This window comes from Rhineura floridana, chromosome 3, assembly GCF_030035675.1.
Source record: "Rhineura floridana isolate rRhiFlo1 chromosome 3, rRhiFlo1.hap2, whole genome shotgun sequence".
NCBI classification, from domain to species: domain Eukaryota; kingdom Metazoa; phylum Chordata; class Lepidosauria; order Squamata; family Rhineuridae; genus Rhineura; species Rhineura floridana.
In genome coordinates, this window is record NC_084482.1 from 142,606,913 (window position 1) to 142,679,001 (window position 72,089).

Below are 72,089 nucleotides of genomic sequence, written 5' to 3' on the forward strand. Positions count from 1 at the left end.
TATGCTTTATTGACAGATGCTTTTCACTCTGCTGCTCCTTCTTTTATTCACTAGGTATGTTGAAAGCCAATGAGACAGTTAACAAAATAAACTATTGTCAATTCACCCAATAGGACACAGTTGTTGATTCATCTTTAAAGCCTTTGGCTTTAAGATGGGGTTTGTTATGGATATCAGATTGCACCATTCTCAGAGAAATCGAGCAGAGTTCTTCTGTAAGAGCCTAACTACACCAGAAATTAAATGTATCATTGCATTTAATGTGTCCCTTTTATACTGTAAACAGCCATCATGAAGAGTACTGAATAGACAGAGTACTGTGGCAGTGTGTGTGTGTGTGTGTGTGTGTGTGAGAGAGAGAGAGAGAGAGAGAGAGAGAGAGAGATTAACCCTTTCCCATCCCAACATATCTTATATAATCTTTATTACATGCTTAGCCATGGGCCATGTGCAAGAATACATGTCAAAACATACGTACATACATTGATACGTACCGCCTTATAATTTACATTTCTTTGGGTGACTCATTCATGGGGGAGATACTCTTAACATAGGAATCTCTCATTTTTTGTGCTGCCATGGCAAAATTGGCAACCGCTAGTGATACACAATTACATTCATCCAATAAAAGCATTATAATCTTTTCCCTATCTGAATAAGGCATTAAAAGGTTTAAAAAAGTGGATAAAAATTTCCGCCTAGGATTATCATAAAGTGGGCAATGGAGTATGTCGTGTGTAATGTCCTCTATTGCCATGCATCCAAAGATGCATAGGCGTTGAGCCACTGGTATGCCTCGATATCTGCCTTCCAAATAGGCCGATGACATAACTTGAAAGCGCAGAGCTGTAAAGGCTCTTCTAATGTGGGCTCTGTCAAGTGAGTCTAAATAATTTGCTAACGAGTGATTAAGTTTAATTTGAGGGTACCATGTTGAAAACCGGGCCATCACAATTGAGGCTCGGTCCTGGGCTGCATCACATTCATAAATCCAATTGCGGAGAGCCATTTTGCTTAAATCTAAAAGTTTATCTAATGTAAGGTCGTATTTTATGAGTACTGATTGATATTCCTTCGCCAAACCTCCCTTCGCCATTTGTTCCTGCCAACATTTCTTAGTCATAGATGTATTATTCATGTTAAGAATTCGAAGCCAGTACCGTAGGTATGCCATATCCATACGTGCCCTTACTGAGGGGAGTCCCAGTTCAGCTCTCATGTGGGCAGCCGGAGTGCCCGGGGGGAGGCCTAACACTATCCTCATAAAGGCGTTCTGGGTGGGCTCCAAGGTGGATCTAGCAGCTGGGCCCCATAGTTCTGCGCCGTATAGTATCTTAGCTAGGATTTTAGCCTTTAATATTTTAATCATAGGGGGAACCAGTTGGCCCCCTCGCGTGTAAAAAAACTTTTTGGCTATACTTAGGGCGCGTGCGCCTGCTGTGGTCACTGCTTTTAACTGTGGGGTCCAGGAATGGTTATTTGTCAGCAATATGCCGAGATACTTATAGGAATTAACCTGTTCTATTGGAACCCCGTTTAGTGACCAGGAATTCTTTGCTTTCATATGTTTTCCACTCACCATGACCTTTGATTTAGAATGGTTTATCTTAAGTTTCTGGGACTGACAGTACTCTTCCAATTTATGTAGCATTCTTTTAAGGCCTATTTTGGTTTGAGAACATAAAACCACGTCGTCAGCGTATAGGAGGATGTGGATTTTTTCTATTCCAATAGTGGGTGGGAAGAAGGAGGGTGATGATAATGCATCCACTATGTCGTTTATAAAAAAATTGAACAGAAATGGAGCTAATAAGCACCCCTGCTTTACTCCTCTGAATACGGGGATTTTTGTTGACAAGATGCCTTTGATCCCTTGTAGGACTTGGATGACGTTAGATTGGTAAAGGGCCCTGATCAACCATAGCAATATTTGGTCTATGTTAGTAAGGGCCAATTTTTGCCGAAGCAGCTCTCTGTCAATTGTATCAAAAGCCGCCAAGAAATCTATAAAGGCGATATATAAAGATGAAGAGGCTTTAGCACTGGTATTTCTTAATAGATGTTGTAATATAAATGCTTGATCGATAGTGAACTTTTTGGGTCTAAAGCCAGCTTGTGCATCATGTATTATTGTATCAGTCTCGTCCCAGTCCATTAATTTATTTAACAGAAATCGGCTGTACAGCTTTAAAGATACACTTAGGCGGCTTATAGGACGGTAATTTGCTGGATTTGCGGGATTACCTTTTTAAAAAATTGGTACCACGATGCTAGTTAACCAGTCCTGCGGAATATTTCCCGTGTTGTTTATGTGTGTGAATAGAGAAGCTAGGAGGGGTTCCCACCAGGACAAATTTTGGGTGAAAAGTTCGGGGGGAAGCATGTCCTCTCCTGGAGCTTTCCCAGCTTTCAGAGATGATATCAGTGTCCCAATATCGTTTGTTGTAACTGGGGGCCAAGGTGGTAGATCATCCAATGCTTCTATATTAACTACCGATTTAAAGGTAGATTGATTACCAAAGATTGTACTAAAATACGTCACCCACTCTTCTTCCATTATAGGGGGGATGGATGTGTGATTTACTGGGTTCAGAGTCCCCTGCAGAAGTCTCCAAAATTCTGACTCAGTGCCCATTCGGGCTGCTTTATCTAGTGCCCTCCAGTTTGCTTGATATAGAGATTGTTTTTTTGATTTAAGTAACCTTTTATAATCTCTTCTCATTATTAATAATTGCTGGAAAATATCTGGGTGGTTTTTGGCACGGAATAATTTAATTTGCTTGATCAGAAGTTTCTTGGCAGACCTACATTCTTTGTCAAACCATGACTTAGGTTGAAGGGGAAGTACAGCCACTGTTATATCTGAGATCCGGGGACTAAGTTTGGTTATTATGGCTTCGTATGCCTTTAGACTAATCTGTGGGTCTGCTATGGCCATTTGTCGTAGGTGAGTAAGTGTATTGGTTGACAATAAGCAATGCGCCTTAATCCCTATCTCTTGAGACCATTTTAACCATTTACGGCCATACCCAAAGTCCAGATGGAGGGCTTTTGATGAGCCAGTCTTGTTTATTAAAGAGGTCCTTAGAATTAGTTTTAAAGGAAGATGGTCACTTTCTGGTCTGGCGAGTATGTTAAGTTCTTTTACTCTTTTTGTCATCAGAGGGGAGCTTAGGAAAAAATCAACTAAGCTAGCCCCTGCCTTTGCATGGTATGTCTAAGATCCTTCCGAATGATCTAACGGAGAGCCGTTTAAACATGTCAGTTGGAATTTTTGTATTAGCTGGAAGAGTATTTGGCCGTATTTGTTGATTATGTTATCCATTGCAGATCTTTTTAAGAGGGGAGGGTCCTCAAGGAACTCATCGAGGGGGATTTCCCCTTTGGGGTAGTTAGGGCCCAACCTGGCTTTAAAGTCTCCTCCAAGGAGAAGCTCAAAGGATGGATATCTCTCTTGAAGGGTTTCCAGAAATATATCTAAAGCCGGCCAAGGGGGTTCTTGTTGAATGGAATTTGCCGGGGGAATGTAAACGTTAACACATATGACTGGTGGGAAGCCAGGAAACCTCAAACCCATTGCCAGCAAAACATACGGAGTCTGTAACTTAAGGTCTATTACCTGACAGATTAAATGGGAGGCAATCAATATAGCCAAGCCCCCTCGCCCTCGTTCCCTGGATGCCGATTTAATTGCTGGCTTTACCCAGGTTTTATAACCCCTAATTTCAAGTATCTCATCAGAGACCAGCCATGTTTCTTGTAGCAAGATGACATCAAATTGTTGTAAAAATTGTATAAATGTCACGTCTGCCATCTTATTTTTCCATCCAGCTATGTTCCACGATAGTATGGAGAGAGGCAATTCCTTTGCCGGGACTCTTAATGTATTTAATCCTTTATGATGTCTTGGGTTACACTTTGGGTCATTTGGGCTGGCTGAAATTGATGACCGTTGTCATTGATATGGGGTAATAATGTTTACTTCTGGTAGAGTGTGCTGACGTTTGATGTAATCCGAAGGGTCTGTTTCATGTTTCTTGTTTTACTCGTTGGAATACTATTGGAAGAACCCAATTCCTCTGGTTGTAAATAACGCATCTCAAGCCACGAGGGGTCCGGCATATTCTTCCTAGGACTCTGGACCCATTCCTGTTTTAAAAGACTAGGTGGGCTTCCTTCCTTATCGGATGCTAGGGGATTATTATTTTGAATTGATTGGTCCAAGTGAATGTGGGGTTGATTGTTCCTTTTTGTTTTTATTTGCAGAGGCTCAGTCAGGTTATCCACAGCTGGTGTGTATTTGGCCCCCTTTGCATTTATACTTCCGTTTGATAGTCTTTAGAGCAATAGAACTAATCTATCAATGATTTCTTCCTGGTCTTCCTGATCATCCCAACATGATCCTGACCAAAATGCCCTCATCCCAGACTCTGCTACGACTTTGGGAGGAAAGCTCCCATTGGCAGTAATAGTTTTCCTCCCAATGTGATTTTTGTTGGGATTGCTATGGGGGAAAGCGTTAAACTCCATCTTCCCACCCAGCATTGTACACTGTTTCAGTCCTACTTCCCTCACAGCTATTTGCATATATTTTTAAAACACACACATTAAATCAAATAATGCATTTAACATCATGTCTAGTTTAGCCTGAAGGCGATAACATGTGGTGCATGAAAAACATGAACATTATAAAAAGCCTCAACCCATCTCTCCAATGCTTTCAAAATTACATATGTGTAATATTAACAAGTAGGGATCTGCAATAAAAATGTTGTAGTATATGAAGGGCCGGTGACAGGCATGCTGGGGCCCTTGGGAACCAACCTGCCAGGGCCCCAGCACCTGCACACATCTACCTTCCCCTTGGCGAATGCTGCCTGCTCTGTGCACTCATGCCTGCCATCAACCAAGATGGCGGCCGAGGCTTCCCTAAGGGGCTGCTAAGGGGCTGATGCCTCCGCTGCCGTCTTGGTTGATGGCACATGCGTGTGCATCCCTGCCATCAACCAAGATGGTGGCAGGGGCATCAGCCCCTTAGGGAAACCTCAGCTGCCATCTTGGTTGATGGCAGGTTTGTATCTGCAGCACAACCAGCATTTATGTCAAGGGAGAGGTAGGTGGGGCATGCAGGCAGGCATTGCAGGTCTGCATGGCAGTAGGGGGTGCCTAGGAGCTCCTTCTCGTGATCTGCGGCAGGGTCAGGAGCCAATGTTGCCGTGGATCATGGAAGGGAGTGCTACCCACCCTAAGGAGGGGCCCTTCAGGGGCCCGTTGGGACCCAAGGGCCCTCACCCAGGGCCCAACCTGGCTGCCTTCTGGTGCCGGCCCTGAGTATATCTCCAAGCTCCTAACTAGAGTACTCCTGTTCAGGGTTCCAGCCACAAATATTTATTTATTTATATTAAATGTATATATGCGACCAAAGTATAACTTTTGTCCGACCCACAAGCTAGTGATGGGCAAATCCAGTTCAATGTGTTTTGGGGGTTCTATGTGCATTCACAAACATCCAATCCAGTTCATAAGCTTATGTTGGTTCCCTTCCCATCACGTAGGGGAAGGATACCCAGCAAATAATGTGCTCTTTGAAGTCTATGTAGCTGCCTTTTTTCTGTTGGCACTTGTGTACCCTGGGAGAAAAGGTTCCTTTGGTCAGCATGATTTGATGAAATGAGAAAATTTACAGTTTTCCAGAGAGTCTGCCTGTGCTTTCAGTTTCAGACTACAGCATCAAATCGGAAGCATGTGCAGCTGCCAGGTAGCCTTGACTTCAGAATGCTGAGAATGCTGGTATTATTAAAAATGCTTCTAGCTCTCACTGTTGGAGGAATAAACTTGGAAACACAAGGAGTTTATCTGAAAGACATGCTGACAGACTGGCAAAGATTGCCTTTGTATTGCTTTTCAAAACTTATGATTTTTATGATTGAAAATTATAGTCATCACAACTGAATGAGATGAAACTAGCTTACAATTTTAATGACATTAAGATAAATTTTAATTGTGAATTGTGTCTGCTAGTTTTTAACCTGATTTTATTAATATTCTTTTTGATGTTTGTAAGCCACTTTGGAGGCTCTGTATGGGGCTGAAAATTGCAAACAAATATTTATATAAATAAATACTTGGTCAAACTCACATCTGACATAATAAAATCTACAGAAGCCATTCATACTTAGGGTTGTCTTTTTGTTACAATATTATTCACGCTAAAGAAATCATTCAACATGAAGATATTCCTTTTATACTTGATTTTCTTTTTGTATTTTGTGGAGTATGGCTTACTCATGAGTAGGGATGGGGAGAAATTCAATTCAGTTCACATTTAAAAGTAAACATTTAAATTTGCTCTGTCTGAGACAATACAAGACCTGAAACACAACCATCCTTCAAAATTCACATTTTTCTGAATTTTGCAATGCAGTTCTCCAGCCAAGTCATGTCTACAGAATTGCATATACTGGGCTGAAGTGTGCATAGAACTGCATATATTAATGAAAATAATATTAAAATGCATTATATTAAGGGAAATGACTTGGCAAAAATGTGTATATTAGGGGAAATCACATAGAAATATGTGTACATTAGGAGAAATTCACATTGAACTGCGATGAATGTTCAGGAGAACTTTTTAAAAAAACCACAGATCTGCAAATGGATATTGACATGTGGAGAACTGAACTTATGAGAACTGAAAAATGAGAAACTGAGAGAAATCAAAATTGTCAGTTTCACCTGTCCCTACTCATGAGCAAGCATGCTTAGGAGTGGAGTCAAAATACATAGCTGTTAAAGCACAATCCTAAATTCTGTTGAATGTTAAGCTGTTATCGTTAGTGTCTTCTGACAGGAATAGAGATTATAAAGACTACTTGTTCACATAATGCACACAGCTGGCAGGGTGGGGGTGGGGGTGTTCTCACAATAAAAAACTGCATTGGATCACTGCTGGGATCCTTGTCAGTAAGATACTCAGAGATGGTTAACTGGATATTAATGAGTCAGATTCCCAACAAAATAACAAAAAATTTGCCAAAAATGAAACTCAGAGGAAACATGCCTCCAAGTTTTACAACAAAGCTTTGTTTAGAATAGGAGTTAAAGCAGCTGAAGATTTATGACATGTTGACATAACTGATGGCAAAGAAGTTGGCTTGATGCTCCGGGTGTGAAGGTCCAAATGAGAACATCTGCATTAAGAAGCTAATTCTCTTAAACACACTGATCAAAATATTAATGCTACATGTAAACATGAGAGCTTTATCTGACAGTGATTTACATTTGGAAAGACCTAATCCAGCTATGCAGTGCATCTTTATTCATTACCAGCAGCCTTTACTTAACACTTCATGCCCGCTTGCACAGGTGGACAATCTACTCAGAGTGACTATTGTGTTTATGTTATTTTTTCATAAGCCGAGTTTGAAATTTGTCAAACTGCATCATTGTTTAACTATGTGCCAGTCAAAGGGAAATTGCCAGATGGAGCAGCTTTCCCCTAACCTTGCTCCAGGCAATGAAATTACACATAGGCCACAGTCTTATGTCAAGTCTTTTTTTAAAAAAGGCTGTGAATAGGTATGACTATGTGCATTCACAAAACCTGGCTTTCTTATGCCACTAATTTTATATGAAGGCTTATGCCAATGGTAAATAAAACTTCATGTCCGTCATGTCACTCATTAACTAGGTTCTCATAATTTATGTATTTAAAGCCTGCTTATTCACCAGGCAATCAAACAGTAAACCATGTTTTATAGGTGTTAGTGTTTATACAAACTGTAAATAAATGTTAGAACAAGAAAACATAAAAATCCAGATTCAGAAAAATGATCAAGCTTAAGTCATTTATCATTGTTCCAAATGGAAAAATCCAAAAGCTGCTGGTGCCAAAGCAAATGTTTCTTTTTTTTTTCTAACCCACAGCTTAAAACTGCTAGATTGCAGAATTTTGTAAGCATGATTTGATGAAATGGAAAACTTTGTAGATCACATGTTTTAAACGAGTCTGCCTCTTGAAGTATGGTGTGTATCAGCTGCTATAACGACCCATATTTTATTTAAACCTAAGAGTAGTGATCAGCTAAAAGGTACAGAAAATGAGTTAGGCCTCATCTGCACTATACATTTCAAGCAATACCATATCACTTTAAACAGATAGCTTTCCCCCAAAGAATCCTGTGAACTGTAGTTTGCTAAAGATGGTAAGAGTTGTTAGGAGACCCCTGTTCCCCTCACAGAGCTACAGTTCTCAGAGTGGTTTAAAAATCGATCCCTCTTCCCAGGGAACTCTGGGAATTGTAACTCTGTGAGGAAAATAAGGGTTTCCTAACAACTCTCAGCACCCTTAACAAACTACAGTTCCCAGGATTCTTTGGGGGAAGCCATGACTGTTTAAAGTAGTATGATACTGCTTGAAATATACAGTGCAGATGGGATCTAAGTCAGAAAAATGAGCAAAGGTATATTTGCCAATTGGCACCTGACCATGTGCAAAAACTGTCATAGAAATGCTGAAAGCTTCTTCATGTCTTCCTTGCCTTCTTGACCGTAGAGTCATCCTCCTAGTAAGTACTGTTATAACATTCCATCTGGAGAAAGAAAGTCTTTCAAGGGATCAGATCAAACTATAGAATTGGACAAATCAGCAAGCAGGTGACCCATTCATCATCTAAGGCCAAGTTTCAGAGAAGCCCCATTTTCATAGAAGACAAAGCAAATAATTGAATTCCATTATTATCAAAATGACTTGCAATTAAGCAATGTGCTTGCAAGTGGTTGTTATTCCTCTGTGAGGAACAGTACCTATGGTAAGTACTTTGGTAATATTTAGTCTCATGACACCCTTCCAAGTTATTTAAATGCTATTTAAACATTTCACAACTGGTCGGTGTTAGTAAATGTATTGACTGGCAGAGCCTTGTGATGGCAGATCCCTCTGATCAACTTCTAAAAAGATTGTAGCGCAAGATGATTGGGGACAAATCACCTTGTGTCAATAACAACATTAACCACATGATGGAATACAGGAAAGCATTTTCAATCATGCAACCTTGATGGCTCTGACTCCAAGTTAGCTTGGTGACAGAGGCTTGGATCCAGAGTTTTTGTGAGGGGAACTCCATTCACAGGATATTCCTGCTGACCCATGGTCAACTCTACAGAGGCCACATTTTGGCAGAAGGCACAAAAACCTTTTGGCATGACAGCAGAGGACCTGTGGGAGCTGTCAGTAATTTAAAATAAATAAATATTAAACAAAAATAAATTTAAAGAGAGGTGCTTGGGGGATCACAAAAACATTTGGACACCATGCTGATGCCTACTAGACCTGGTAGGGCTGCTAAGAGGTCATAGAGGCATGGTCAATGAGAGGTCATGGGGTCATGGCCAAGTTGTCCTGGTTTTCTCCCCATCCTCCCTTGCAAAAATACTGTAGATGCTTAAGCATTGCTGTTTTACAAATAGTTAGCTAAACTGAAAAAATGTCTTACTTTGGTTCAGAAGGGGTCCCTGCTGTCACAGTGGCTTCTCTGCTGGGAGAAAGGTTGTGTGGTCTCCACTTGTCTTCCCCTTTGCAAAGAAACACTGGACACTTAAAACATTGTAGTTTTATTACTATTTAGCATCTAAGTGAGCTGGTGGGTGGGGGTGCAGGTTTGGAATCATGGGGAAAAAATTAAAAAAGAAAAAAAAAGAATCTGGAACACAACCAGGATCACAACAACTGAGTCCTACAAATGTTGGTTTTTACATGTACGTCCTCAGCAAATCCAGTGTGTGGCTGCCTGCTGGCATGTTTCCCTATTACATATAGGCTCTGCACACTGCATTCTGATCTGAACCATCCACTGCAACTTCCATTTTTGTAATGGCATGTTAAATCTGCCAAAGTGTTTTATAATCTTTTATATTCACAATACCCCTGTAAAGTAAGTCACAGTGCAATTTTAGCAAAACAACAGAACAGAACTATCACCTTAAAGGTGGAAAAATGTATTATGGCATAAGCTTTCATGGGCTAGAGTCCACATCATCAGATGCACCAGTTTTGGTAATCTATGAAGTTTACACCACAATCCAGGCAAGATTAGTGTGGTTGGGGGCCCTGGTGCAGTTTCTAAAATAAGGCCTTCTTTTTCTAGAAAGGAACATTAAATAAGGTACCACAAAATAAATCTTGTGGAATCTTCTAGCCTAACAAATTTGTTATGTATAAGCTTTTGTGGACTATAAATAAAAATACTCTGACCATGTGCAGTTTCACAACTCTGACCAAAACACAAGCAAAAACAGTTTGTCAAAGTTGATAAACAGAAAGATAAACAGCTGGACAGACACCTTTCGGGTATGCATTAAGTTGAATTCCTGCATTGAGCAGGAGGTCGGATTCGATAGCCTTTTGGGTACCTTCCAACTCTACGATTCTATGAAAATACTCTGAACTGAGTGCAGTGTTACATTTTGAACTCACTTAACTCATTGTTTTTGCTCACTTCTTGTTTAGTTATTTATTATTGACTGAGTGGTGCAGAGAGGTAACTGGCCAGAGAACAGGAAACTGACATGAAAGTGTCCAGGACTCTCTCAACAATGAAATGGATTATGGAAGAATATGTGGAAGAGGAAAGAGCATGTCTCTGGATTTTAGGGAAAACTTTTTAAAAAACCGCTGGGCATTTCACTTGGTAGGGCTGAGCCCTAGCAGCCCTAATGGACCAGCCTCCACTGGTACCATGGCACCACAGGAGGACACACTGAAGTATATATGACAACTTTTGAGGGGGGCAGAACCTTGGGGTCCACAAAAAACTTTTTTCAGGTTGTTACAACCAGCAGTGTAGTGGCAAATTAAGAAGTGCAGGGTCCCTTCATTATAGTCAAAGCCATACCCCCCTTTTTTTGCTGCTGGGTTGAGAGTGAGATCCTTGTTAATGCCTTCTCCCACAACATACATCCCTAGGAGCCAATAAGCATGAAAGGAGAGAGTATTAGCTACTGAAAAGTGTCTTCTCAGTAGCTGACTCACCTTCTTCCACTCTGATTGGCTCCAATCAGCAGGAAAGGACGAGTGTTCTGAGCCCGTGGTTCTGAAACCCACTTTGCCAGACAGTCAACTCAATCTGTCTCTTTTAATCAGGACGATTTTATTAAACCAGAAAACACAAAGGTATACAGAAACTTCAAAGAAAGCGTACAGTCTCTGGGGATGGTGAACTGAGGATGGTGATGACGATGAAGAAGGTTGATAGCAGGTAGGATATTGTAGGATTGCTGAAAATGTAGATTCAATGGAGGAGAGGTACCTTCTGAGAGAGACAGCTTCTGGAAGAGGTAATTCTGGCAGAGAAGTATGTTCTGAGAGAGAGATAGGTAAAAAAGGAGTGTTGTCCTCTGGGGCTACTAAACCTGCTGCTAGCTTCACTGATGACTGAAACAAACTGAGGCAGGTTTTGGAGGGAAAACTAACTAACCAATTTAAGAGAGGGGTGATGTAACCTAACAGGAAGTTACTGTAAGGCTAAGGGAGCATAGAGACAGACCTCTAGAGTTCCAATACCTTGTTTAGCATAAAAGGAGTCTCTCTATATACAATTCTAAACCCTGTGGAGGCAACACAATGAGGACGCATGTTAGAAGACTCTTCTCAGTGGCCAACATACTCCGCTTTCATGCTGTTTGGCTCATAGGATGCGGGAGACATAGGGACTCTGTTCCCAAAAAAGTAAGGGATCTAAGGCCACCTGAGACCCTGGACGACTACACCCATGGTTACAGCCCACAGGCTAGCTAACCCTGCACTACATGTAGAAGGAGCTTTTCATTGATCCCACCATCCCTCTGCCCCATACAAAGCTGCTCCAGAGTGCTGTGGAACTCAAGCCAAATTTAACTCTTCCCTGTGTCCATGGGAGCCACTTCTGGATCTCTTTCCCTTCTGCAAATAAAAGGAGTGTTGTAAATCTAACTACATAAATTAGAATTATTTCTATTATTATTATTATTATTATTATTATCCAAAGAACATATTATTAATGGATGGTGTCAATAAATAAATATTGTTTCAAATGGAAAAATCTGAGAGCCTCTTACTAGTAAATATTAACATTTACCAAGATGAACTGAGAAACGTCCAGAACTGTTAAGAAATGAACTACTTGCCAACCATACTTTTCTTACAAGTTGTAATATTTTATTAAAACCATGAAAAGAGCATGCATAGTTCAGAATTCTTGAGGTTGCACTTATCCTGAGATGGTCTAAGCTTTGTTCTAATAACTATTGAGCTATCACAGTAGCTATAGGATCTGCCCATTTAATTAGGCTCCAAATGATGATGCACCATCATATTCAATATAAAGATATACATTCCAAGTCATTGGTGACAGTTTGTTAATAATAAATTTTATTATAAAATGTGTTTGAAAAAAATGAATAATAATAATAACAATAACAATAATAATACTGGCTGGCAAATGAAAAGAAAGATGTGACTGGTCTATTGTCCAGGTTTCTGGGAAATCATCTATTAAGTATGATAGCTATACAGTAGCTGACCTCAGAAACTATAGAACAAGGGCAGAGTTAATAAATACGAAGTATTTAACAGAAATAAGTGCAGCTTTTATTTTTATTTTTTCACATATATAACAAGAAAACAAACATGCATATTATGCAGCTACTTTATTACCAACAGGAAAAAAATATTTTAATTTTTAAAATTTTATTATATATTATTTTAGTTCATGTTAATTATAAATCATTTAAAAAGTACATATACATTATTTTAATTTCTGATTTCCTGAAAATAGATCTTGATTTTTAGAACAACACACAAAAAGCTAGGTGCATAATTAATGACCTGCTATACCTGTTTTCAAATCTTTCTGTTTCTTGGCTCTTTACCCAGCCTTTTAAAATTGACGCGAGAAACCCTTTTTTATGGCATACTGATGTTTACCCAAAAGTCACATCATGTTTCAAGATGACAGTACTAAGTAAAAAAAAATTTTATTGCTGTTTCCCAAAAATCATTTGAAAGCTAAAGGCATTTGAAAAATCAAATGCTTTAGGCTCATACCCCTTGATGTCCATAGAGATGTTGCACACTTAGAAAAGTATTACATCTACAAGAAGTCATAAGTGGTGCTAAATTTGGTATGTCTGCAGTGCTAACAAGCAACAACAAATAATGGCTCTTCATATGTCAATGTAGGTAATTTGTGGTTATGGTTGATCCTGGCTTTAATTGTAACTGGGTTGCAGATTGCAGGAGTTATATTCAAATGTTAAAAATATTGTTTGGGAAAGTTCTAAATAGGTTGACTTCCTGCATGTGCATTCTCCCACTGCTTTTCATGCAGGGAAAAGAGAAGGTGGCAGCAACAGCAGCAGCTCTACTAACAGCATGGCCTTGGGCAGTAGTAGCATTACCTACCATATGGTTGGTGGCTGCTCTCCAAGAATGGGGGTCACTTGCCATGGTGCGGCTCTGTGGACCAGACAACCCTTCAATTAGAGGACTGTCAAACAGAAGCTGCCCTAACAGTAAGGCACAGAAAAACAGCCATGGTGGTGAACAAATCTGGAAATCCTGTCCAGCTCAAAACATTAGCAAGCAATCACCACATGGTTCATCCCCATCACAATGTTAAGAACAACAGAACACAAGAAAAGCCTCCTGGATCAGGCCAACAGCCAATCTAATCCAGCATCCTGTTCTCACAGTGGCTATCCAGATGCCTATGGGAAGCCCACAAGCTGGAGTTGGTTTGGTAATTAGAAACACAGGAAACTGCTTTGTACCAAGTCAAATCATTGGTCCAGCTAGCTCAGTGTTATCTCCACTGACTGGAGCGGCAGTGGCTCTCCAGGGTTTCATGCAGGAGCTTGAATCCAATAATTGAACCTAGGATCTTCTGCATACAAGACAGATGTTCTACCATTGAGTTATAGTCCTTCCAAACTGATTCGTTTTGGTGCAATTGTACCTTTGATTTTATACTATTTAAATGGCTAGTTTTACATTAGAATATTTAATAACGTTGAGCATTAGATGGAAAAGTGACAGACACTGTAAATATATGACGCTCCGCTCGTCGCACAGCTGACGAGCAGAGCATAGTTGCCAGTGGGGGCGAAGCAGCCGCCTCCATTTTGAAAGGGGGGGGTAGTCGCGCATCACGCCTATGACGTGAGCGCGACTCGGCTGCAAGGGAGGGGCGAAGCCGCTGGGCCTATTTAAGCCCAGCCGCACCTCCTACCTTTCTCTTCGGATCGTGACGAGGACGACGAGGGACAAGAGGACGTCGCTGGACGATCGCGGCGGCCATTTTGTTTTGCCGCGAGTTGCACTGATCGGCTCCATTTTGCTGTGCCGATTTGCGGCCTTTTCAGCGCTCTTTAGAGCGGCTCGGGCCTTTTCTTCGGCCTATTTTGGCCTGATTTGCCCCGGAGGGGGTGGTGATTGCGGCTGGGTGGCCGGGTGCGATATCAAGTCCTGCTCTGCAGGGTGCTGTGGCCCCCCCCACCCCCCCGGCAATAGCTAGTTCACCAAGCACTCACTTTCTTGTACTTTTCAGCCCCTGCTGGTGGCTGAGCTGCGAGGCTTGCCTATATTGGCTTCTCAGCAGCTAGTTAAGCAAGACACACACGTTTCTCCTCCCCTTTTTCATATAAGATTGGGTTAACCCTTTATATTGTTCTAGTTTATTAGTGGCTTATATTGTGGGTGGTTGCTATTGTTATTGGGTTAACCCTTTGTATTGTTCTAGTTTATTAGTGGTTTATATTGTGGGTGGTTGCTATTGTTATTGTTACTCCTACTACTATTACTATTGATAATAATACGATGCCCAAAAAAGGTAAAGGTGGGGTGAAAGGGAAAGGGAAGGCATCCCGGCCCACCCAGAAACGCCCCCCCGATGCCTGGCTCTTCCGATGAGGAGGAAGCACTGCCTTGGGCTGCTATTTTGGCGTGCCTAGAGGCGTTAGAAAATCGGGGTCGAGTATCACCTGCTCCCAGTCCCGGGTTACCTTTGCTTGCAGCAGATATGGCGGCCACTCCTGGTACGTCCAAGGGGGTTGTGGGGCGGCCAAAACGGGCTAAGACCATTGCACGGGCTAATACAGCCGTGGGGCAGTGACAGGAAGCTAACGTTGATGTCCTTGCCTTAATTTTAGCCCGGTTAGATGCCTTGGAGTCTTGCCCTGTCTCTGAACAGACAGGGAATGAAAGGCAGGTGCCTCCTGTGGCAACAATAACGGCACCGGGAACCAGAGGTGGCTACTATTGGATCGAGTGTGGCTGGACCTCTTGTGAGCACAGGTGAGTCTGGGTCTGGGATGACATTTACTCCCTCCCAGATGATGAATTCTGGAACGTTGCAGCCCCCACACCAGGCTGCGTGCACTCAAATATGGCAGCATACGGGCTCTGGTCAGGTGGCGTTATCAGTGGCGCCACCTGCTGAGCTCGATGCAACCCATACTCCCGCTGAACAACCAGCGGGGGCATCTAAGGTGGTGGCCAACCCTTTTGGGTCAATAGCAGTGAACGCCATCCCTTTTGGGTATGCATCCGTCACCCTAGGATTCCACTTACTCCCCGCGACGAAAGAAAAAATTTGGCGGGGGGAGTATGTGGATGTCTTTACCCTGTTATATAGAGAACACCCCAAGAAGGATAAAGATAAGGACGGGGAGAGTGATGTGGAACAGCCCAGACGGCGTAAGGTTGACCGTACCTGGACTAATTGGTTGCCGGCGTACCTGATTTACGCTGGGGTAGTGATGGAGAGGCAGCCCCAGAGAGGGCTCTCTCTCCTGAAGTATTTAGACATTATATACAGGGCGTATATAGAGTTTTCTGGCCCCGCTTGGCTGTCTTACGATGAGGTCTTTCGTATGCGTGTGGCATACGATGGGTCTCTACCGTGGGACAAAAAAGAACCCGAACTATGGCTGCAGTTTATGTCTGCAGCAAGGGCCATGAATGGGGACAGGTGCGATAGTGGGCATCTTCTCAGCCGGCAGTCGGCCACTACCCTTCCCCGCGTTAATGCGGGGCAGGGGGTTCAACCACGGCGGTTGTGCTGGGACTTTAATGCCCGAGGGGTGTGTGCACGCAACCCATGTCAATTCCGACACGAGTGTGCCAACTGCGGAGCCGCACATCCTTCCAGTGCTTGCCCCAGACAGCGATTCTACAGGGGAGGTACTAAGGACCAGCCAGGGGGCAGAAAGCAACCCCCACCTGGTGTTACTCAAGGAAAAGGGCCCCTCCCCAATTAAATGGCACATTCTAAAAACCTTACTAGCTGGTTACCCGGCAGTTGAGGATGCACATATTTTATTACAAGGGTTTTGGTCAGGCTTCCGCATTCCTTATGCCGGTCCACGAGTTGCCTTCATGTCACCCAATTTAAGATACATCACAGGCACGGAGGCGGTTGTGCAAGCGAAAATTGATAAGGAAGTGCAGGCAGGGCGGGTGCTTGGCCCATTTACATCACCCCCCCTTCCTACTCTCAGGGTGTCCCCCTTGGGTATTGTGCCCAAAAAAGCATTGGGTGAGTTTAGATTAATACACCACTTGTCATATCCACGTGGACAGTCAGTCAATGACTTCATTCCTGACAGTCTATGCACTGTCCACTACACTTCTTTTGATGCTGCAATGCGCATGGTGTGCGCTTGTGGCCGAGGTGCCTCCATGGGCAAATGCGACATCAAATCCGCCTTCCGCCTTCTACCTGTCCACCCAGATGATTTTGAACTGCTGGGTTTTTCCTTTGCCAACTATTTTTACACGGATAGGGCATTGCCAATGGGATGCTCAATCTCCTGCGCCCTATTTGAACGTTTTAGTACTTTTTTGGAATGGGCAGTTAGAAGAAGGACAGGGCTTGCTTCGGTGGTGCATTATCTCGACGATTTTTTGTTTGCGGGCAGTGCTGGCACTGGTGTATGCCAACACCTAATGACACAGTTCCATGACTTAACAACGGAACTCGGGGTCCCTTTGGCCACAGAGAAGACTGAGGGTCCCGCCACAGTCTTGACTTTTTTGGGCATTGAAATTGACTCTGACCAACAATGCTGCAGGCTGCCCTATGACAAACTTCTTACGCTACATAGGAGGATTAAGGAAGTCACGGGGGCCCAAAAAGTTCATCTTTCCACTCTTCAAGAGTTGGCAGGGCACCTAAATTTTGCTTGCCGGGTTATAGCACCTGGCAGAGCCTTCCTCCGTCGAGTCTATGATGCCATGGCGGGGCTGCATCAACCCCACCATCGATTTCGGGTGACAGCAGCATTACGCGCTGACCTTGCGGTGTGGTCCTCCTTCTTACAGGATTTCAATGGAGTGTCCTTTTGGAGGCAGGACCAACTTTTAGAAGCAGAATTACAAGTACAATCTGACGCGTCTGGGGGCTATGGTTTTGGTGTAGTCTTCGGGTCTTCCTGGTGTAAGGGACAATGGCCACAGACATGGACGCTCCACGGTCTAGACAAAGATCTGACCTTTCTGGAATTTTTTCCAATGGTGGTTGCAGTATATCTGTGGGCCGCGGAGTTGAAAAACTCCATGGTTCATTTTTGGTACGATAACATGGCTACAGTCCAGGTCATCAATTCCCTTATATCCAGGAACACTAGGGTTATGGGTCTCATCCGTTCCTTCATTCTCCAATGCCTGCGTTTTAACATTTTGTTCCGAGCACGGCATGTTCCAGGCATTGATAATGGTGTTGCTGATGCTCTGTCACGGAACCAGATGGATTGCTTCCGTCAGCTGGCGCCGTGGGCCAGAGCTCAGCCGGAGGCCGTTCCCTCTGTGATATGGGAGATTGGAGAGAGGAGTCGGAGAGAGCCATAGGCCTTTCCATCGCCCCCAGCACGCTCGCCAGTTACCGAAGGGCAGGTAGGGCAATGCACAAATTCTGGGCCGCCAAGGGATATACTCCTGAGTGGCCTATTCCGGTAAGTCACATTATGGAATTCCTGGTGGAGGGCAGGAGACGCGGCCTATCCATCAGTGCCCTGCAAGGTAAGCTGGCGGGGCTTTCCTTTTTAGCGAAAGCAAGGGGCCTTCGTGATAATGCAAGAGACTTCAGGGTCCGCCACATGCTGACAGGGTGGGCCAGGGAAAAACCGGTCCCACCGGATTCCCGTCGTCCCATTTCTCTGGACATGTTACTGGGAATGGTCGAACAATTGGCAGCACTTTGCTCTTCCACCTATGAAGCCAAGTTATTTCAGGCAGTAGCACTTACATTGTTTTTTGGGGCTTTCAGGATTGGAGAAGTAGTAGCCTGCTCAAAGCGAGACCGGTCTGGGCGTGCTCTCCAGTTTTCAGACGTCTCCATAGATGGAGGGGGTGCCTGCATAGTATTGCGAAGGTCTAAAACTGACCAGAAGTGTAAGGGACGACATGTGTATTTGGCCCTGTCTTCAGCGCTTACACTTTGCCCTGTACGGTCTTTGCAGATATTTTTGGATGTTAGGGGGTCAAACGAAGGATATTTGTTTATCCATGCCAACCAGGAGCCCCTATCCATTTACCAATTTTGGGCCTTGATTAAACGTGCCTTGCAAGGGATTGGGCACAACCCTGCACAGTTTGGAACCCACTCATTTCGAATTGGAGCTGCTTCTACAGCAGCAGGTGTGGGATTTTCCCAGGCACAGGTACAAGCGGTGGGGCGTTGGTCTTCTGATGCTTTTAAGGGCTATATTCGCCCCTTCTGAAGACAGGAATTGCGGAAGCTTACCATTTGCATCTTTGACAGGTTGCTGGTCGGGGATGGAGCAGACACGCATCCTTATTTGTGGCCACAGCATGGTGTTTCGGGCAGCTCGAAGGGCAGCGAACTCGAGCGCCGGCTCCCAGTTGGGTCTCAGCAGATGGGCAGCGATACAGTGGCTTGGCCGACGAGGAATGCATTGGGAGGGGCTCCTACCCGCATTATTCCAGCAACAGGCAACGCGGATTACTCCGCATGTATTGGTCATCCATCTTGGTGGAAATGACCTTGGTTTGATACAGGGCAAGGCCCTCCTCACTCAAGCATGTAGTGACATGCAGCTCATCAGGCAAAGGTGGCCTGGCGTTCATCTGATTTGGTCAGACATACTCCCACGGAGGGAGTGGCGGGGGGTTTGGGATCCCCGAGCTATAGATAGAGCGCGGAAGATGGTCAACCGACGGATTCGCTTGGCCCTTCTTCCGCATGGTGGGTTAACCATCCCACACTCACGCATTCGGCACTGGCAGGTTGAACTTTATAGGGCAGACGGCATTCACCTGTCTGACACAGGTAATGATATATTTCTTGGGGACCTGCAGGGGGGTCTGCGCAAGGTGCTTCTCGGTGGGGTAAAGGGGGACTAAATAGAGATTTGTCCCCCTTTTGTGGCGGGAAGGTGCGGGAAGGAAAATAGTTAAGGACAGCTAGGTGGCCCCCTTAGGCACCTTTGGAGGTGATTGGCGGTTCCGGAGGCCTGTCTTTCACGGCTTTGAGGCTCGAAGACAGGATATGGGCTGCCTCTGGGGCCAACTTATCTCATCCACCCAAGGGTTATTCAACCCCGGGTGGGGATGACGTAGGAAGGCCCCCCTACTCACCTACAAGGTGTGGCCGGGGTAAGGGGTAAGCGGATGGGCTTGCCCTTGCCCTGGCAGGGGCTGGTCACCCAAGAGCTGTATGGCAAGCTACTTGCTCATAGTTAGTCCCACACCTAGATTTCCCTCTGCAGGTCACTTTAAAATTGGGTTTGTCTGCTGTAATTTAATAAAGTGGCCCTTATTCAACCCAAGCTTATGTGTACGTGTTTTATTTCGCCCCTCAAGGGCAAATAAATATACAAATGGTTACAACAAGGAACTAATGCATCTCCTGGTGACCACTATGATTGTGAATATAGTGAGTGCTTTAAAAAAGTAAAGGGTAACTTAGGGTAGGTATTTTTCAGATCACTTTAAGTTATCTCTTTATTTAACTTGTTAGCAATAAACATCCATCCTGCTCATCATAATAACTGCAGAACAAACTATTACTGCAGACACTAAGAGTTTATTTGTTTATCCAATTTATTAGTTGACTTACACCATCATTAAAAGGAAAAATATATTATATATAAAACAAAACAAAAATAAAGCAAAACTAAGCAATAACCACCCCCATACAGCCACAGAAAACTGGCAGCACTCAAATCCTGGCTGCCAAAGCCAATCAATCAATCAAACCTCACCCACCCTCCAGCAGAGAAAAACACAAACATAAACACAAACCCCAGCCATAGGTCAGGTGTGTTACTCTAGGAATTTTCCATCCATCCCCATCCAGGAGTCTTGGCTTCAAAGCCAGCTGCTGCAATCAGTAAGGGTGTAGGTCTTCCTACAGGGATGGGCTGATGTTCCTCCTCTCCTTTCAGAGAAGGCAGTAGTAAAATGCAGAGAAGTCGTAGCAGGGTGGCAAGATGTTTTATCTGCAGGGGTTGTGGATACTGCTCTCCTGTTGCTGCTGGGTGCCAAAGAAGCAGCCACTCAGCCTGGAAATGTATCCTCCCCCACCCAGGAGTCTTGGACTTGAAGACAGCTGCTGCAAATCAGTGTGGGGGTTGTCTTCCTCCAGGGATGGTCTGATGGGTCTCCTCTCCTAACAGGGTGGGCAACAGCAAATGCAGAGCAGTCATAGATGGCAAGAAAGTTTACCTGTTCTGGAGATGTTCTACTGTTGCACCTCTCCTGTTGTTGCTGGGGGCACATGCTTCTTTATTGCTGGCTGGGTAGAAAACACAACTGAACTGAAATTAAAAAGCAGAGCAAAGGAAAGTCCAAGGGGTGGAGTCTAACTCTAGCCCATAATACAAACTTCTAATATTTAACTCTTCAAGGGGCATGTTACTATACAGGCTGTTATTTTTCAGGATCACTTATGTAATTATAGGGTGATTGTGATCATGAAAAATCCACCCTCGGTCAGAGAAAGTCTTGAGTGAACAGACATTTGGGGGCTCTTCCAGATGAGACTTTTGTTGCACACTCATCCTGCCTTAATTTTTCAGAGGATCCTATTCTTAAATTGCTCCTGTTCTTAAAACAAGCGGTCATTTTTAAATGGAGGCTGTTGTTGTATGTCATGTTTCAAATAAAAAGGAAAATTTTCTAAACATTTTCTTGTGTGTGGGGGGGACACAGCTCTAGGGGGGCAGTGCACCCATTTGACCCACCCTGGCAACAGGGCTGTCCCACATAGCCCTTATACTACATTGGAGTGAAGACCATAAACACTGTGGTCAATGTGGCCAATTATTCCAGTGTCACACTTTAGCCCTCAGTGCCTCCTATGTTTTCCTCATTACACAGATTAAAAAAGCTAACATTTGGCATGATAATTACTCTCTGAAATATAATATACTTTCATTAATTTTATTTTATTTTTAATTATTTTTAATTATTATTTTGAGCATTGCACACTGCTTTTCAGGGCAAATAACTGTCCACAGTGGCTTACAATTTAAAAAATGACAAAAGATGAAAAGGACAGTCATACAACATTTTGAAACTTGAAATGACAACTCAACAACACTCTACATTTTTTTGAGTCAGAAAAAACATTTTGAAGAGCAATTTATCATTTTGTGTGTGTGTAAACAATTGTTTCCTATTCCAATCATTTAGTACTAATAATACTTCATAATCCCTCTGAAGTGCCTGGCAGGTTATGTGAAATGTTTATATAGCCTCTGCAGCCTAAACAAACAGGGCCAGGAACATGGACATTTGTTGATGTGCAGGTGACCTGTGCTGATCTGCTTACAGATGATCTGATCAAGGTCTTTCTATAGCATAAGTTTCCCCTTATGAAGGCAAGCTGCTCTTTGCCATAATTTTGAGACTCCCTTTCATGCATGACATGTGCAAGAGGTTAGTCTTCTGTGCAGATGCAGGCAGGGTAAATTAATTATCTGCTGCCCTCTTTGCAAGCCAGACCCCACCTTGCCTCTTCTCTTCCCTTAGCCTAGTCCTTTTACAGGACTGTGTTAAGAGTCCTGCCAAGGTGCTGCACTGAACCCAGCTAATAAACAATGTAAGATACCTACACCTGTGTTGCTTGAATTCAATAGACTCAATTAAGGAATTAAGATTCAATAGAAAACACACTCTGTCCTCCCCTCAGACACCGTTTACTTGAACTGTTGCTGTCTTATTACATTCCAAAACTTGATTTCTTGCTTAATGTTAGGTCAGGCATATCACATCCTTTTTGGTAGAAGATTATGACCACCAAAGAAGATTTAGCACATATAATTTACATCTGAAGCATGCTTTTCCCAGCTCTGTGGGTTGCAGAATCTTAAAAATCTTACAATGAAAATAGAGGATAATTGTACAGTAATTGATTGGGGGTCTAAGGATGTAATTGTAAGCATGCTTGCTGAATTTATACATGCTTAGGACCCTGCTGCATCGCTGTATCTAAATAATAATTTCTGTGGAGCCATGGAAGTTCCATTTTCCTGACTGCTATTGTGACATGAGGCCAAATCCTGATTTAATCTTTACTTGTGCGGATGAGTATACATTCTTTCTCTGTCTCATCCCCCTCCCACATACACTTTTTAAAAACAGTTCCAAAACTGCTCTAGGCACCAATGAATAGAGAGAATTTGTCGTGGACGTTTTCTCCCCTGCTGCCATCTAGGAGGCCTCATCTGTAGAATGTTTCAGACATTTACTGAAAACACATATTTTTGTATGGGCATTTCATAGCTGTTCATCACTGGATCATATTTTCAAAATTATTGTTAGCATTTTATAGCCGGGGTATTTCATTTGTTAAAATTGATTTTATTTGCTGGTCATTTATATTATCTGCATATTGAGTTTGTATGGTTTAGAGCCCTTGGAGCTGTTGTTGTTCTTGACTTTGACTCCTTATTATAAACTGCTTTGAGATATTTTATATAGACTAAGTGGTTATAAGTGAATGAAATTGGATAAACAAACAGATGGTCATGACAGGACGAAAATCTGTCTTTGCAGCAGGTTTATATACAACAGAATCATATCCCAATAGAATAAAACCGCATTAATTTCATTCTTTTGTTGTTGGTACAATTTCTTCTTTCATGTACAGTAATTAGGAACATCAGCAACATCAACTTGATATTTTTTAAATGAACTGATGGGTAACTATAAATAGTTGTATGTCATAAAATATGAGAAAGCAAAAATATATTGTGCTTTAATTTGATTGTCAATTCCATTTTCTATTTGCTGGAAAGACTATAAGCAAGCCTGGAATCATGGTGACAATGTAAAATTGTGGGGTGGGGAGGGGAGGAGGCAGTTGTCTTCCAAGAGCAAAAAGGTGTAATTGGTATAAAGACTGATTCTTAAAATATGTTATCGACTTGGGTAGAAAAAGATCGTGTATCAAAGCAATGATAATGAATAACGCACACATGAATAGTTCCTTTTCTCTTTAAATAATCATGGAAACAGCTACTGAATATGATTGGCTCCCTGCTTGGAAGTACATTAGAGGAAAAGCCATATGAACCTGTTTTTCACTGTCAGGTTTTTGTAATGCAGCATTTCTCACTCTTCCTGGGACTTGGGGATCTCAGACATGCTTTCCCCTAAGAACCTTTATTCAGGGGTACCAAGTTTAGAATCTGGGCACTACCATAAGGCAACACAAGCAATTGCCTTGGATGCAAACATTTGTCTGAGGTCTACAGAACCCAAACATGTTCACTGCTGCTTTTATTGCCTGCCTCGCATCCCCACCACACTTCCCCCTTCTTATTGCAGTGCTGTATTGCAGCAGTGATCTGGCATCACAGAGGAGGCTACACCATGTTTTGTCTGGAAGAGACAAAGGGGTTGCAGAGAGGCTGAGGCCAAATTTATATTGCATTTGTATGCTGCCCCTTTGTATCCTGAGCCTCCTGTTTTAATTGCTGTGTTGCCTAAACATTTTATTGCCAACTCTAATTATGGATGTTTACATTTTAATGGGATTGTTTTATTGTACATTTCAATTATGAATGTTTATATCTTAATATTTGCGCAATTGGTTTTTATACATTTTAACCCATTTGGAAGCTTATGTTGGCAATAAGGGGTATATAAACAAACAAACAAACATAACAACAGCAGCTTATAATAAATAATAAATTCATAATAAATAATAAATTCATAATAAATAATTAAATTGTTTTTAATTTAAATGGAACCATACCAGTCAAAAGCAGCATAAATACAACAAGAAAACAAAACTCACTACCAACTCAAAGTTAAAACACAGATTTTAAACCTGAGCCTCAGGCTACATGAGTTTTATTTAAAAGGCCTGCATGGGCAGAAATGTCTTCACCTAGTGCCAAAAAGACCCTGAGGAACGTGCCAGGGGGAAAGGTTCTCTGTGGGGAGGCTGTTCTATAACAGACGTGCCACTAATGAAAAGACCCTGTCCTTGGGCAGGGGCACTTGGAGCAGGACCTCTGAAGAAGATCTTAAGATTTGGGTAAGTACATACGGGAGAAGGTGGTCCTTGAGGGCTGGTCCCAAGGCATTTAGGGCTTTAAAGGTTAAAAGAAGCACTTAAAAAAAATCAATTGTAACAGAAAAAAAGGTGGGGGAAAGTCAACTCTAACAATAAAAATAATCCCTGAGTCCATAAAAAAAGATAAGAATAATCCATTAATCCTAATTTATTTATTTATTTATTTATTTTATTTCATTTTTAAACCGCCCATAGCGAATAGCTCTCTGGGCGGTGTACAAAAGATTAAAAGTACAGAAATACAAAATATCACAATAAATAAACTGAAACAAAGAGATTTAAAATTGTAACATTAAATGCTTTAAAATGCCTGGGAGCATAGCCAGGTCTTAACCTGGCGCCAAAAAGATAGAAGCGTCAGCTCCAGGCGTATTTCTTCGGGGAGGCTATTCCAGAATTCGGGGGCCACTACAGAAAAGGCCCTAGATCGAGTAACTGTCCTCCGGGCTTCCCGATGGGTTGGTACCCGGAGGAGGGCCTTAGACGCTGAGCGAAGTGACCGGGTCGGTTCATAGCGGGAGAGGCGTTCCAGAAGATACTAATGCAAACATACACACCAGCACAAACTGCCCATATGTCCAAAGAGGTACTTTAAATGTGGAAAGGGCAGTAAATTCTTCAGACTACTGTGTACTGGATGGTGGGTGTTTATCCTTCCAACCCTCTTTGCAACCATGAGGGCTTGCAGGATCCACTTTTGTTGTCCATCTGTTAGTCCCCATTGTGGCAGGCCTCAGATGCTCCTCATGTGTAGAACTAGGTATCTCTTCCCTGATTCACTAGAGCCACCTGTCCAACCCTACTCATCCTCTCTGTACCCACAACTGGGCTATCTAGACTGTGATAAGGCAATGGTCAAAGGAATAGTAACATAAATATTGGAGAGTGTCCCAGTATCTGTCAGGGTGCGTGACCAGTATCAGGTGGGTCCCAATATTGCCTCCTTTTTTTGTTCCCCAGGCATAAATGAAACCATAACTCCTAGCTGGTTCACAGCCATAAAAGTTACATTTGTTTCTAACATTGCACTTTCCCTGAACTGCTAGAGTTGCCTGGTCAGAAGCATTCAAAACCCTGAGACTTCAGGGGCAGGCCTTAGAGATGTCATTAAGCATGATATATTAAGCACCAACCACAGTTGCTTGCAGCACATCACGCAAACAAACAAAATTCTCTGATTGGAAATAAGATAGAAATCTTAGCTAAATGAGGGTATTCCCAGGTCCAGCTGAAGTTATGGGATCATTCCTTCTTACCTGTTTAGGGAGCCTGGGAACATTTAATTTAGCCTACTTACTTACTTACTTATTAGATTTATATCCCACCCTTCCTCCCAGCAGGAGCCCAGGGCAGCATTTTTGCTTCTAGCAAGAAGGGTTACCCTCAGGCCAGGACAGTCACCAGAAGGCCATTGTAGGAAGAAGGGAGCCTAGTGTTGTGGAAATGTTGCATGGGAGCACTCAGGAGTAAAGATGGATGCCCCTGAAGGCTACAGTTCTAAGCACACTTACTAAGGGTCTAAGCCCCATAGAACTCAACAGGACTTACTTCTGAGTAGATATGGTTTGGATTATGTTGTTGGTAAGGCTTCACTAGGGATCCTCAGTAATGATACCCATATCCAAGCAGGGTTGGCAACCCCCTGCCTGGAATGCAGGGGTAAATCCCATTGCACTCAATAAGCATGCAAATAATTAGACCTGCCTTACCCCTCCCCCTCTTACCCCTCCCCCTCTTACCCCTCCCCCTCTTACCCCTCCCCTACTTCCCCTTTCCTCTCCCCCTCTCCTACTTCCCCTTTCCTCTCCCCTCCTACTCCCTTCTTCCTCCCTCCTCTTCCTTCTTCCCTGCCCCTGCCAGCGTGCCCTCCCTCCCTCCATCCCCATGGTCAGTTTCACCTATGCTAAGCATATGCCTCTGAGCATATAGTGAGTGGTGGTAACACCTGCAATCAGCCCAAATAACAGAAACAAGACATGTGCCATGCCGATCTTGTTTTAGCAGGGAGCAAGCAACAATATTAAGAGAGTTGAGATAGTCACTTTAAATATGTTTGATTTACTTTGCAATTTTAGTGAAGCATTTTCTTTTGCTTCTGTTTCTGTGAATATGTGAAGCAGAGCAACACTTTGCATAATTTACACTAAAGTTTTATTTATTTATTATTTGATTTATATCCCGCCCTTTCTCCCAAAACAATTGTGGAATAATGGCACTGACTATTATGCAGAATAGTTTCCAATAGACACGAGGAGTGTCTCAGTTTGCACAAGATAAAACAGTGGGAGGTGAAATATATTCTAGAAAATATCTAGGTGTGCTCTATATTTTTAATTGACCACGCCCATCTTTCCTTAAGTGGGATGATTTAAGCATAGCAAGCTGAACACATGCATCTTGAGCAGAACAGGTTTGTTTTTTCCAACAGCTAGATTCATTGGTTAAGTAGCAACATATTGTAATCAGTCTGACTTTACATCAAACTGCAGTTTCAGATTCAACTGTTAATGTGCCCAAAATAGAAATAGAGCATAACCTCCAGTTTGAAATACAAAAGGCTGTCTTCACCATCATATGACACTGACCAATAAAAAGGCTTTGAAATTAATAAAAAAATTAATTTGACAGAGATTTCTAGGATGAATAATGAGAGAAATATAATTTTCTAGGTTAGATGCTCTGCAGAAACATTAGTAACACAGGAAAGAAGCAAAGCAAGAAAAACACCAACAAACATACAAAAATGCACTTCTCCATCTTTGGAGATGGCAGGTGTTGCCACCACTCACCACATGCTCAGAGGCACATGTTACCAAATTCTTCCAACCTACACAGGAAGTGGATTGGACTGTGAAAAACCAACCCAAATGGTGTTTGCATTTTTACAAATTTGTAGGGCAGTACAATAGAGGTCAGGTCTCCTGCTCCCCTGGTGCATTCGCTATAGCTGCCCAATTTCCCTGCTTTTTAAAGGTTGATAGACATATCTGTTGGCTATAGGTACATTCTTAAACCACAAGGGTTTTTTTTGCCTATTAGTGAATATCTCTTGAACTAGACCATCTAGAAACTTAATTTTTTTAAATGAAAGCTGAGAGTCCAGAGATTGGTGACTCACCTGGAAAGGACCCAAAAAATCCAGTCTCTGGGCAAAAACCAGAGACCTGGCAACCTTATTATCCACCCTTGCCCTAAGTGTAGACTTTGTTGCCAATCTTTCTTTCCAGTTCAAAAGCAATCGCCTTACAGGTCATAATCATACTCTCTACCTTTCCAATGTACAACCCTCTGCTCCAACTGACCAAACAGTTTTTCTCTGTATTTCCCCCTCTCAGCATTTAATTAACTCTGATTGGAAGCAGAGGAGGGCAGATTCCAGCCCTATCTGTCATACCCGTGTCACAGGAATATATAGTTTAGAAGTGTGTGAACATACAAATATCAAGCAAATATTAAGTATTTTTTCAAAACAAAATGAATATGGACAACACTATCTGACCAAAAGGAGACACCACAGCGCACTTTAAAATGGGCCCAGACTGGGCAACAATGCAGATGAGAAAGCCCAGATGCAATATGGTTATATCACACATGTTATAATTGCATGGTTCTAACTGAGACCAAATGTAGTTTCTGGACCAGCTCCATGTATAACACAGTGCAGTAGTCTAAATGGAAAGTTATCAGAGCATGGGTAATTATTACAATTATAGTTTATTTCATTTTAAAACCGCACTTCATCCTGCAGAAACCTAGGGTAGTTTACAACGTATTCAGATAAAATAGTTTAGAGGACAATATTTATAGCAGTTAAAAGCCTTCTCAAAACATATTACGATCATAAGTAATTTCTGTATAGCAGCAGACAAAATAAGTACTGTTGGGCTTCATGTAATGTCTGTCTCCCAAAAACCTGAATAACGTCTAAAAGATACACCTTCAGTTGACATTGGCAAGCTTCGTTCTGATCAAGCTGTCTTCCAGAGGCACTGCTAGGCCCAGGCTAAGGGGTGGAGGTATGGGGCCCCATGCTGCCCAGGGACCCCTGCAATGCCTCCCAAGTGACCCCACCAGTTGCTTTTATCTTAAGTACAAGGTGGCCAAGGGTCATTCTCCCTCTGCCTCTAGTCCCAGTCCTCTTTTCCCAATACCATTACTTTAAAATTATTTTTGCTGCTGCTAACAAAATAGGTGCTTATATGGTGGCAGCTTCACACACCCGTCTGAGGAAGAGAGACAGAGGTTGCTCCTTGGAGGCTGAGTGAGGCATTCTGGGTGAGGTGGCCCAGGAGAGTGCCCACGCAGCTGCTACTTAGAAAACCTTCTAAAAATTAGTTAGAAGTGGTTTAACTAGTTTTTGAAATATATATATAAAATATATATTTAATATTATATATATATATATATATATATATATATTTAATAAATGTATATATTAACACTGGGGAGGGAGGAGGAGAGGGGAAGCTGGCATTTCAGAAGAATCTGATGAAAGGCAGTTCAACAATGTTGGGATACGTATTGACCCAGCACTGTCATTAAAGGCTCAGCTGGCCTTAGTGCAGCCTTTCCCAACTAGTGGGCCACCAGATGTTGTTGGACCACAATTCCCACCTTTCCTGACCATTGGCGATGCTGGCTGAGGCTGATGGGAGTTGTGGTCCAACAACACCTGGTGGCCCACTAGTTGGGAAAGGCTGCACTAAGGCCAGCTGAGCCTTTAATGACAGTGCTGGGTCAATACGTATCCCAACATTGTGAACCCAACCCTTTAAGGGGAGTTTGACCCCATCTAGAACAGTCTGACCACCATTCACCACAACGGATGACCCACTGACTAACAGTACTTCTGTTTTGTCTGGACTGAGTCTGAGTCTGCCTTCATCCAGTCCTTTACTATGCTCAAGGCCTGCCAAGGACAGCCACAGCTGTGTTTAGTGAAAAAGAGAGATAAAGCTGGGTGTCATCTGCATACTGGGGACACCCAAGATCAAATCTCTGGGCACCTCTCCCACAGATTTCATGCAGCTGTTAAACAGCATTGGACAGAAAACAGAACCCTGCAGAACCCCAAAGCACGACTGCCAAGGGGTTGAACAATAATCTTCAAGCACCACTTTCTGGAAATGGCTATGCAACTGGGAGTGAAACCACCAACAAGCAGTCCCTCCCACACCCTCCCCAGACAGCCTATCCATGCTCAATGATACTGAAAGCTGCTGAGAGATCTAGGAGAATCAACAAAGTCACACTTCCTTCTTTCTCTCGGCAAGAGTCAGGCCACCATCCCTGCAGTCAGATAAAGCCACTGAGAACCCAAACCTCAACTGACAATGACAAGGGAATAAATGTCAGATCCTCCACTTTCAGATCACTGTCCTCTAGCTGAGAAAACCAAATGTAGAGTTTGTCCTGATTCATGTGTTGGACCCATTACATGTTTGGACTGCATCATTGTTAGTACAGCAACCATGAAGTCCTGAGCTGCTCCAGACAAGGTGGTCTTGGCTAGGGATGTAAGAAGGCATTGGTTTCCATTACACTTTGTATTCCTTGCATGCAGTGTTGTTTCCATTCTGCTGCAGTCTGTCTTCTGCCCAAAACTACATCATTTGCCTTGCTGTCCTCTGTGGTGAAATTATGTAACTTACATAATTTACGTCAAGAATTACAGAAGTCACATAAACTGTATAACTTACCTTATGTTATTCCTCTCCATTCATTTCAATGCAAAGAGACTGCAATGGAAATAGGGAAGAAGCATAATCAATTACATTTCATTTGCAGACTAAAAGTGACAACATCAGAAAATACCAGAAGTATTCGCTGGATTCTGTTCCAGACAAGGGACAAATAAGCAAACACCAGCAATTTCCACTCCTGTTTCTATCTGAATTCTCTGACATCCCTACTCTTGGCATAATGTTGCATTCCCCCCAGAAAACCTGACCAGGGAGCCTTCAACACCGAATCTGAGACCACCTCTGTCAGCTCAGACAGGGAGGCTGCTGGGTGGTACAATAGAAGCATCTCCATTTTGTACCTTACGTTGGGCAGTCAAGACAGATTAGGGATGCTGCTGTTGTATCTCCCTAATCTGTCCTGACTGCCCAACATAAGGTGCAAACAGCCCAAAATGGTTTCCATCTGGATTAGAGGCCTGGAAAGAATGATGGAACTCCTATAAATGACAGCAACTTCTTCCTGACCCTCCAACCTAAGGTGATGTATTAAACACCCAGGCATGCACAGACAAGAGAGACTATCTCCTTCCAGCTCCTCCACCCAGGTCTTGGTGATAGAAACCAGATTAGCTTCCTTGCTCAGGATTAAATCAGAGACAACAGAAAATGTTTTGGACCAACCTGGTATTCAATAGCAGCACCAGCTGGTCAGAGGACAGGCTGGTAAGATAACCAGGAACCTTTCCCCTGGGAAGTAGTATAGTGGCAAATACAGAAGTGCAGGATCCTTCCATGCCACGCACCCCTCACAGCTGCACCCCCTCACTTGCTTAGCTGCTATCCGTCATCATCTCCACACTCCTCTGTCCTTCTCCCATAACAACAGACATCTCTAGGAGCTAATCAATGCGAAAAGGGAGTGTGTTAGCTACTGAAAAGAGACTTCTCAATGGCTAACTCACTTCCTTTCACTCTGATTGGCTCCAATTAGCAAGAAAGGACAAGGAAGCATGACAGAAAATTCTTCTTAGTGGCTAACACACTCCCCTTTCATGCTGATTGGTTCGTAGGACACTAGAGACATAGACACCAGGCTGGGACCCTGCTCCCAAAAAAGTAAAGGGACTAAAGCCCGTTGAGACCCTGGACAACTACACCCTTGCCCTTGGGGGAAATGGGCAGAAGAGGGACAAGCATAACATGTCATAATCACAGTTAATCAACAAAGAAAAATCAGATTAGATGAAGGACACAGTGACAGAGGGCTTTCCCTCTCCTCCTCTCTTCCCTTCCCCCTGTCTAAACTTCAGATACTTGGGCAGTTTGAGTGGCTTTTGGAGCCAGAGTGTGGTGGATGGGTTGGAACTGGTGGGCAAGAATGCAGCATCAGCTGGCCTTACAAGGAACTCCGGTAAATATACAGGCATGTAAGTTTGGGGCAGAAGGGTACGTGGGTAGATGGAAGAAGGCAAATATTGGCCAGCCCTTCCAAAATACCCTTGGATTTCTTTGAGCAGAACTTGAACAAAGAGATTAAATCTCAGATTTTGTATGTGTATAGTGCTTCACACTGTGAATAAAGCTAAAATTTACAGCAGCCTCCTCCAGCCTGGCACTTTCCAGATCTTGATCTCCCTCTCAGCCCCAGCCAGCATGACCAATGGTTAGGAATTATGGGAACTGTAGTCCAGCAACATCTGGGGACCCACAGGTTGGGAAAGGCTGATACAGTATATATATATATTGTATAGCAGGTGTTCCCAAACTGTGGTCAGTGAACCATCAGTGGTCAACGAGCTTAATTCAGGTGGTCCTCAGCATGTTGACATTAAATATTAATATTGATTTTTATTTCTTATATTGTATTTTATTGTATTACAACTTGAATTCTATGGAATGTAAATTGTACTACAATAAAGTACAATGTGAGAAATAAAAGAGGCAATAAAAATACAATTAAAAATCCATACATCATAACACAATTGCTACAGCAGACAGAAAAATCATTAAGAGGTCCACCGAGACCATCAGTGATTTTCAAGTGGTCCATGGGAAACCACTGCAATACAGTATCATATAACACTACAGTTGTATATAGAATAATACTGCTGCTGACTTTATTCCTTTATTTTAATAAAGAGAATGAATAAAAGGTATGGAGGGGAACCAGGGGAAAAGAAAAAGAGGGGAAATGTGATGTTTGTGTTTGCTGTGTGAACTTTTAAGCTCTGTCCCGCTGCACGCTGCTCGCTTTACTTTGCTTGCCCTATGATAAATTGGGGGAAAGGGGTCAAAACATTACCTTCCTGCCAGTGACAAAACTTAATGAGGTTACCCTGGCTGTACCACTGACCTATAGCCCCTCCCATGGCTCCATCATTAATATAGGCAGGCACTACCATTAAAAACTGGAATAGTGCAAGTTTGCTTTGCAACTGGGCATCCGTCCCAGAGAATAAAACTTATTGTACAAATCTGCATTCAATGAGTAGAGTGAGTAGAGATGCTTTTCACCTTTACTGAAACTCTAAGTCCTAAATGCCTTTTGTAAGTACTGTAATAACCTTCTATTTGTGTTGGCTTTAGTGGTCTCTCTATTTCTTCTGCATTTTTATGTATGTTTTAAAGTATTGTTTACATGCCCAAAGCCTTTTGATTGGGCTGTCTTAAAAACTATGAACCAACTAGCTACCATTTCAGTCCTCGTACTGGGTTATCAAGGATTTCTAGTGCACTTTCATAAACAGGATAAAGAAAAAGGAAATGGTATAACACACATGCGCACGCACAAAACGCATGCTGTTTATTAACATTTGTCAACAAAGACTGAATTTCAGATGTCATTTAGGTTGTACACGCCCCTATACAACTTCAAAGTAGATCTCTTTTCATTCAAGTCTGTTATGTTTGTTGTCATAGAAAAGCAATGGCAGTTGGGCCACTGGGTTGTTATTATTGGCTGCCTCTGCTGGAGAGGCCAAAAGAAGCAAGCAATGCTGACCTTCCATATTGCAATGTAAACACTGTGATGTACTGCAGGTGTTTTCCACATCCTCTGTCACCTCCTAGAAATATCAGTCAGGATTTTCTACTTCCTTTTCAGCTTTTTAAATTAAGAGTCAGGTCAGCGTTCAAATGATCAAACTCATAAATCCTCTGACCTATTGTATAAGCTTTCAGCAAGCATCTGCCTTTATCGTGGCTCATCGTATCTTCATCATGCCTATGTTGATTTTCTTTTTAAGAAAGAATGATAGCATAATGAACACGTCTACATTTCCACCTTAAATTAGCAGCAAGGAAGTGCACAGTCACATGGCAACTATTTCTGTTATATTTGTGTATTTAAACCTCCACAAACCATCAGGTGTTAAATTGCTGTGTCCCTTTGTATCTTTTGATTTGAATTTCCCTGTAGGAGCCAATATTGTGGGGATATTCAATGTCATAAATTACAGCAGGATACAAGGTGTTGAAAAGAGTGACTTCACGAGGACTGTCACTTAAGTGCTCTGCTAAAATGAATGGTTGCTGATTTGCATTTTATGCTCCATTTGTTTTCTTTTGCTACAGACCGTGCAAAAAAAGTCCTAATCGGCTCAGGAAAGACATGACAGCTTGATCTAGCCATTTTCATATAAGTTAAATCCCCCTGTGTCATCCTAATTACATTTGCTCCAGGAACAAATATCATTTTAAAGAGGAGGGGGCAGACATACAACCCAAGACTAGTCCCCCCCAAAAAAAAACATGTAAAAGAATCTTCACCAACCTTGGTGCTCTCCATAGGTTTTGGACTACAAATCCCATCAGCCAGTGCTGGGACTCATGGGAGTTGTAGTCCAATCATCTGGGGGCCCTAGATTGGCAAATGCTGGTATGCAGCTTCACAAGCCGTTCTCAAGTCTAATGTGAGGTCTTGACCCATTCTCTGAGAACTATCTGACTAGATCATGCTGCCACATCCTGCCATTAAAGAAAGAATGTAGGTATAAGATTAAAGTCTGGCTAAGCCTTTTAGAATATTTCCTGGGCTTTTTATTTTACAAAGCCATATTATTTTCTGACCACGACCACCCTCTTTGGTGACCAAGAATGCATTTCATCATGTGTTGATAATAATCCGATTGTGACTACAAATTACAATTATTTTTCTTGTAATTTTATATGTGTGCATGAAAGTATATTTCTGGCAGACCTCATGCCAGTCAAATAGCTCATAATTCACATGGGATGTTCAGAGGCTTTTTGGCCAAGCTGTCTGTGGCTAGGATTTGATTTCTGTATTTTTCCCCCAACACAGACCAAATATGGTCACTGTGATTTTTTTTTTTAACAAAATCCTACTAGTACTTAAAAAAAACTGAACTGGGCTTGCTATTTCTATTCCAAGTTACAAGATAAAAAAAGATCATTAATTTACCTGAATTTTAGCTAGCCCTATTAAATTCCTAGCAAAGAACTAAACAAGCATTGAGAGAGAGGTGACTGAGGATTATGAGTGACTTGTGCATCCTGTTTGGAATTGATGTGCATCATCTCAATTGGGTCCTGATGAACCTCTCCCAACCCACAGTAAGAGTCAAAGGGATCATGTGCACTTACAGGAAAAACGTTTTGGATGTTGCACAGAAAACATCACTGTGTAACTCTCCCTTTGAAACATCCTAAGACTTTCCTGAGACATAGAACTCACATTCCAATACAGAATTCTGCACGTTTGTTCCAATCATGCTAGGAGCTATTATGTCTGCAGAAGCAGGCTTTCTGGCATGTGTTGCTACGTGGATGGAAAATCATGTGCTCCAATGTGCTAGGGAACAACTGCATACGTAGTTCCCTAGCCAAATCAACAACTGTGCCTGTGTGTACATTGTCTAGTTAGTAAAGCTGGAATCCTAATCAGCTGATTGGAAGGAGGAGCAAGGGACTGGAACTGAGTTGCCCCAATTGCCCCTTCCCTACCAAAGAGCTGATCAGGCTACTAACCCTGATGGATAGTCAGAGGCAGTAGGCTTCTCAGTACCAGTTGCTGGAAACCGCTGGAGGGGAAGTTTATTCAGCAGGCTGAAATGGAAATGGACTGTCTTCAAGTCGATCCTGACTTATGGCAACCCTATGCATAGGGATTTCATGGGAGCGGTATTCAGAGGGGGTTTACCATTGCCTCCCTCTGAGGCTAGTCCTCCCCAGCTGGCTAGGGCCTGCTCAGCTTGCCACAGCTGCACAAGCCAGCCCCTTCCTTGTCCGCAACTGCCAGCTGGGGGGCAACTGGGCTCCTTGGGACTATGCAGCTTGCCCATGGCTGCACAGGTGGCAGGGCACATAACCCCATAGCCACTCACTGTGGGGGTGATCTTTAGCTGGCCCTTGACACCCAGGAGACATGAGAGGAGATTTGAACTCACAGACTCTGGATTCTGAGCCAGGCTCACCTCCCCACTGTGCTATACCAACTGTATACATGCATGAAACCCTGACATTCTGCATCCTGTCTGTGGAACTGGAGCTGTTGATTTCAGTGAGCTTCTTAAGCATACTCTAAATTAATTTTGAAGTTCCAAGACAGTGGAGATATGCCAGTAATTGTTTTGTGTTTAGAAAATGGATTGGGAAACTTTGTCTTAGGTAATCAAGAAAAATGGATGGCTTGTAACAAACATGCATAATCCCAAAGTTGAATTACACAAGACAAAGGCTGGAGTTTGTTTGTCAACATGTGTTTAATATGTTTGTGGCAACGTGGACATCTGTGTAGCTCACACAAGCCCACATCTGCATGGCCCACACTGAACCCAGAATGAGTAATGTAAAAAAGAAAAAATGCTCATTGTGAGTTCAGTGGTGATCTACACTCATGTTAGACCACTCAGAAAACAGGTTCACCAAGGGCATGGTCAACTGAGGCATTAAAAGGGCTGCATAAGTTTTTAGTCACATGAATTTGCTTTCATTTTGTCTTATGTAAAATCAAATGCAAACAGGAATGACCTAATGTTCTAGTTTCCTACCACACAGCCATAGTAGACAAGATTCAGATACCTCATGAATCATTTGTCTTACCCAGTCATGTGATGCCTACAGCTTGTCAGTATTTTGGAGAATAGATTCAAGAGCATACTGGAACTTTAGGTTAGTGCAATTCAAGTATATTAAAGTGCTCTGTTGCCGTAGTGTAACAAATCAATTATTTTTTTTAAAAAAACCACAGAGGCTTTTTGCAGTTTGAAAAGTAACAGGGAAATGCATTGAAAAGTATGGAATGAATGAATGATTAATGGGAAGGTGTAAATACTAGGGATTCAGTTCACATTTCAAGCTAAATCTATCAAATTCACATTTTCCAAAACAATATGAGAAGTGAAACACATCCATCCTTCAAAGTTTGCACTTATTCAAATTTTGTGATGCAGTTTGCCAGACAAACAAAATGTTTACAAAAATGCATATATTAGGGGAAAGTGTGCATAAAAATGAAGATATGAGTGAAAATAGCATGTGAAATGCATTATATTACAAGAAACAGTTTGCAAAAATGTGTACATTAGTCAAAGCTGCCTACAAAAATGTGTTTATTAAGATAACTTTGCCCTAAAATGTGGGACAATTTTCATGATAATTTTCATTTATTTTTTTAAAAAATCACAAATTGCTGCAGAAATGTGGGGAACTGAATTTAAGATTGGAAAAATGAGAAACAGAGAGAACCAACATCGACAGATCTTTCCATCCCTAGTAAAAACCCTGCCAGCAAATCACAGGGAATGCAGAATGAATGCAGAACAAATGCTCATTGTTATAACCACCATGTAAACAGTAGCATAGTGACAAATTCAGTACAGGGTCCCTTCATGATATTATAGCCACACCCCTCCCTCTTTTTTTGCTGTTGGGTTGAGAATGAAATCCTTGTTAATGCCTTCTCCCACAACAACAGACATCCCAGGAGCCAATAGTATGAAAGAGGAGAGTGTTAGCTACTGAAAAGTGTATTCTCAGTGGCTGACTCACCTCCATTTTCTCTGATTGGCTCCAATCAGCAGGACAGAACAATGAAGCATGTTGGAAGACTCTTCTCCATGGCTAACATACTCTCCTTTCATGCTGATTGGCTCACGGGATGCTGGAGACCCTGCTCCCAAAAGGTAAAGCGTCTAAGACCCCCCAAGACGCTGGGCGACTACACCACTGCCTTAAACAAATCAGAAACAATGCTCAGTGAAGACTGGACATAGCCTAACCACTATGTAAGTTTTATGCAAGCAAATCAGGATGAATGCTGAATAAAGAGATCATCTGGAGGAGCCCATAGAAACCCGGAGTGCAAAGGCCATAGAAAGAGCCCTAGCCAGATGGAATAGCTGACATTTTACATACAGCCCAACACTGCAATGGAGAAATCACCCCATCGCAGTCACAGCACATAGATGAGAGGAGAGACATGAAATTGTTGACTAAACAAATTTAGTTGCAATGCTTTCTGGATATTTTTTCTTCTTAAATAAGATGTTGTACAACTGCATCTAAAAGGTTTAAAGGTGGTAGCAGTACCATTACTTGCATGCACGTGTGATCACTTCTGAACCTAGGAAAAGGTTAACTAATTTGATAATTTCAAGTCTAGAAAGAAAGACTGTGCTGATTTATTACAAGATATTACAAGATTCCCTAAAAAAATTAGGGAAAATAATTTGTCCATTGTTTTCTTTTGACCTTTTTAGTAATTGCATATTTGGCAGGCCAATTCACACAACCACATCTGGCCCTGGGACTTATTTTCCATTTGTAGTAATGTCCCTTTTTTGTTGTTGTCATCCATGATTGAATGTGAAGTAGTTGTCTGACTTCTTCACCATTGGGGGAGATTCTACTTGAATCTGCCTGCAAAGGCAACAGAAAGACAATTTGGAATTGTATGCAGCCTAGTGGGGAGAGGGGGGATCTTAGTTTTAAAAAACTGATAAGTTGAACACACAAACTACATTATTACAATAATTATTTGAGGGTATGTAACGGCTGGGCCTGTGTTCATACCTTGTGATTCTGCAGTCATAAAAACATAACATTTTATGTTCACCGCCCAGAGAGCTATTGCTAGTCGGGCGGTATATAAATTTAATAAATAAATAAATAAATAAATAAGAAGACCCCTGCTGGATCAAACCGAAAGCCCACCTAGTCAAACATCCTGGTGACCAACCAAGTGCCAGTAGGAAGTCTGCAAATAGGACATGAACGTGACATGAGACACGGGACATGAGCTCTCCAGTATGTGGCATTAACACTGCCTCTGAAACTGGAGGTGGCCCACAGCAATCATGCCTAGCAGTCAGGGCCGAGTCCAGGCATGTGGGGGCCCTTGGGCATCAGCTTGCCCTGGCCCCCTGGTGGGTGGGTATGTGCGCACATGCATACGTGCACACGCATGGCCCCTCATGTGCCCCCCACACCCCCACCTGTCTAGTCTTTACCATAGCCCTTAATGAAGATGGCAGCCGCGGTTTCCCTAAGGGGAATGAAGCCTCCACCGCCATCTTTGTTGATGGCACATGTGCGTGCTATGCGTGCACATCTGTGCCATCAACTAAGATGGCGGCAGCGGCTTCAGTACCTTAGGGAAGCTGCGGCCTCCATCTTCATTAAGGGCAATGCTAAAAAGCCAGCTAACAGGTAAGTGGGGGGCGTGGGGGGGTTGCGGATTGCGGAAGGGGAGCAGAGGGCCCCTCAGGGGCCCTTCAGGGGCTCCTGTAGCTCTGGGGCCCTTGGGCCAGTGCCCAACCTGGCCGCCCTTTAGAACCGGCCCTGCTAGCAGTCACTGATAGCTTTATCCACCATGAATGTGTCTAACCCCTTTTTAAAGCCATCTAATTGGTGGCCATCACTGCATCTTGTGGTTGTAAATTCCATAGGTTAACTATGTGATCTGTGAAGAAGTAGTACTTCATTTTGTCTGTTCTAAATCTCCAACATTCAGCTCTATTGGATGACCCTGGGTCAAAGTATTATAAGAGAGGGAGAAACCTTTCTCTCTATCCACTGTTTCCACACCCTGCATAATTTTTTACACAACTGTATACAAGGAATTGTGTTGCCTGAGGTAGCCAGTGGCTCTGTTAATGCTTCATCCTCCCCTCCAGCCATCCCCATTCTTCCTCCTCCCCTTCACTTAACCCCTCACATGTTTTATTTGGGACTTTTCAGTTTACAGGAAAAGTGAGTAAGAAGAGACATGATAGAGGTGTATGCAATTATGTGTGGTGTGGAGAAAGTGGATGGAGAAAGGTTTTTCTCCCTCATAACACTAGAACTCATGAATATCCAATGAAGCTGAATGTTGGAAGATTCAGGACAGACAACAGAAAGCATTTTTTTTACATGGTGCATAGTTAAACTATGGAATTCTATAGAGGCCACTAACTTGGATGACTTTAAAAGAGGATTCGACAAATTCATGAAGGATAAGTCTATCAATGGCTACTAGCCATGATGGCTATGCTCTGCCTCCATAGTCAAAAGTAGCATGTCCCTGAATGCCAGTTGCTGAGAATCACAAGTGGGGAGAGTGCCGTTGTGCTCAGGTCCTGCTTTTGGGCTTCCCATAAGCATCAAGAAAAAGATGCTGGACTAGATGGGCCATTGGCCTAATCCAGTAAGGCTCTTATGCTCTTATCCTGAAGGGTATGGAAGTGTGGCTTAAATGTGTGTGGCAAGGCTTAGCAAAATTTCAGAGACCAAGACAGATGGCTATTTCTCAAACGTGGGAGTATGAGCCTGCCCAGGCCATGAGATCTTCAGGAGAGGCCCTTCTCTCAGTCCCAACACCTTTGCAAGCACAATTGGTGGGGACACGAGATAGGGCCTTCTCGGCGGCTTCCCCCAGGTTCTGGAACTCTCTTCCTAGCTTTAAAAACACCTTTGTAAAAAAAAATTAAAAATGCATTAAAAAGCAATTCCAACAGACGCAGACTGAGATAAGGTCTCTACTTAAAAGGCTTGTTGAAAGAGGAAGGTCTTCAGTAGGCACCGAAAAGATAGCAGAGATGGTGCCTGTCTAATATTTAAGGGGACGGAATTCCAAAGGGTAGGTGCCACTACACTAAAGGTCCATTTCCTATGTTGTGCGGAACAGACCTCCTGATAATATAGTATCTGCGGGAAGCCCTCACCTGGGGATAAGACGGTCATTCAGGTATCCTGGTCCCAGGGCTTTATACACCAAAACTAGAACCTTGAACTTAGCCCAGTAGCTAATAGGTAGCCAATGTAATTCTTTCAGTAGTGGAGTCACATGTTGGCGATAACCTGCTCCAGTGAGCAGTCTCGCCGCTGTATTTTGCACCATCTGCAGCTTCCGGACCAACCTCAAGAGTAGCCCCACATACAGCGCATTACAGTAATCCAATCTGGAGGTTACTAGTGCATGGACAACAGTGGACAGGCTATCCCGGTCCAGAAACAGCAGCAGCTATCTTACCATCCAAAGTTGGTAACAGGCACTCCTCGCCATGGATGTCACCTGGGCTTCCAGCAACAAAGATGGATCCAGGAGCATCCCCAGACTATGGACCTTCTTCTTAAGAGGGAGTATGACCCCCTACAAAGCAGGCAACTGACCAATTATCCAAACTCAGGAACCACCAACCCACAGCATTTCCATCTTGCTAGGATTCAGAGTCAGTTTATTGGCCCTCAACCAGCCCACCAGAGAATCCAGGCAGCGGTCGAGGGCTTGCACAGCCACTCCCAATTCAGATGTTACAGAGAAATAGAGCTGGGTATCATCAGTGTAGTGCTGACACCTCACCCCAAATCTCCTGATGACTGCTCCCAAGGGCTTCATATAGATGTTAAACAGCATGGGGGACAAGATGGTACCCTGTGGCACCCAACAGCACAACTGCCAGGGGGCTGAAAGACAATTACTTAATGCTATTGTCTGAAAAAGATCTTGGAGATAGGATCGGAACCACTGTAAAACAGTGCCTCCAATGCCCATCTCACCAAGTTGGCCCAGAAGGATACCATGGTCAATGGTATCAAAAGCTGCTGAGAAATCAAGTAAGAATAACAGGGTCACACTCCCTTGTCCTTCTCCCAAAAAAGGTCATCAGTCAGGGTGACCAAGGCTGATTCATTCCCATAACCAGGCCTGAACCCAGACTGGAATGGGTCAAGGTAATCTGTTTCATGTAAGAGTACTTACAATTGCTGCGCCACAACCCTCTCAATCACCTTCCCTAAGAAGGGGTTTTTTGCAACCAGGCCGTAGTTGTCGCAAACCAATGGGTCCAGGGTGGGTTTCTTCAGGAGTGGTTGAATCACCGCTTTTTTCAGGGCAGCTGGAACCACTCCCTTCTGCAATGATGCGTTGACCACACCCTGGATCCACTCAGTCAAACCCCCTTGACAAGCTTTAATAAGCCAAGAAGGACAAGGGTCGAGAGGACATGTTGCTAGCCACATCGTTGCAAGCACCTTGTCCATGTCATCAGGCAGCATCAACTGAAACCGTTCCCAAGAAGTTGCAGCAGACGTTGCACTGGACACCTCACTGGGGACTACAGTAGATGTGGAGGGAGTATCAAGACTGCTATGGAGGCAAGCAACTTTACCCTCCAACTGCCTTGCAAACAATTCACAGAGGGCAGCTGAAGGGTCTAAAACGCCATTGATGTCAACAGATCCCTGACAATACTGGATGGCTACTTGAGGATGTGATGGTGGCAGAGAAGTGTATTCTGAATAGATTCAGACTTGCCTCGTTTAAACAAAATTGCCACCGCCTATGCCTTCAAGCCATGTTCTGGACCTTGATATCAGATTTACTTGTGGTAGAACAAGTCATTCTTGTTCTACATGTGGTAGGCAATGTGATTGTGCATAAATTCGATTTTTTAAAAACAAACAAATCTGCAGAATATCCACAGAGGTAAAAATGTAAGAGATATTTTGAAAGAAACAAACTAACAGTATTCCTTTAAGTTTCTCTCTCTCTCTCTCCACCTTGGATATCTCAAAGCCATGAAAACTGCAGGTGCTTCACACGAAGTTTTTCAATGTCCTATAGGAATCTAATGAAGAATTTCAGATGACATACTGTAATGCATGATTTTCCTGTGCATGGTTCAGCTGAAGCAAATTACATCTCTTTTAAAAAATCCGTCATGGTCTTTTTCCTGTATATGTGCAATATTTCAGCCTTGTTTAGATTAGAACGACGTGATCCCTGTAGATTACCCAATTTAACTGGAGCAAGGATGGAAAAATGTTCAACTCATCAACAGTTTAGGTGGATTAATTATTTGCTCTTGTGTCTGAATCATCCAGAGGGCAAACGAGAAGGAAGATCTGTTGGTCCGTGACAGTCTGCATTGACAGTTGCTTCCCATAACATTGCTTGAGTTTTGCTGTATTTGATTCTTTTAGAATTGCCAGTGTTATTCATATTTGGAAAGTCTTTGCTTTAACCCACAAGTCTCAAAGTGAGAGATTGACCCTTCATCTCTGATCTTTCTTCCATTAATTCACCCCCTGTAATATTTTATGTTTCCTGCAATTTATGGCATAACCTGGCAGTTAGACATATGGAACATAGATAATTTGTCCATCTAGCTCAGTAGTGTCCACAGCGATTGGCAGCAGCTCTCTAGGATTTCAGGCAGGTATCTCCCAGCCCTACCTGGAGATGCCAGCAATGGAACCTGGGGTCTTCTGCATGCAGACTGGATGCTCTGTCACTGAACCTTGACCCTTCTCTACATTAAGGGAGCTTGCTCAGCTTTGTTCACCTTTGCCTTGTTCTTCCCCATTTCAGTTACTGGCTTCCTAGACCCTACTTTGAGAGATGTTTCTTGCACAAACCCATGGAAGATCCTACATCATAATAGCCCATTTACAGAATTATCCCTAATCAGTGACAATCATATCATTCAAAGCCTAGAGAAAATAAGAAGCAATGAGACTTTCTTTTCAAAAATCAAATGCTGAACAAGACTCACTCTGGACATATTTTCAACATCAGGACTCAGACATAGTTATGCAATAATAAAAAGTGCCTTAAATGTGTCCTGCTCTTACTGCAGAGAGCCAGTAGCTATAATGCTGGACTTGGACCAGGAAGATCAAGTTTCAAATTTCCCCTCCCTCAAGTTGTGAACCACAGTGGGACAAGGGTTGAGGGGTCCTTGGACAAGCACCATCCTGGGATTAAATGAGTGGTGGTTGCTATAGCTGCTTTGGTTGGCACTTCTCTGGCAAGTGCCACTCCCCGTCCTGTCCCCCATAACCTTATCAAGGAAGCAGTGGGGATGAGTGTTGGCTCTTATTAATCCCTGGGGTCCAGAGGTGTTAGGAACATAGGAAACTGCCTTCTACAAACTCAAACCCACTGGTCCATCCAGCTCAGTATCACCTACACTGACTGGCTGCAGCTCTCCAGGGTTTCAGACAAGGTATCTCTCCCAGCTCTACCTGGAGATGCTGGGGATTGGACCTGGGACCTTCTGCATGCAAAGCAGATGCTCTACCACTGAGCTACAACCCAGTTAAACCAGTGTTCTAGGGTAGCCACTTCACTCCACACTTCTCTTGTGAGACAATCAATCCATACATCTATTTTGAAAAGAAAAGGAATAATGACATCAAGTCCAGTGGGCTCTCTAGGACATTTCCCACCATGCCAGGTGCTGATACTAGGTCTGGTGACTCCGCATCAGTCACTAGCTTTTAATATAACCTCTCTCACTGAGTCAGTAGAAGGATAAAATGTGAGATGCCCCATGTCCACTACCCTGGACTCTTTGGAAGAAAGGTTGTACAATTAATTAGTAAACATGTGCTTGAACCATGAATTTCAAGTACAGTTTCATAATTTTAACAGTCTGAACTTTTGTGTACAATTTCTCCATAAATAAGCCAGTTAACTGAGTTCCAGGAGTGTTTTGGCAAGAATGCAACATGTTAGATTCAAAGAGCTCTAGCTTAAGTAGAAGACTTTTCCACTCCTACATGGGGAGCTGTTCAATTCTGCCTTCTCCCTAGCTACAACCAGGCAATGGGAGCCTCTCTAGCCCTACAAAGCAGGGTGGGGTGCAGAAAGCTAGTAGTTCTTTGGATACGGCCAATCACAGGCAGCAGATCCTTTTTTCCACATTAGGAAAAAATTGAAGGAAGGGGTTAATTCCAAAGTTGCATTGTGCCTTCACAAGAAGACACAGACCTCATTTCTTAGCAAAGTAAAGAAGTTCTAACTTGGAAAAAAAAGAAAGAAAAGAATTGCATGTACAATTTAAAGAGTACATTTCTGATGCACATGACATTTGTAATTAGAATGTATTTTACATGATATGCTTCTGTTATATTACTGAAGGCTGGCATGTTACAATCAGTTTGCTTAAATTCCTGAACGTACAGTATTTATGTTTCTTAACTTGCCATACCCTTGTGTTATGTGAGATGTTTAGCCATTTCATTGGGATGCCATAAATATTCCTTGGCTGGGGCACATACCCTTATGGAACACATCTGCATGCAAATTTAATATAACTAGATCTAAACAAATCTTAAACTTTGCCTTTTTATATGAAGAGCTGTGTTCTTCATAACAATTCTGGTTTAGATGGCCCAAAGATTATAAACTTTAAACCATATTTCTCTCCTTCCACTAGTTCTTTATGCACCAAACCTTATTAACATGATTTCTAGCCTCACTGAGAATGAAAATCAGCTCACAAAGCCCATAAAACCACTTAAAAAGTTCTTAAATGAGAAGTAAGTGGTGTAAAAGCCTTTGCTACCTGTGCCTGGTACGTGAATTTTATGATGGCTCTAATATTACATCACAAACCTCCATTTTTTTATTGGACTGAAGCGTCTCATTCATCTCTCCCTGTACTAGGCTTATGAACTCTACAGGAAGAAACACGAGGACAAAGCACAACAGGACTGTATTTGATATGCATGCAACTTGTGAAATTTTATTCCAACAAAATAAAGGCCATGAAGTGTAGCATTTGAGTCTCAAACATTACTCCCACAGCAAACTTGTGCAACCTCAAGCAATGTCCCCTGTCAGGTGTTTACCTGGTACCCACCTTTCCCTCCCAACAGGGTTTGATTTTCAGTATTCTTGAATCACTGCGCTAAACCTTTAAAAAAGAAACTAGAGACTATGTGCAGAATTTCAAAGCTTCTTGACTCCTTTGGAAATCTCCATACTGGATATCTTTTCATAGAATATTTTCTTTTCATAGAAATCTAAATAATAACAATAACAAGAGAATCAAAAAGCATAGCATGACATAACACAGTCTCTACAAAAAAAACCATACTCCCCCCACACCCATAATGAACTCCTCTTATTTGCTACTTAGTGACAGAATTTGACATCCCAGATATTTTGCAGCAGCAGTCAGGATTTGACAGTATCTGATTTGCATTATAATATTGTAAAATTTATATTGACTTTATGTAATGAATCAAAACAGCCAAATTTTAAGATCATCCCCCCCCCTATATTTCACAGTCAAGTTGCCCCATCAAAATAAAAATCCAGATCTGCAGAATGTTGAAATTCTGTGACATTTCTTTCCAACTCTGTTGCAGGGTCTCTGTTTGTCCATGTTTTGCTGTTCTAGCATCAGCTAACTCCTGCAGTTCAGACTCTCTTAAAACAGGTACCCTGTAAGGTTTTATGATTTCAAAAGCTTCCAGCAGCACAATGGGTTAGGAGCCAAACTTTCCCAAATATATAACCAGAAAATTATTAAAGATTCCACTATATTTAGGATAATAATTAAATAAGCTACATTCATTTCTAGCATGCCTCTGGAGTATTTTAGGGAAAGAAGGACTGATACATTTTCATTGAGGCATCTAATATAAAGGCCTTCCATCTTACTTATATAGCAGGCTTTGGCCTCAGTACTGAAGTACTGATTATCAGAGCAATTGGAATGAGTGGAGGTGTCCCTCCATCCGGGTCTCGTGGTTAAGCTGGTCACCTGTAGACAGCAGGGTTTGCAGCTGCTGGCAATCAGCTGATCAGTGTTGGCTGCAAACTCCACTTTGGCAGGGATTAGCAGCACTTGGGACCTCTGACTGGGTCCCCTGGTTGTAACCAATCCCAACAGGACTTGCAATTGGTACGAAATTTCAAAGGCCCTGAATACAAGCCCTACTTGCCAAATAATACAGAAACACACTTTTAGAATCCCAATTGTTCCACTGCAGCCAGATCTTTACTGTTCCACATCATGTAATTAGGCCTGCAGGCCAGTGGTTTCTCACCACTAGGGAGGGGGGAGAAATGAGATTCAGTTCACATTTAAAGCCAAATTTATCAAATTTGCATTTTCCAAAGCAATGTGAGAACCAAAATTCGCACTTATCTGAATTTTGCAATGCAGTTGTCCAACCAAACAAAAATGCATATATTATGCATTTATTATGCATAAAATGAATGCATTAGTTAAAATAGCATACAAACTGCATTATATCTGGAGAAATTGCTTGCAAAAATGTGTCCTTTTGTCAAAACTGCATACAAAAATGCATTTATTAGGAGAGATTCACACTAAAATGCTGAAGAATTTTCATGAAGATATTTCCCCCCCAAAAAATCTCAGATTGTGGCAGAAATGTGGAACACTGAATTTAAGATAGGGAAAATGAGAAACTGAGAGAACTGAAATGGACAGATCCTTTTCTCCCTATCCGCTGCTGATGTAAGCTAACATCATCTGAGGATGCAGAATTGCCTGTCTCTTGAGATCTGATGTGGGAGCAGGGAATTTGGCTGTTGTTGCAATCTGAAGCTGTGACTCCACCTATATGCAAGCCTGTATATTTGTAAATAAGCTCAAATGTTAGCAAAATACCACAAATCTCCAGTGACCCCTCCATTCAAAGGAAACCAGACCCAGGTAACCATTGCCCATGGAACTTCCACATCTGTCTGGTAATATGGGGTGTTCATAATGAAAAAGAAGACTGCAAATATGTCTGGCATCTCAAATACTGTCTCTTTCTTCTCCCTTTCTGTGAATGTGAGCCACTGGAAGGAGAGAGACATGGCAGCCAGGGAAATTACAGGACATGAACTGAAGTTTTAGCCGAGGGAACTGAGAATAGAGGATACAGTTTTACAGGTAGATAGCCTGGAATGGTTCTTTGTTAATCTCTACCATATCTAAACACTGGAAAACAGGAAGGATAGATTTGACCAGTGGTTAATTAAGAGAGCTCACGAGGTACTTCTTGTGGATTCACATGAATTAGTTTCATTGCTGTGTAGAACCAGGTTGAACATAAGAAATATCAAAGATTAAATCAGGTCATGGCATCTGTGTCCTCTTTATGGAACATGAGACGGTCAAGGGTATGCATGAGATGGAGCTTGGGGAAGAAATACTTATATTTCTAGATCCATGAAGGACAGAGTCTTTTTCTGAAATCTTCATCACTACAATTGTAACAAAAATATACTGACAATAGAGATTAAAAATTCCCGAACTATGTAATGTGTGTATCTACTTTTTAAATCTGTATATATTGCAATAAAAATCCAGGCACAAGGTTATACAAATAGCCTAAAAGTGATTGACATGCTAATAATGCCCAATCAAGCCAGTAATGCTCGTGTAACAAGCTCCTGAGAAAATAATATTTTTGGTCAATAATACATTTTTCAGTGAAGTGTTTGTTTTTAATTAGCCTCATATTTAGCTATTTAGTCATGCTGTGTCTATCAGCCATAGTTAAAAAGAAAATAACACAGACTGACTTGAACTGTACTGTTGCCTTAAACTCTTTAACTTTCATCTCTTCCTTTTTGGCTTGCTCTCTGCATTCCACCATAGCTTGCTTTAAAGCATTGGGGGCATAGCCCAGCTTGTCCTGTTTCTTCTCTTCCTGAGTGCTTCCTCTCTAAGAGCAGCATTGGGTGATTCTTCTATGAGAAAACTTCCTGCTATGCTATAAAATAAGCCAGGGATAGGCTATGTGGTGCCCTCCAAATGCTGTTGGACTACAGCTCTCATTAGTCCAAGCCAGCATGGCTAATGGCAGGGCTGGCTCCAGGTTTCTGGGGGCCGTGGGGCACAGTGGCCCCTTGTCCCCAGGACAGCCAGGTGTTGCCTCATGGCAGCCGCCACTGCCTTAACACCTTATGCATCCCTTTCCCTACCACAGTTCTCCATTCATCTTGTAGCTTTTCCCATTCATTTTGCACCTCTTTTCCCCTTCTCACCCCACACCTCATTTTCCTCCTTACCCTATAGCCTCTCCCTTTCTCTTTACACCCTCACACCCCAAACACCTGTTCTTTCTCTCTCATGCACCCACTCACCAGCCACTCCTGCCCCCTACCCCTCCTTTTTCCTTCATCTCAGCCCTTCCTGCCCCATACCTCCATTTTCTTACTCCCCCACTCACCAGTCTCTCCCTCCCCATGTCCATCTCTTTCTTCTCATGTCCCAAGCCCCCATTTTCATTTCTCTCTCTCTCCTGCCCCCATCCCTCCATTTTGCTGCACCTCAACACTACTCTCCCATGCCATTTTTCTTTCTCTGTCACCAGCCCTCCAGCCCTACACCCACACTTTCTTTCTCTCTCCAACCCCTACTACTACCCCTAACCCTCCTGCTGTTGTTTCCCCCAACACCTGTCTCTTTTGCCTCACCTCAATGCCCTTCCCCACTTCTGTCCCCCCCTCTCTCACAGACCCTTCTAGGGCTCTCCTTCACTGCACGCCCCTTCCTGGTGGGGGATGCCGCCGCCGCCGCCGCCGCCGCCGCCACCGCCGCCGCCACCACCACCACTCTTGCTGCGCTCAGGAGTTGCCAGTGCAGTGCAAGAGGTGGGAAAAGAGAGGTGAGGAGGGAGGCTTTTGTTGCACATCAAAGGAGGAGATGCCACTGCTGCCTGGCATAACTCAAGTGAGTGAATCATGTGAGGTGAAAGGGGTGGGTGCTTACTCATGTCATGCTTTCTTTAATAATATGTTTTTAACCCCCTTTTTGAAAAAAAGATGTTTTTAAAGCTTTTTAAAAAATGTTTTTAACATTGCTTTGTTTTAATGTATTTTAAGGTCTTTTTATGATGTTTTGAAGTGTTTTTAGCGTTTCTGTTTGCTGCCGTGGGCTCCTGCTGGGAGGAAGGGCGGAATACAAATCAATCAATTAATCAATAAAATAAATGTGAGGCAGCAGCGGCAGCAACAGATGTGCCTCTTCCTTCTCCTCAGGTGTTCAAGTGAAAGCCTCCCTGCTTCCCACCCATCCTTTCCTACCTTGCCCACTGGCAACTTCTGCATGGGAAGGAAGAGGCGCCACTGCTGCTCCTGCTGCCACTTTCTGGTGTGAGTGAGCAAGCACCCATCCCTTTTGCCTCGCATCACTGACTCGCTCAAGTTGTGCCAGGCAGTACTGGCAGGCCCCCACAGCAACAAAGATGGGCGGCGGGAAGAGGTGACCAGGTCCAGCATTGCTGGTGGTGAGGGCCCCCTGTGAGCTCCTAGGCCTTTGGCCAGTGCCCAACCTGACCACCAACTGGTGCTGGGCCTGGCTAATGGCCAGGGATGATGCAAGTTGTAGTCCACAACCTCTGGAGGGCTGGTTCAATGGGAGCTTGTTGAAAGTGTTTAGTCATAGCGCACCACTTTCAACAATGGTTAATTTTTTTCCATACTCTTGTCATAGGCCAGGGGTGTGAAACCTCAGGGCCAGAAGATAATGGTGGCCTTTGGGACTCTTCCCTTGGTCTCTACTGGCCCTTGGGACTTTCTATCCATCTGGTCCTTGGGACTATTCCCAGGCCACTACTCTTCCCATGCTCTACTCTTGCTCCACCCCCTCCTTGATTGATTTTGCCTGACTGGAATGTGTCCTTGAGCAGTGATGTGGATGGAGATGTGTGTGTTGAAACCTCTGACTTGTACATGGCTGGAATGTAGCCTACTACAAAACCCACCTCTGTTGCTCTGCCCACGTTTTGCCTCTGGCCATGCTCATCACTAGCATGAGGCCCCTGGAAAGTTCCTATAAGGGAATGTGGCCCTCAGGCTAAAAAAAAAATTCCCCATCCCTGTCATAGGCAGATAAAATTTGATTTTATTCAGTTAGTGAATCAGCCACATAGCAGTGAGAATAAGGGACCTGGCCTAATGTATGGGGCAGTTTTTGGTAAAGGGGGGACAAATTTCAAGGTTGGAGGGAAGAACAAGATCTATTCAAGATTCTAAGGCCTGCTTTTCTATACGAATTTGGTATCTTTTGTTCCACTGTGCACTTTTAACCTTTTGCCTTATGAACCTATTTTCCTCCTTTAAATCTATTTTTGATGTGCATGAGTCATCAGTTTGTATATGCCGGGAACCCACTGAATTATCAGCCACACAAATGTAACCTCCTCTTTTCAGTTAATCATTAATTAACATAGATCAACAAACACAGTAACATGTTATGATTCTATGTCATTCTGTTATGCCGGTATCACTGCAATAGTATTTTTTTCTAAAAAAAGATGAATGTAATGTTAACTCCCTTATTAAAAAGCTTCAAATGGTTTGTATTCAGCTAAGTCCTACTCACAGTAGACCCACTGAAATTAATAAGAAGTTAGTTGTGACTATTAGCTTCATTGGGTCTATTCTGAATAGGACTAGTATTGCATAGCACCCTTCCTATTTTGGGAAGGTAGAGCTTTCTATTTCAAGCCTGACACTTGACTCAAATTGCAACTTTCTCTCTTGCCTCCCCACCCCTTTCTCCATTATGGGCTCCTATTTCTGGTTTCAGAACCCAAATGGGGGGAAACAGATAAAAATGGTGGGATGGTGGGGGGAATTGTAGGGGAGAATTGTATGTGCACAGGGAAAGAATTACACATCTTCTCTCATCTTTGTCTCTTTCCCTTGCCAAGTCTCTGCCCCCACATTTGTATTATGAGGAAAGCAATTGTTTGCTTATGTTTGCTGTGACATACTTGTTATGGGAAACATGGGAATTCCATCCTCACGTTCATGTTTATAATTCTGTTCCTAGTTCCTTTTTATATGGGCTCAAGCAGCCACCAATTAGCAAGGAAATCAGGATTCTAAGGTCTCTTCCAGGTGCCCTATTTACTGAGCTTTCATCCTGATTTTCTTGCACAAAGCTTACACAGAGTTTTGGTTATGCCCAGTCTTCATTGAACATTCATTCTGATTTGTTTGCAGGGAGATTATATGACAATGAGCATCCATCCTGCATTTATCCAGATTTGCCTGCATAGTGTATGTGTTTTCCTGTCAACCATTCATTCATCTGACACTTTTCAGTGCATTTCCAATCACTTTTCTAACAGCAAGACGTCTGTATTTCTTTTGTTTTTAAATTGGATTTGTTGTGTTAGGGTTGCAGAAAGAAACTATATTTCCAGGATGTGCTTGAATCTCTGCCACAAAATACTGATGGTCTGGAAATAACCTGCAATAACTATCTATTTCCAGTGAGTAATTTTGTAGACAACTGTAAATAAAAACAGGTGGTGTTCCAAATCATCAGTATTGCCCAAAAGACAAATCAGGGTTAAGACAACTGGCTAGTGTTTGATAGAACCAACTTAATGCAAACCATCAAACTGAGACAGCATACTGTGAAAAAAAGGTATAAAATATATAAAGTCTGTCCACTAGTTAAAGTTGTCATCTTTTTTTCTGGCAAGACTCCAGTGCCTTTCACTCGTACATGACAGCCAACATTTCAGCAGATTCCCCATTTCCAAGTCTATCTGCTAGGAAATATTTCATATTAAATAGCCCCTTGTCATGCATTTCTTAAGGATACAAGAGCCCATCCAGAAAAAATTGTCATCCATAACATCAGTTAAATGCCCTTTGGTCAATTAACTACAAATATGATTGATTTCCCTGCAGTACAGATGACAAGGGCTGCTATGCAGAAATTCCCATGGAGAAGTGTTCTTGATTCCACATATTGAGGCATCCCTCTGTTGTGAATGGAGGAAGGGGAAAAAGGATTTCATTCACCCTTTCTGGACTCTCAGAAGAGAGGAAGAAATAACACTGCATATGAAATCACATGTCCTCTACATAAGTGGTTATCTCCCTAAATGTAAACACATTTTTATTTCAGCAGGCTTATGTCTGCTAAGGTCATTTTTCTTGTGATCTCTGCCATTGTTGCTTTTAAATGGATTTTAATTGTATTACATTTGTTGGGTATTTATGGCTTTTAATAGTTTTATTCTTTGCATTTTGACATATATTTCATTGCATTGTGATTGTCAGCTGATTCACCCTGAATCATGTATGGGCACCAGAAGGATGGGATGGAAACTTTTATATAAACAGATAAATTAACAAAAGGTAGCTTTATTTATTTACAAAAACGTCTCTACTGCCAACATTAAGAAAAAATACCATAACTGTGAACATCACAAACCAGTAGATCAGATTAATACACTAACATAGCAGGATCAGTCCTCAGTCCTAAATGAATGGATGAGTTTTAACCAAGTAGTGCCTCATGTTTATTGAAAGTGCATTCCAAAGGGCAGATTCCACCACACTAAAGGCCCTGGTCTTACTGAGTGTAAGGACATACAGTTAGATTCCTAGAAATACTACTTGGTGCCCCTTCTGATTTTTTGAAGAGAGCACCCCAACAGCCATTTGCCCATGCTTCTCAAATGGAAATGTTCCGTGAAGCTGTCCCGACATATCTGATGTCCCTGGGGAGAGAAAGCTGTGAACTGTACCATGTGCAATTGCAATTCCTTAAATGAACCCTGATATAGTCAGACATTTCTACTGTTTTAGAATCAAGAAATATTTAAAGAAGGGGTGGAAATGAATACTATCTCAGGCCAACCTTTGCCCCCTCCCCCAAAATTCTTGCACAAAACAGGCACACTGTCCCCTTCCTAAGCTCCTCCATGTACATCAGCTGGAGGGGCTTATCACTCCTTCCTGCTCATAAAATGATCATTCTGGTGTCCGGGGACAGGGAGATCTGTGTCCCCTATCAGGAAGCTGGGCAAGGTGGAGAGGTTTAAACCTTTTCCCTTACCTCAGCACAGTGTCTACTGTATTTCTTTCCCCAACTGCTTTCAACATTGGTAGGAACTTTGGTGGGGAGCAGACAAATTTGATCCAGGCCCCCAGGCCAGAGGTTATCCATCCCTGATCTAGACTCAGATTGGGCAAGACAGTGTTATTCCCCTACAGATTAATACTATTTTAATAGTTTCTAGAGGGACAGCATATTAGTCTCCAGCACCTCAAAGACAAATCAGTTTATTATGACATCAACGTTTATGGTCTGCAGTCCATTTCAACAGCTACGTGAAGTGTTATCCTGAGTTGCAGATAGATAAACACATGCTTGGAGTGGGGTGGTAATTGTAAAGAATGAGGTCAGAAGAAAATGGAACGTAGAACCGCATAGATAGTGCTAATTATATTATTAATAGTGGCATTCATGGAAAAAAACTGACTGACAACACAAACATCCTGGCATTGGTAAGCCAATTAACACGTGTAGCATGATAAAAATCCATTGTGCCAGTTCAATCCACAAGTGATGACACTGAACCTCTTGATATATTGTAATTCAACAGTTTCACATTGCAGTTTTCCTTGGAAGTTCTTTTGTTTAAAAATGGTGACTTAGACTCAGTTGCAGAATGATTGTATTTTAGTTGCTTGGAAAAGCCAATGGTCATTTACCTCTCTCATCAATGACCAACTTATAACTAAAGAGAATGCTGTGTAATGCTAATTCAGCTTTGTATAACCAAACAATATGATTCTAAAGAACACTGTTCTAATACCTTCATCCACAAATGCTACACAGGAATGCTTAAGATAACAGACAGTCATATAGCAAGGAAATACATTGGTAATAACCTTTATGCATTTCATTCCAACTTAGCTCTGTTCATCTCATTGAACTGGAATCTAAAGAGTTGAACATGTTCCCATGTCAACTGACGATGTTTGATTTTATTGGACTATTGACTATTTCAGATTCTGGTTGCCAGCTGTCACTAAGGCATGCAAAACATGCAAAGTAATGTTAAGATCAGATGTCACAGGACTGGATTTTAAAAAATAAATAAATGTGCCAATAACACTCCTGTAGAACTGCCCAGAAGAAAGATGAAATAAAAAGCAGCCCAGTGTTATGGGACCTAATATAGCAGAATGTATAGGGCCCAGTTTGGACACCTGAACACACTTGTGGTCACAGCATTTGGATTCAATTCTTAAACTTTTTTTTTAATTCACTGTTCACACAGGCAGCAATCTACCCATAGTTATGTGCATACAACCATTTCTACAAGACCTAATTTATGTCTCTTGGACTAAAGCTTCTGTAACTGGGTGGCAGACTTGTCTGTCTACATTCACAGAATTAGACATAATTCAGACACAAGTAGAAAGTATGAGAAATCACCTACTGTCCTTCTCCACAAGGCAGACTATCCTACGTTAATATGCTGCTGACAGATGTGTCAAGAGGAAACATAGTTTGCTCTTAGCTTGTTCATTGCTAAAGTATTTGAATTCTTGGAAGTTCCCTCATCTCCAAATGTCAGCTTAAATCTACCTTCTAAACAATATTCTTTGCTTTCCAATTTCCATCATATCCTCATAGATACAGGTCTAGATTAGATATTACTTGGCTGCCGCCAAGAAATCAAACCCATGAGGTTTGGCAGTTTCGAACACTGCTGAACTAAATGGGGAATGGAGGTGCTTTTTTCAGATATTTTTCAGCAGCATAAAAAATGTTCCCCTATTGATGATTTTTCAGTGATTGGTCTGAAAGGAGTTGAAAGAGTTTGCCCATTCAGAGTGAGGGCAATGATTTCTGAATTTGATTTGTTTGATGTCAGCACATACCCAATTTGATTGGCTACTGTTTCAGTGCCATCCTGTTCAGTATGTGATCCCTGATTGGTTAGGATAATTTATTTTTTTATATATTTTCAAATAAGGTACTTCTCATTGCTGCCTACATGATCCAGTCAGTCAGAGATCATGTATCAGTGTGATGACATCACCAAATTAGATGTGGCTATGTCATAACAATGTGATTTAACTTCTATATGAAGCTGCTGGAAGTTGTCATTAGGGGATTTGGAACAAAGGGTCATCATGTATGCTGATGAAACTCAGCTCTATTTTATTTATTTATTTATTTATTTATAACCTGCCCTTCCTCCCAGTAGGAGCCCATTATATTACTCTATAATGTCTGAATCAGGAGTAGCTAAGCAGGCTCTGGACCAGTATCTTCAGGGCTGGCCCCAGGCATGCTGGGGCCCTTAGGCACCAGCCTGCCCTGGCCCCCGGCACTCCACTTCTGCGGTTTGCGGCAGGATTGGTACTGTGGATCGCAGGGTGGGAGCTCCCAAGCCACCCGCCATTCCCCCACTCTACTTACCTTTCTCTCTGCTGTTTTTTCAGCTGCGAGCACTGCGCGCGCAGGGTTGCCATCAATGAAGATGGCAGCCGAGGTTTCCTTAAGGGGCTGAAGACTCTCCCACCATCTTGTTGATGGCACATATGCATTCTACATGTGCACATTGCTGCCATCAACCAAGATGGTGGCAGTGGCTTCATTCCCTTAGGGAAACCTCAGCCACCATCTTGACTGATGGCAACCCTGCATGCGCAGTGTGTGCAGCCACAAAAAACAGCAGAGAGATAGGTGAAGCGGGGGAGTGGCGGGCAGCTCAGAAGCTCCTGTCCTGCAATCCGTGGCAGCAATCCTGCCACGGATTGTGGAAGGGGAGTGTAGGGGAGAGCAGGGGCCCCACAGGGGCTCCTGTAGCCCCAGGGGCCCTTGGCCAGGGCCCCACCTGGCTGCCCTTTAGAGCCAGCCCTGAGTATCTGGGCACAATGTTGGGCTTGATGAGAGTCAATAAACTGAGTTTAAACCTTGGCAAGATGGACTCCCTGTAGGTGAGTGATTCCCAGGCCCAAGAGATAGATCAGTTATGTGTTCTAGACAAAGTTGCACTCTTTCTGAAGGAACAGGTATGTAGTCTGGTGAGCCTCAATGGCTAGGACTGCCCTTTACCACCTTCAGCTAGTAAAATAGTTATGACGGTTCCTGGAATGAGATAGCTTGGCCACTGTGTTCCTAGCACTGGTAACCTCAAGACTGGATTACAGCAATGTGCTGTATGTGGGGCTTCCCTTGGGCTTAACCCAAAAGCTGTAGCTGGTGGAAAATGCAGCTGTTAGGCTGTTAGGCTGTTAGGCATCCCATTGATACCATAGACACCACTGCTGAGGGAGATGCATTGGTTGCTAATAGGGATGGGGTTTGCTATGTGATTATGTTTCATTTTTCAATTTGTCAAATGGGCTGCCTTGATTCACCATAAATTGTGTTCCGCTAGTCATTGTGATTCCTCATTCTCCCTTTTTTAGTTATTTTTTCCAAAAAAATGTCTATTTTTTCCTGTTATTTCTTGTGCTGCTGTATAATTTATATAATGTATACAGCAGCAGCTGATTAGAAGAGTGGGAGTCTAGTCAACAATGGGATGAACTTGAGGATTATCCCAGAATTCGATACCAAATCTGATTTTGCGAATATTCTACACCATCTCTAGTTGCTAATTCACTAATAGGCAAAAAAACCTTGCGGTTTAAGAATGTACCTATTGCCCACAGCTATTTCTATCAAACTTTAAAAAGCAGGGAAATTGGGCAGCTATAGTGAATGCACCAGGGGAGCAGGAGACCTGACCTCCTCTCTGAGATATTAGACTGCCCTACAAATTGGTCAAAATGCAAACACCATTTGGGTTGGTCTTTCACAGTCCAATCCACTTCCTGTGTAGCTTGGAATAATTTGGTAACATGTGCCAATCAACAGTGAAACAATTCAAGTGTTTATGGAGAATATTGGGGAGGGACAATTTGGTCAGATCCATTGAATGTGCTATTTTAAAGTTAATATTGAAATCAGAGAGCATTCTGTGCAGCCAATATAAATATGCTGGCACTGGCAGGTAATGTTTTCTGGATGAACTCCAAGATGTGCTAATCTAGACTGAACTGAAAAAGAGAAATTAACACCATAAAATTCCCTTGCAAAAGGTAATTGCAAAGTTACATCTCACTATATCTTGCATAAATGCATGTTGCCTTGGGTTAACAACTGCCTCTAAATTGATTATATTCGGGGGTATTCTCACATAACCATTGGAACCAGCCAAAGATGTTTTATAACACTGCCAAATTAATTCTGGAAAGGGGACTGTTCCTTCAGCATTAGCATCATGATCAGATATTCAACCGATGAAGCCTTCATCCTACTTGGGAGTTGCAGTGGCATATAAAGCTGTGTGTGGATATTGAATTTCTGCTTCTCGTGCAGCTGTAAAAAGATACAGACATTTTGCTAGGAAAAAAAGGAGCAGCCCTTCAAGAAGTCCTCAACCTGCTCAAGTGTTGCTCATTTATCTTCAGTGGTTCCTCTTCATTATAAGTCATTTTAACGTTGTGGTTTACATCAATATTGATAAAGGGATCTGCTGCCCGAGTAAACATATGCTTTTGACATTGACATAACGCACTGAGAGAAGATGAAATTACTAGGTTTGTCAGGCAGGCCTGTGATGATCACTTTAATATGGCTGTTGTCATTAACCACAGAGCAGCTAGATGGCTCAACTTCCTGGGGAGACTTCTATCATCACAGTCAACAGAAGCTTGTCTATGGCAAACTGCACATATCAACATGTCTGATCTGAAAATAAAGTATGACAGAGTACTTGTGAATTACATTAAATATTTTATTCATGCAAAATCACCAGCATCTCAAAAAGGCCAAATATGGAATATTTATTATGATCTGTCTTGAATCCTTATTATTTCTTGTGGCTATTTATTGATGTGCACAAAGAATCAGAAATAAAGGAAGCTCAAAAATAGAAAACACATGTTTTAAAGGATGACAGATCAGAGGTTTATATAAGGAACAGATTTATGTTTTTAATAAGCGAGACCAATGGTCCATCAAGGATAGTATTATCAACCATGAGTAAAGTACCTACTTAAGGGTCTCATTCAGACATATTTCCAAGTTTAATGACTTGAGATCCTCTAACTTGAGGAGTGAAGGATTGGACCTGAACTTATTCTTCACACTTGGCTTTTTTTCTACCTATGAAAAAAAGAACAGCATTTAATTTTCCCTGCGCAATAATGCAGCTAATATAGCTTGTTGTGATTGTGGCTGTTTTTATAAGATTGTGATGATGACTCTAGTTTTAATTATACTTGTAAATCATTTTAATCTTAGGAGAAGCAACAGACAAATGTTGTCAGTTGATCAACTGATCAAAATACAACACACCCATCAAAGGCAGTCAAAGGGAAGACTTAACACAAGATAATTACAATTTCACCTGGGTGTGCACTGCCCTGGGTGGATCTGAAAGATCCAAGAATATAACTATTGGGATTACACTGTAGAAAACATGATGATCAGTATTTGCTCTCTGAGACTAGGACTGTTGTCCACATTACCTTTTATGATGGACCCCTTAACTACTTTTTTTTATGAAGGTACAGCTGGACCATGATTGGGCTAAAATTACCAAATGTCAAGGAAAAACCAAGAAGGTGTGCTTTTAGCATTTGTCTCCCATGTGCACAAATGTTCAAATAAATGAACACTGAATCTTCAACACTGAAATAAATGTTCAAATTTGCCCCATGAGCAAATAATATAACTAACAGCCTAATGTAAGATTTAACCAGATCCAAACAGAATATTTTAGCTGCTCGGTTGTTCTTGAAAAGTTGCTGACAATAAAAGCCATAAAGTCCTATACAAGATGTTTTTAAAAAAACCCTTCTGCATACATTCAGTGATATCAATTAGAAGTATCACAACTCTTTGTAAATTGTGTATAAGCTAAACATAGGGCCATCTATTACTGTATGTCCAGTCCAGGACTGAATTCTATATTCAGTACAATATATATACTACTGGTGATTCATAGCCTTTTGGTGCTGCTCAGCTAGAGGCTGGATTGTTTATTTATATGCCACCTTTTCTCTAAGGAGTTCAAAGTGGCATGCATAGTTCTTTCCTCATCCCCATCCCACCCCCATTTTATCCTCACAACAACCCTGTGAGGTAGATGGGAGAGAGTGAGAAAGGGAGGCCAATATCACCCAGCGAAAGCTTCATGAATAAGCGGGAATTTATACATGTCTCTTCCTAGTCCTAGTCCAACACTCTAAAAGAATTCATGACACAGACTAGGGAGAATAAAAATAGCCTTGGAAATGCTGTTGCAGGAAACTATGAAAAGCTATTCCTTGTCATGTTTATTTATTTATTACTTTTCTATTTCACTTTTCCTCCAAGGAGCTCAAAGGGTTGTACTTGGTTCTCCACATCCCCATTTTATCCTCTCAAAACCCTGTGAGGTAGGTTAGGCTGAGAAACCATGACTTGCCCAAGGTCACCCAGTAAGCTTCATGGCAGAGTGGGGATTTGAACCCTAGTCTTCTGGTCCTAGTTTAACACTCTGAGCATTAACTATGAAATGCAATAGGGTCTTAGGGAGTTACTATAGGAAGGAGTTGTAGTATCTCTTTCAATGTGCACAGCTCCCCCTCCCTGACAGAAAACTACTCTTAACAGCAGATTCCTTCATTATGCAGAAACTGTTGCATATTAACAGGGTCAACTGTTTATGTCAGGGCACTTCCAGACAACCTTTCTATTGAGCATATATGATGTTGCCAGGGTGGTCATATGCAATCCCACTTTCAGTACCGTTTGTGCCTGCCAAAGTTTTGGGGAGGTCACATGGCTTCATTTCCAGCCAGTGCCTATCCTGTAACTTCCTGGTGAAATCCCACAATGTTTTATACCACAAATGTTCCGGTTTCTTTTTGTCCCATTTTTATTTTCCTGTGTTGTGCCCCTCCTGACAGCAATAATGTGGTGGGGGTATTGGAGAAGTAACATAGCACAAACTAAAAAAGAATAAATCCACCAGCACTAATGCACTATTACTGTGCCAAGGACATGTTGCAGAGTACACCAGAAACAAAACATTCATCTGGAGGGGCCCTTACTTTCCATTTATGTCCTTTAAGACTTGAAATTTCAAGTCCCATGTGTCTAAAAAGGAAAAGGGAAATGATTCCAATTTATATGTTCCAAAATTTATCTTAAGTCCTGACAAAGTAACTACTTATTTAATAATGCATTTGAAATTGCCCCAGCAAGACTGTACTATATTATTAGACCAATTTCATGCCCCTGTAAGCATAAAGATTGGTTCGTAGATGAAGATATATTTTAACAAAAGGTGGTTCAGATCCGCTTTCCAAAATGTGACAGTCTCCAAGCCCTAGCATCTGGCAATAAAGTGTATGTCCCTGTGGGTCCTGCAAATCTGTGTTTGCTAAAATGGTTATGAATTGTTGGAGCAGTGCTACATTTTCTACAGATTTTCTACATATCCATTGCCACAACGACAACTCAGTAAAAGCCAGATTCTGACTATGGACACAATCATCAACCCACCCCCCAAAACATATTCAATGCATACTCAGTTGAAAATAACTGTAATTGTGAAAGGCTATATGTCTGCCATTGAAGTGCTCTGATTCATTTGACTAGAGCTTAAGAATTCCTAGGGAATTTCCACCTTTATGTTATGTCACATTGTTTCTTCCACATTTCTAGCAGTTATCTCTGCAAAGCATATCCAACACTGAAAAACAAGCATGTGCCATTTGTCTCTTTCATCGCTGTGCTGTGGCCAAACTATTTTCCTTTAGAAGCATTTAGCCTTTCATTATTCAGCCACAAGAGTGGCTGTATACTATAGTCAGCATGGATTTTTCACATTCCGCCATGTTAAATTGAAAATACCCCCACGCCATTCTGATGCTTCCCATAAGCTCATTTCAAAACAAAACCTTAAAAAACTTATAACTAAACTCAGAAACACTTGTTCAACAACCCTCTAGGTTTTCATGGCAATATGCAAAACACTCAGAGAGAATCCAGAGTTCAGTCTAAAACAAGAATAAAATAATTCAGACCCCTGTTGGACTTTTTTCTGTCAGTAGCCTCATAACTTGTTGAAATTAATTAAAAATCAGCCATGTTCACAGAATACATGTAATCCTATTACTATCCTTGCCCCATACTTTGAACTTCATCTTCTGCAGTTTAAAAGTTTTAAAAAAATGCATGGCTGATTTTTAATTAATTTAAGAAAATTAACATTGGAGTCTATGATAGTATAGGCATGTTAAGTAAGAACCGTCAGTGTTCTAAAAGACAGGCTCACCACTGTTTGGCTTGCCTAATCAGGGGGCCACAACCACATCAGACATTTATTCCACTTTATACAGTCATGGCTTCCCCTAAAGAATCCTGGGGAGTGTAGTTTGTGAAGGGTGCTGAGAGTTTTTAGGAGACTCCTATTCCCCTGACAGAGTTCCAGTGGCCAGAGTGGTTTAACAGTCAGCACCTCTTCCCAGAGAATTTTGGTGAATGGAGTTCTGTGAGGGGGAAAGGGTGTCTCCTAACAACTCTCAACACCCTTCACAAACTCCACTCCACAATATTCTTTAGGGGAAGCCATGACTGTTTAAAGCAGAATAAATGTCTGTTGTGGGTGTGGCCAGGGACAGCTTTGGTTTAAATTTGGGTGGGAGACTACATGTGTCTGCTGTAGAATAAAAAGGTGGGGAACACCCCCCCCTGACAATGATACTGTTAACAATGTTTTCCTTTTGGAAAGAAAAGGGCATTCCCTCTGCCCAGTGCCCACCCACCCAATCTCTACTCCTCCCTCCCTCTCTGCATTCCTCCCTCCCCTTCCTCCTCTTCTCCCCCTCCCCCTCCCTGCCCCTTTCCCAGGTCAGTTTCATCTATTGTAAGCATGATTGTACAGGAGTAAGTAAATCCCACTGAACTCAATATGCATGCAAATAATCAAACCTCCCCGACCTCCTGCTGCTCCCCTTCCTTCCCCCTCCCCCTCCTCACTTCAGCTATCCCTCTCTCGTACTCAGTTTCATCTATCCCACTGAACTCAATAAGCATTCAAATGATCAAGCCAGTCCTTTTCCCCTCCACCTCCGCCCTTCTGCCCTCTCTCCTCCTCCCCTCTCCTGTGGTGAGTTTCCCCTATACTAAGCATGATTGCAGGGGAGGAAATCCAATTGAACTCAACAGACATGCAAATGATCAATCCACTTGCAGCAAACTTGCACAGGATCCCATTTCTTATCTTCTGGATTAAAAAGCAGAGAAATTCACTAATAGGCAAAAAACCCTTGCAGTTTAAGAACATACCTGTCAAACTTTAAAAAGCAGGGAAATTGGGCAGCTATAGTCAATGCACCAAGGGAGCAGAAGACCTGACCTCCTCACTGAGATCTTATACTGTCCTACAAATTTGTAAAAACGCAAACACAATTTGGGTTGGTTTTTAACAATCTAATCTACTTTCTGTGTAGCTTGGAAAAATTTGGTAACAAGTTCTTAAACCGCAATTTTGCCTATTAGTGAACTGATATGGAATTCACAGAGGTCTGAGCACTAGTATCTTTAAGCCTTGGCAACTGTAGAATAATTCTGTCTTAACGTCATAATTTTAAAAACTAATCACACATAGAATCCAAGAGGGTTTTAAAAAATAGTTATACAAGAAACCGGTGCTATTCTTAATGGCTGTGAGATCTGATATCTACTGCATAGTACCTATTTGCAATTTGCCTGTGAAAAACTGCATTTACATGAGGGAATTATGATGGAACCTGCACATTATTGTTGTTGTTGTTGTTATTTAGTGTTTGGGATTGTAGTTCCAAATGATGCATAACATTCTCTCTCTTTTAAAAAAAAGTAAACTATGATCCAAGTTAAATGAACTTTAAAAGTGAACATGATTCATAACATATAATGCTGAAAACAGACAAAGCAAATGTAAATTCTATTCCTTTAATGGTAAAATGTTTAAGTGCATTTGCAATAGAGTTTGAAAAATTAAAACCATTCCCTCTCTATGCATATCTGATTAAAAAGAAAATTTGGAGTTTGCATTTGAAAGGATGACGATGCAAACAGTATAGACAGGCAAAAAGTCTATTTGAATTAGCTTGCTTGTGGAATGGTAGTCTTAAACTGATGATCACATGTAATCTGCAATGTATTAAGAGCATATTTTTATTGGCATCCCCATATTACATTTCAAATGCTTTTCCATGGAATGTTTCAAAATGTCAACTAAAATTATTATATGCTTCATTGAAATGACATATGTCCCTTCAGCAGTCATCTAGGACTTTATTATTGTGAGTATTTGGACAGTTTAAAGACAGGAGATCACTTACTGTGGTTTTCTGTGTCTCACCACTCTACTTCTGTTCCTTTTGGTGCAAAGTTGCAAACTTTGCATTCTCATTATCACAGTTTAGTACCGGATCTTCTTTATGTCTAGCTTTGTTTATCATAGTTTGAGTGAACTCAGTAGGCATAGACAATATATAACAAGGGTATATCTCAATCAAAGAAATATTCACTTGCACTAAATCCCTGTAGTTAAAAATGTCCCAATTTCCATTATAATCTTTTCTTATTGCTCTGCACATGATATATACCCAGAGCCAAATTCCACATACTCTGTCATGCATTGCAAATTTAAATAGGGGAAAAAAGATTATAACCTTGTGAATCTTGTACTGAAATTTAACATTGAGATCTTGGTGTGCGGTAAGCAGTGGATTCTTATATAATTTGTTTTACTTTGACTATGGTAAACCGCCTTGGGGGATTCCTAGTATTACTGAAAGATAAGATATAAATATGCCAACAAACAAGCAAGCAAATAAGTATGAGTCCTGGAGGGTCTTTAGCACAGCAAATAGCTCTATGAAAACAGGCAACACTCCAGTACAAAAGTATGAATTCTACAGGCTGGGCTACTTTGCATTTGTTCAGGGAACAGAGTCACCACTAGGGTGGCCATTCATCTCTCATATGCCCTCACAGAAAGCAAAACATACTGGCCATTATGGAAGGTTAATGGATCTTATCCTGTGTGACCCTGGTACTGTGAAGACCATATAACAGGAAGGATCCCCTTGTCCTACATTCAGAGGCAGAAAAATCCCTCTTCATCTGAAGTTACTCCCCTTCATCCCATTACCTAATCTGGTACAGCGCACACTGCTGTGTAGTAATACTATGATAGACTGAAAAATGTCAGATTCTGCCTAATATTAAGGTTGAAGCTGAACATACTTAATTTAGTCTGTTTTGGAAAGTTGGTCTCTGAAGGTGTATTATTCTTGTAGTTACTTCTTGGTTTAGTTAATAGTAAACAACTAAACTAGAACAATATGTCTAAAAGAACTGAAGCCTTAAAGTATTCAGATGTTATTCCTACCATAAATGTTGCTTTTTTAAAAAAAAAAAAAGTTCCCAAAGATTTTCCTAAAGATTAAACAGTAGCCTAAATCAAACCCTCAATTATATTCTAAAATGTTTTGGAATTCAGCAAGTAGCCACAAGAGCAGATTAAGGGTGACGTGTTTGCTTTAACTCTGAATTTCCTAGTTTTCTAAGGTTTCTGTTATGCATAGAGTGGGATTATGCTTTTGTTTTGCTTTTCTCATTCTTTTAAAATAGCATTAAGGAAAAGAAAATAATACACGTTCAAGGGTACTGAATGGAATACACTCTATGATCAACATTTATCTCAGTTTCAGGTCTGGAGTGCACAACATGTAGGCCTTTTTATTAACAACTAATGTCTCATTAAGAACCACTGCAATCCCAGATTTATAGTTGGACAGCAGGCAGAAAAAAGATCTTTTGATACTGAAAAACTGTGAGCATTTTAGAGCCTTTCTACATGTTCACCCAGGTGGACTGCACATACCTCTACTTAAACAATGCTATTTTTAAAAAAAAATCTATACCACCTCTCTGTTTATAATATTATATTAATATCAGGAGTATCAGTGCAGTGGTTTCAACACTGGACTAACTAGATGTGTCAAGAGAGCTCCATGACTGAAACACCCCAAGTCATTTCCTAGTCATTTTTGTTTGTTAAAAAACAAAAACATAAAACAGCTGTGGGGAAGATGGTTTTAACTGGGGCCATAGCAGAAATGTGAGAGTTCCCCACACTTGTTATCCAACACAAATCATCCAGCCAGTGGCGGTTGGTGGCCTCATATCAGTGGGATAGTAAAATACACTCTGGGTTTTAATATGAACTTTCAAGGAGCTGTCCAGCATGCTGATCATACTTAGGGAATAGGTTTCAGAACCTTGGAACAGCTCCTTGAAAACTCAGACAAAACCCAGAGAAGATTGCACTGCCCCACTGACATGGAGCTAGTAGCTGCCACTACATCCAGCTAATGCCAGACCCATGATCATCACCATCAAACATGGGGCAGACCAGTGTAGTCTGAACTACTTTGTCATGTGGACTGTGGAGATTAGACACACCATATCCAATCCGCAAAATAAGCATCTTGTAATAACTGTGTCCTATAGTAACAATGAAATCAAAGGGACTTGACTTTACCAGGTTGTGCCCTGCAGGTGCAGTCTAGAAAAAGTTAAGCACCCTTAAATCTCCCTGATGTAATAGACCTGAGCACTTCACACTCTGACTGTAGTGGGGCTGGAAACCTGATTCTATGCACATTTTCTTTGAAGTAAGTTCTACTAAGTTCAATAATACTTACTCCTAGGTATAATATTGCAGCCTTTAGCATAGCTTATGCTCAGTATGTTTAGGATTGGAAACTATACATGCGATGGCAAATCAAAGCAATATGGCTAATTGCTATTTTAGCTATTTTATAACATTTAAAGTTATGTGCAGTTGCTTGCCAGAGGCTTCTGAAGTACCTCATTAACAACACCTCAGCTGATCAAGGCATGCAAGCATCATGTTAAGAGAACTGCATCTCTCTACCAACTTTCCTTTCCTTGTTTTTCATATTTGTACTTGCTCTATTTCAGGTGTTTCTATCCTGGAAAAATGCCATAACTAAATCTGCTGTAGACTTTCAGGCTGTTTTCAGGAGCATTTGAGGTTTGGATGTGTATGTGAGCAGAGAACAAGAAGAAAAACATGACTGCCAATTAAAAAACAATTTTTTTCCTCTGGTATCATTAATCAAATGCATAAGCAGTTCATGCAGTGACACCTGGCAGGGTTAATGTTTAAGACCTACAGCAATTACAGCTCCCCCCTGAAAATCACTTGGCCAGCAAGTCACATAAAAGCCTGTGATTATGAAGGAAATGGGAATTAGCAGAAAAATTTAGGGAAACCAGTTGAAATGCAGTAGTAGCAAAGGAGGCCAAGAGAAATCTGACTGATTGGAGCTCCCCAAGGGAGAAGAAAAGAGGCCTGGGGGTCACACGTTCTCCAAATTAGTAGTGTCTGTCACTTGAAACTAAAATAAAACAGGAACAGAAAAGAGAGATTTTCTATGGAGCAACTTCTCTGCATTCTGTTGCACCTAAATGCAAGGAGGCCAACCAAGTGCAATTAAAGGTTCAGTCTTTTGCAGATTCTAATTCAACCATAATTTATCTCCTTCATAATAATAGCCAGGGTGCCCCTTACACTGATACAAAGCTGGTTTAAAAATAAATAAAATTGGCAAATATCAGGAAAAAAATTATCTTGTTTCCATATTTAACTTTCCATATTTACATATTTGCATTCACCCCTAAGAGTAAATACAGTTATGGAGAAACTAAATCACTTGTGTCTGGGACTTATTTTATAGTCCATGATATTTCCTTATTTGCAGAATGTTGGCAGAACATGTTTTGGGCCAGATGCAATAACATGCTTTAAAAAATGCAAAAAGCTAAACAACTGTTGAAGCAAAGCATGCTGACCATTTGGAGCAGGGATAGACAATTCATGGTCCTCCAGATGTTGTTGGACTCCATTTCTCATAAGCTCTAGCTAGCATGGCCAATGGACAGAGCCAATCAGAAATTAGCTCAAGGAAACCTCAGTTGCTGGAGGCACAGAGCGGAAAAGAGGACTAAGGCTAAAATGGAGGCAAGGACAAAAAAGAGGGAAAGGAGACCAGCCTGAAGCAAAGTGTGCTGGCAATAAATGAGCTTGAGGGAAGGAAGGAGGCAAAATACAGGGGAGGAGGGGGAAAGCTTTGGAGGACTCTGTGATGTTCCTGTATTAATGTATATATGGTAAGTGCTGTTTGTATAGAAGATACATGGTAAGTGGAATGAAAGAGGAGGGGGAGTAAATGAGCAGTAGAATGGTGGATGATTGGCTGAGTGTTTGAATGGCTGAGAGTATAAATGGAAGGATGACAGTTGAATCTGTGTGGATGTGAGTGGGTTGTTTTGGTGGAGTTGGGAGGTGGGTGTGAGTTGGTGTATGTCAGGAGAGTGTGGAGAAAGAGGGAGGTGGAGTTCGTATTAGTAATAAGTCAAATATCACAATAATAGATGAAACCATAAGCTTGTAGATCATTATCAAAGTTATCTTGTTATTAATGTTATTTAATAAATACTATTTTGGTTTACCGAAGGCCTGATCCTTGGCTGGGGTTTCACAGACCAGAAGGGAGGGTAAGGTAATAACCAAGGCTGAAGGGAAACAGTAACAAATGGTGGCAGCGGTGAAGAGGAGAAGATAACATTATAAGTATCCAGAGCAACCCCGAGTTATGAGTTATCTGCATTGATACAAGGGGGTTGGGAACAGCATAGGCACACAGTCACGAATGTAACCGGATAGAGAGACTCAGGCAAGGTCTCTGGGAACATTGGTTGTAGAACGTGACTGGTGGTGCTGCCTAGCAGGGGGATCTATTGAGATCTGTGCTAGAGTGGAGAGAGAAACCATAAAAAAGGACAGTCCAGACTGGTGGAGTCCCTGGTGGTACCTAGTGAAAGGCAGTAGCCACGAGCAGGTAGGAACCTGACAGGGAGAGCCAGGGAAGGGCATCACAGGTGTTGGCTGTAGCGGTGGGATACGAACAAAAGAGAGTCCAGATACGAACAACAGAGAATCCCTAAAAGTGGTGTGGCAAAAAGAAATAACAAATAAAGATTACTTGTGAGAGTGACTGGCAAAGAGTGTGTGGCAAAGAGTGAGTGAACTCCAACATCATGGCTGAATACATAAAGATGAAAAGAGAGGAGCTGGTGGAGAAGTGCATAACATTCAATTTACCTCACGAGGGTAAAGGGGTAGATGAATTGAGGGTAGCACTTATAGGATTTACAACTGTCCAGCAAAAACAACCTGTCAGGGAAGAGACCCCAGAAGGATACTTAAGCAATCCCACTTATGTAGAGTATTTGAGAGAGAAGTTGAGGATGGAGGCTGAGGAGAAAGACAAACAGAGGGAGTTGGAAATTGAGAGAATGAGAATGGGGTTTGAGGAGAGGGAGAAGCAATGAACATTGGATGCTGAATTACAAGTAGAAAAGTTAAAATTTGAAAGAGAGAAGTTTCATTCTGATGAAACAAGAAAGGACAGAAATGAAACAAAGATAAAGGTTACACCAAAAGACTTTGCAGTGTTTGAGCCTGGACAAGATCCACAGATTTACCTCAGCACTTTTGAAAAGGCAGCTCAATTGTGGGGGCTACCGGAGGATAAATATATGCAATATTTATCAAACCTGATCAAAGGGGAGTTGGCAGAGGTATACCAATATTTCCCCTCAGACAAGCCCGTCACATATGCCGAGTTTAAAGAGGCAGTATACAAAAGATTCAGACTGGGACCTCACTATTTTAGAAAGTTATTCCGAAACTGTCAGATCCAAGCAGGGAGGTCTTTTGTTGAACTGGGAGCAAAGTTGATGGATATATTTGGAAAGTGGATGAGTAGTGCCAAAGCTCAGTCAGTGGAAGAGGTGAAAAGCCTCATGATACTGGATCAATTATTCCATCAGTTACCACCAGAAATAAGGCTCCTGGTCAAAGACCGTTCCCCTACATCGGTGCAGGAGGCCGCAGAGATGGCGGGTCACTTTGCCTCCAATAGAACTGGCTGGGTGGGGAAAACATCAAGAGAGTTTAAACCCAGACCATATAATGGCTGCAGAAAGGATGTGGTACCACAGCGAGTGAGTCCTCCAGTAAAATCTGAAGGGCACAGGACACCCCAGAGTGGATCAAGGGACTTCCGGGAAGGGTGACTTAGCCTGTGCCTGCTTTTGAGACGGGCTCCTGCCTCAAAAGAAGCTTATTCAGATATATCAGTCAGTTTTTTCTTTTTTTTTGACTGATTAAACTTCTCCCGGGTAGGGAGAAACGAAGAGATTAACCTCAAAGCCTATTTTTGTTGGGACGACCAGATCTCATTAATTTATGGGACGAGGTCCAGCCGACGAAGGTGGGACGGATTTTCAACAGCAAGCTCTATCTGTTAAAGCGAACGTTCATCTTATCTTCTAAGAGAGAACGCATTAACAGGCAAGCACCCTTCTTTCTATATTTTTCTTTTACTTGACTTAAATTGTTGCTGTTTAAAAGAGATTTGCCAGATTGATCGGTTTTTGACATCTCACTGGGGAGCCGTAACTTCTCTCTGCTACGCACTAATTAATAGCTTATCTCTGTTTTTGTTGCAAAAAGCTGTCCTGGATTTGCATTCTAAAGATACACACAGAAGAGGGATTTCTATTCCAGATTTTTATTTTGAAAAATATTATACTGTTTTGAGATTACTCTCTTTTTGGTCTATTTTATTTTGACGAATCTGTTTCTTGACGATTGCCATTAATTGTTTCGATCCTGGGAACTGCATTTTGTTTACTTAACTATTGGAGAGATAAGGCTGTCTGCTCTGTTTATACTGTGATGTCACCAAGTTTGGAGTATTAACCCAATTGTTGCTGAAATAAGAAGTGGTTTTCCTATATTTTTCTTTTAAAATGGCAATTAAGAAAGTGGCTGAGAATCTGGAAATAACTATGTTTCAGAAAATAATGGATGAGATTGAGATAACGAAAATTGAATTGAGTAAAATGAAGCAGGAGATTAAAGATATAAGGGTCCCTGTGAGAGAGGTGACCCTGGAAGGGGTCCCTGTGAGAGAGGAGACCCCGGAGATTGGAACAGGGGTCCCTGTGAGAGAGGAGACCCTGGAGACTGGAATAGGGGTCCCTGTGAGAGAGGAGATCCCGGAGATTGGAACAAACGTGGAACAGGAACAAGATTTGGAGTCTATGGACTTTAGAAATAAAATCTATTGTTTGGAACTCAATGTTATCTCTGAAGAAATTAATGAAGATTCTAGAGATAAAGTTATCAATGGCATGGATTATCTTCTGGACTGGAATGATGTGATGGAGCCCAATATAGAGAAAATCTATGGAATTAACTGCAGCCATGTGACAATGGAAAAACTTTTAAGAGATGACCCAGTGTATTTTGAAAAAAAGAACAGAGATATGATTTTACAGCAGTATTTCAGCAAACTATTCAGAATGGATGGCAAGAAAATATTTGGGATAGAGGTAATTCCCATCAGACTCTTACTATATGACTATGGCTTTGACAGCAAGATTATTATGGAATACTGATAATGGAAGATTGGATATTGAAATTACTGGACTTAACAAGACTACTGAAGATGGAAGATGGAAAATGGAACTAATAGAGATAATAGAACAATGGCTACTGAAATTACTGAACCTAACAGATTCTGATGTGATGGATTAATTGAAATGTTTATTTTGACTATGGTTATGACAATAAGATTATCATAATTAGTAATGAGATGGATTAATCGATATGCTTATCTGGAAAAAAAAAATTGATAGATATATTTCTTAAAGAATTGAAATCTCTCTTTGACTTTTTGTGGAAAGAATAAAGTAATGTTTATGAGATTTGATGATTAAGTAAGATAACTACTGGAGGAAAGTGATTTTATAATATGACTTAAGAGACAGGATTGCTATATATTATAGACTTATAACTGATTTGATCTTTGACAAATGGGAAGTCAATATTTTACTCTTTATTTTTTATTTTTTTTTCTTTTTTTCTTTTTGTTTAACTATTTTTGATTTTGTTTTTTGTCTTTGAATGTTTTATGATTTTGTCTTGTATGTTTTATGAAAATTTGAATAAAAATTATTGAAAAAAAAAAAAAAAAAAAAAAGGACACCCCAGAGTGGATCTGTGTACCCTAAAATGGAGGAGAAAATATGCTATAAATGTGGTAGACCGGGGCACCTACGTTTTCAATGTGAGGTTGCCAACCCCATTAGTAATCCTGCTCAGGCAAGGGCAGTAAAAACAGAACCAAAAGATCTAACCACGAAAAAGGTTCAGTTCTGCCAGATAAACTGGACAGAAGTAAAAGACTTGGATTCGAGTCTAAGAGAAGAAGTGTGTGTTCAAGGGGCAAATTATTGGGCATTGCTTGATACTGGTGCCGCTCAGACGTTACTGAGGCCAGATTTAATAAAATCTGAGGAAATATTACCTCAGGAAACGGTGACTATCCAAGGAGTGAGGGGTCAACCAGAAAGCTTACCCATGGCCCTAGTGAAAATGCAGTGGAGAGGCAGAGAGGGCAAATATAAAGTAGGTATTAATGCCCAACAACAAGAACCAGTGATACCGGGAAGAGATGTAATGGGGGCACAAGGAAAAATATATGTGGTAACCAGACAACAACTTGGCAGAGAAACAGAAGCCATGTTAAAAGGGGCTGAAGGAAACAGGGTGGAACCTGTTTTCGAGCCTACGGTCACCATAGCAACCC